We start from the raw sequence: 72,089 nt of genomic DNA, 5'->3' as shown, positions 1-72,089 counted from the left end.
TTTTAATTTCCTCAATTTTCACTAGTAATAATGATTTGATTGGAGACATGATTAGTGAAAATTGAGGCAACATGCATATATTTTTTTTGTTGAAATTATAGAAATATGCTAAAAAAATTTATTTCCAATTGTTTTAGGTCAACATAAATTTCATTTACCTCATCAGAAAACAATTTATAATATTATTTTCATTTTTAAATAAATAAATAAAGCATGACTTAAAAAGGAAAAAATATGCAGTTTAGCTAGCTAAAATGAACACTTCGTGGCACACGTATAATATTATAAAAATATAATATAAGTATAATTTATATATATTAAGTGATATGATTTTTAAGTAGAGAGAGTTTCGAATGGGTGCATGAAGGGAATACACTGGTTGGGCCCACATTGACCTGGTGGCCACTAACAGGCTTGCAATACTTAATTAACACTTAACACTTCAATGAATCACAATTCCGAATTCAAACTTACAACCCTGGAAATTGGAAGAAACCCTAAAGAGTTCTTAGTCACTCTCTGTCCTCGGTGGTTCCCGCACTCACGTTACCCCTACCTTTGATGGTAATCGCCTTTGTCCTTGTGTAATTTGCTCTTGTGGACGTCACCCGTTTGCGAAGCGCCTTGTAAGTTTGATTTCGCGGCCTTAACGTCTTCGATGCTTCTGAAAAACATGAAAGTGCAGGTGCATGAGAAATATGAGATTAGCATGTCCAGAGAACCGTACAGAGTGATGAGTTCCATGAGATTTGAATAGCTGACCTTTGACAGTAGATTTCTAACCCAAAGGTTGTTGGCTGTGGTTTCCCACACTTCGCCTTCCACAAATTATAAAGGAAGTGGCATTGTAATCCGAAAATGGCAAAAATGGTTAACTAGGTTTTAGGGGTTTCAGTTGTATCACTGTATAATGAAGAAAATGTTTTAGTGCTGCAATGATTGTTATCATAGATTCGCAATTCTGCTTTGTATTTGAGGTTATTTGCAAGTTGGGGGTAACAATGATTTTCAAGACCTATAATTGTACTGGTTAACCTGTACCCTTCTAACTTGAAACTCACTTAACTTGAATTGAAAGTCCATTTGGACGGGTTTAGGTCTCCAAGAGTCAACCTGCGGGTTAGGTCAATTTGGACTTTTGGTTCTAACCTGACCGACTCAGCCGGTTGACCATTCTTATTAAGGATTTTTTTTTGGTTGAAAATAAGATATTTTTCAGGCGAAAATCATAAGGCTAATTCTTGAAGCTTAAAGATCATAAAAATGAATTTTCTTAACAAATTTTTTTCCATACGCATAATTAAAGAATCAAACTTTTGTTAACATGTTAAGAAATCTAACTATCTACCAATTATGTTAATCCTCCATTAACGATCACTCTCCTAGTTTTAGAGAAATAATATTTACTAAAATCAGTATATAAATATAATGATATTAAAATGAAAATGTCCTCTAAAGTGTGTGGGAGAAGGAAAAAGGAATATAGGGTTCGGCGGGAAAGTTAAGCAATAAATTGAATAGCGTTTTCGATCAACCCCTTTGCTATACCTATGTACCCATGCCACATCAACAGAAGAGAGTGCTAGATAATGAGGTTTATCCTACCGAAAATACTTTCTCGAATGAGATGTTTAAGGCCAAGATCTTTGAGTTATATGGATCCAATCATTGTTTTTCCGTCAACTCGCGTACAACTACTGGTAGTTAGTCAATCACTACGCTTCTGTAAACTATGTATAAGAAATTTATTTATAAATATTTTTTAATGAAAACATAGCAAATATGTATATTAATAACAGTTAGTATTACAATGAAGACTTTTGTTTTAAAAAATTTATTCATAATACATAGAGTAATAACAAAAGATAATTGTATTTGAGTAATTAGAAATAATATGCATGGCTAAATTTTTCCTGAAGTACAATAATACTGATATAATAAAAAAAATACATGAAAAGATGCTAAAATGGATTCCTCTGGAAGTTTTCATTCTACGAGCAGTAATAACATATACCGGCAAAACTATATACGTACGTAGGTTATTAATTGTAATTTAATATATAATTGTATATTATTTTTGCTATTGAATCATTCGAAAAAGTAGTTTACTTTTTGATATGGAGCAACATGATAGACATGCGACAATACGGAAATAATGCAATGCGGTTTTCTTTGACGAGTATTGAGATCGACAAGTTAGATATATAGAAATGATTAATAAAATATTTATATTGCAGGCCATTATAATAATCCTACAAATTGAGCTTTGATTTACTAAGTCATAAGAAAATAGTTACTAGAGACTTAGCCGCCGTTGATACGAACTATCAAGTGAGCAGAACAAGGTCACTCAGCATGCTTCCTATTATTTAATTGAGTGTATTTTGAATACTAAGAAATAAAATTTTCCTCTAATTTAACATAGACTCTAAAAGATACCCTGTGAGGCAAAGTTTTCTTTGATCATGTTCACATAAAGGAATGGAAGTTGTGATTCATGTAGTAGCCTACTTTTTGAAATAAATGAGAACTTCCTCGTTCTCGAACATACCATTGAAATGTTTTATACCGACAAGAAATATAATCAAAGAAGCTGATATAAAATTTGGACAATTTTTTTTCAGTGTCTCATTTTTAATTTCGATATTGCTATTAAAAAATTCAAAATTGAGTTGTTTTTTTTTTTTAGTGTATATAGAAATTATCTGAAACTTTTATTTAACACCTAATTAATTTCTATGATCTCTTCCACTAGATTAATCCATTTGAAGATAAAGTGATATTTTAAACCTCAAACCTTAATTAAGATCCTAAACCTTGAGCTTCCTTCTTATGTTGAGTTAAACTCAATTTATTCCTATTACATGCATAAAGGAAAAAAAAAATCCTCAAATATTAAAGATTTAATTAATTATTTAGTACTTATACTTGCGCTAACTTTTCGTTTTAGTCATTATACCTACAAATTCTACATTTTTCGTTTTGATGTTTTCATTTTGTGACGATTTTATATTGTTAGAAAAATAGTAAGGACTAAACTATAAATTATTTTTTTGTCATATATGAGGACTATAGTTTATAGGGTGATAATAAAACGAAAAATTGACACATATATAAGAACCAAATGATTAAATAAACCAACATTAAAAAGTTTGAATTCGTGACAATAATTTTGCTAGTCACATGCAAGTTTGAAGCAACCTAAGTACCGTCACTATTGAAGAGTAGCGCCGTGCAACGAATAGAATGATTGAAGGCCTTGAGGAGGGGCCAAAAAAGATGTCTTAGACAGGTGAATTAGGTAGGGCAATGATATGTCCTTTTTTATCTTCTTTCTTTTGTCAAAGATGAAATGAAACCCTAACAAACTCGCCGTCTACGACAACGTGATTAGGTGCACTTATACGGTCAAGGTAGTGGAAGAAAGCATATGAACATGAACGTGCATTTGCCTTTGGTAAAACAAAAAAAAAAACAAACATAATGCATACAATTAATAGGACATTTCTTCGACCGTTAGGGAAGGCAAAAAAACTACCAATATCTTTCGGTTGGTTGGTTTGTTGAGAATTGATATTTGACTAAAACGAAGCAACCCACGTAGATTTCAAACTTGGAAACACGATGCCCATATAAGTTCAATGCAAAAGGGGACCCATTTCCCAAAAATACCTTTCTCTATGCCATATGCTTTCATATCCACCCCCTCTTATTTGTCCATCCAAATTTATTGTAAATCTAAATCTAAATAATATAAATACAAGGACCCGACAATTTATATAGCACGACGTTCATGATCAACAAAGTTCACAGGTAAAACTATTTATCAGATTTTCTTAATCATTAATTTTCATCATAAAATAATAAATATGACTGATTATTTTTAGTAAATTTTTTCTCTTCTAAGTATATTTTTTTATCCATGAGGGTCGAACACAATACATTATCTAATGAGATCGAATCTAATATAACCCAGGCCATTGATTTATTGGTAGATAAATAATTAATTAAGTTTTTAATATAAGTTGATGAGGTTGAATTTCTTACCGTATATACAGAAAAAGTCTTTGTTAATTAAAAAAATTCATACTTTGATAATATATACTCATGAAAAGAACTTAGTGTCTAATTGTCGGAATAGAATGCTCATGTAGAATTTTAATAATGAATGGTGGTGCAAAATGTCTTCGTACTTTTTCTAAGAATAAATCTCAATTACATAATATTAAAAACCTAGTCTATTGTCATGTACGCTAAAAGGAAAATATGTTACTATGGCAACCCTCAAAACCTACTGTGGACCTGCCTCGAGGAATACACCCCACACCTCTTCTTGAAAAAGATAGCCTAGTCTATTTTCATTACAAGAATTTTAGTTTTCAACATGAATTTGACTTTTTTATGGTTCAAAAATCTTATCTAAAAGCATGATAAGAAAATGTTATTGTTCGTGAATCAATATTTTTTTTATACGCAACAGTTAAAAAAAATATTTTTGAAAAAAGTATCACATACTTTTATTTTATTTGTTAAAATAAGTATTACATGTAATTGAGCCTTAAAATTTTTGGATTAAGTGTTATGTCAAATTTATTTACCTCCATAATTTATTGGTGTCAAGTTCAATTATTGAGGAGGGGATTATTTGTCGAGTTTTGACATATCTTTAACTTGAGAATTTCTTGTATAAAAAATCTTCTTAGTGGTAACAATTAGAAATCCTAAGCTTCCCTTAAGATAAAACAATTGAGGATATTTAATTATTTATGAACTTCAAGACCCTAATTGTTTGGGTGCTAGCTACCTGGTTGAGACATAACCCATTACATCTTTTATTGAGCTAACAGGGTGCATATAATTATAATCAATGGTTAACATCATTGAGCTTGTTTAAGGAAATCCTTTCGGGTCCATTTTTCAATAACCACCAAGAAAAAGTTATTAAGGGGATTTTTAATTAATTATTATTTTGTAAATCCACACCGACTATGCATAATCTTTAGCAAATTTATGATACGATAAGATTCCCTTACATTTTCATGTAGGGTAGACCTACTTTTCTCTCATTACTTTTCTATATTTGTTTAACTTCTTGTCATTCGTCACATGTAAAAACAAGAGCAAATTGATTTTTAATATGACCAAGCTTCTATAGATATACATATATATTTTTGTAGGGTGATTATAACTCCAAATATTTAGATTTAGAATGTTGTAAAACAACATTTGCCAACGATCGATGAATTGGTACTCATGTCTCATGCCCAAGCATGAGACAAGAAATTTTAGAAATTTATTATTATACTGAATGAGACAGTTTGGAGTATCACTAATTGTAACTTTTCCAAGTGCAATTTAATATTATTTTCTTTCCTTGGAGAGGTTGCAAGCTAGGCATGGGGGATATGCTGATAATGGCATGATGATGAATTTGACTTATGAGAAATCTCTTGTGATCTATTGCTTATGGTTCCGTTCTTTCTAAAGAATCGCTATTACTACAAGAGAGGCCCCTCTTGTCCCCTCTTCCAGTATCTATAACTTGTTGAAGCAAAGTGCATTGGATTGTTTTGGAAAGATTCCCATAAAAAGAAACTTAGCTTCCAGGCGTAATTATCTGCCTGCGAGAAAAAACATACATGCAAGGGAGTGAAGGGACTCATACTAGAATGGTAACATACATCTTAAGTGCTCGAGGCTATTTTTTTTTATGAAATATTTATAGGTTTTATTTGTGATTAATTTTTATTAAAGAATCCGACTGACTATTTAGCAAGATGTTTTGCCTCAATCACATTATTTTTAGATACAAAATTCGAACTTAAAATTTTATTTAAAATACCAAATCAGTGTCACTTGAACGAGATGTTAATTGCGTAAGACAAGATTTAAAGGTACAAAATTTGGAGCGGTTCACAAAGTAGTATGAAGTGACATCCTCACTAGATTATATATCTAAGATTGGGGGTCCCCATGACCCTTATATTGCCTTACCCTTCATAGAACAAACAAAGCATGGCCAACAAGCTAGATTATCATGTTTTTGTCACAAAAGGAGAAACAGTGCAGACATCACTTTTCATATCCTCAAACAATTATAAGCCACGTAGTTTGGTTTTATTCATCATCTCTCTATCTGGTCCCCCAAGGATTCCTTGTGATCTAATGGCCCATAGTGGATTTTGAGTTCATTATGTCATGCAGCACAAAATAATGGAGCTAGCTCATTCTCATGCACATGAACACTAGCAGGGTCGGCAGGAGTAATTTTGAATAGCATGAGCTGATGTAATTAAATAAGCTTGAAACGAACCACTAGTGATGAACCTGAATTAGTTCGCACTAACTCAAACTAGAAGCATGCAATATAACCGGTCAAAAGCTACTAACTAATAATTTATGTTTGCTCATTATTATAGTCTTATTTTTTTTTAATCAACAAATATTAATTATTAATTTTTATTATAAATATTAATAAGGTTCGAAGCTCTCATCCTTCCATTCTCCCTTAAACTTTTCTTTCCAATCACCAAACCACAACTCTATAACAGTATAACTCCTAATGTTTGTCCACTATCTGCATGTTTGGATTGAAGTTAAAAATATTATATGCGCTTTTTAATACAAAACTAACGGATAAAGATAAAATAAAAATAAAACCAAAGGTCTCAGTATAACTCTTAATATTTGTCTCAGTTAAAAATACTAGTATGTTCATTTATGGATTGAAGTTAGAAATAATATGCGCATTGTAATTAGGTTTATTGTTGGAGGATAATGATATAAACTAAAGTGAGGATTTCACTCTTCCGTTTTAATCAAGTAGTTCATGCTCTAGTTACATTTGGCAGAAATCTAAATAATAATTTGTGCTAGATGAGGCATCTCATGTAGATGAACTTCATTTAATGACCAATGAAATTATATTCTTTCATTAAAAAAAAAAGAATGCAATAATCCTCAATCAGAAAAAAATCATAAACACAAACTTGAAGTTGGCCTTTGTCCTATTGTGATGCCTTCGCAGGTCATACCTTTATATAAAAACGTACTAATGTTTATGATACATATTATGGAAAAGAATTAAAGACCAAATTAGTATATGTATAATAATAAAGGGTATTTTTTTATAATAAAAAAAACCACTCTAAAGCAAAAGATGACCATAATAATTCCAAATCCAGTATTTAGTTTAATTTAGAGTTATCAAGCTTCCAATAAGCATGGATGATTCAAACACTATTAGAAAATAAGCTTTTAACATCGATTATTTAGAATTTTTAACATTGGTTATTAACTGATGTTGAAAGTATTATCGTTAACATCGATTTTTTAAAATTAGTTTTTTAAAATCGATGTTAACGTAAAATTACAACATCGATTTTTTAAAACCGATGTTAACGTAAAATTACAACATTGATTATTTAAATAACCGATGTTATATAATAAGAATTATAAAAAAAAAGTGATATATATTCATATCAACGTCGACAGTTAACATCGATTTGTTAGAAAACTGATGTTGTTAGTTTAAGTTAACATTGGTTTAAAAAAAATTGATGTTAACTGCCATTAGCAACATCAATTTTTTGGAAAACTGATATTGTTATTGTAAGTTAACATTGATTTTTTTGTTATTTTAAAAAATCAATGTTGTTTTTAGGATTTTTTTTAATATGTTGTATGTTTTTTTAATAACCCCAAAATTAACCTGCAAAGTTTAAAAACAGACCACACAACATATAATTTTGATTATGTTTTGAAACAGTTTTTACCAAAAATTTGATGACAAATTTATTAATTACTATGAATTAAAAGAATATTTAATGTTAAGGAGACATGAATTTTAAAAAATGTAAACTAAGTAAAGTACAATTACAAATTTGCTTAAACAGTCTAAGTATCATTTTTAACTTTCAAATAATAATTTACCCACTAGATGTGAAACGCCTTCAATCTCTCTGGTTCCAATGGTCTAGCATCATTGAAATATTGCATGATATAATAAAACATAAGTTAATAATATAATACCAATCATAAGAAAATGAAATTTGTTTGAATTAAACAATTACTGTTTCCTAATTATTCTTGAAACTTCCTAAGATTATAGTTGACATCCAGTGCATGATGTAATACCCACACTCAGTGCTTCCTTTTTGTCTATTACACTAAAAACATTATGAAATTTAAATATTCAACGTTAAGTACAAATTAGTCTACACATAGTACTAAAATATAAGTAGAAACATTGTTTAAATCACTTACTTTAACAACAATCCACCTAGCACTAGCCTTGGATTTATTTTGTGGAGTATCGTCAAGTCCTTTCAAAGCACTGTTGAATACAAAGATGAATGCTTATTGTACAATTAAAATATTGATGATCCCGACTAATGCTAATGCAAATGTATTGAAAAACAACACTGACCTATTAATTATTCCTTTGAGGTAGTTGTCTGGCCTATTATGCAATGAACAAAACAAGATGACAACATTTTTCTTAAGCAAAATGACGACCATTTGCCAATGTGCACTGCAGTGGAGATCAATATAGGTTATTATACTATTATACATTATTTAAATTCATTTGTTCAATTTAACTTACCTATTCAGGTAGGCTCCTAGGTACACATCCCGTTTTGAATTTTGCATCAAGTTCTGAATGTAACTTTCTAATTCAAATTGCGATTGCTCAGATCTCTGGATGGACTATGGCTCGAGGAATCCATATACATCGGCATTCCTCGCTCGCATAATTGTCTCAGTCATATGCCTATTGTTGTTAACACAAAGTAAATTATGTATGAATTTAAAACAATAAGTTAGGTAATTAACAATAATGTAAATTGACTTACAGAATTCACAACTGTATAACAGAGATGCTGAGACTTTGACCACCGTGTGCTATTTCAGATAGATCTTCATGCTTTATGTACAAGGGGAAGTCTTCATTAAACACCTTGAACACGGTAGCATCCCACATAACCTGCAATGGCTTCAGAAAAAGTTGTGGGATGATCAATGTCATCAAATATAGGGGATCATCGACATCATGATCCGACCTATCTGCAGGTTTTGCCGGTCCCACAGCTCCCTATTATCCAACATAGTTAATTAACATAATTTAATTACAGTGAACACTTTAATTGAAAAAAAAAGCATTTAATGACACTAAAATATATGTTCTGATAAATGCTTGACAAGATGTGTCGGCCAAGCAAGTAAGGTGTTAAATGACTGTCCCACTAACTTAACCTCTTCAGTGGGTACAAGAATGGGAGCATCTGCATGTCTAACCTCCTCAACACCAACCTTGACTTGATCATGCAACAAAGGAATATTGTGAACGGTTGTGGATCCCTCATAAACTCTTCCTAGGGCAACCAGGTGGGGAGGATTTTCTTCGATGTACAACCCGCATTTATCTGAGTCACCCGTGTCTGGATCGTTCCCTGAGGGATCAACACAACTCTTCTTTGTACTGACACGAGCAACTGAAGGACCAACCTCGAGCTCAGGAGGCAGTGCGAGTCCCTGTGATTGCATCTGCGACTGAAACTAGGACTGCATCTGGTTGAAGGATAACATTAGCTATCAAGTCACTTTTTATGTGATCGACTCCTCCAGTTGGTCCCTAATTTGTTGTGTCAGCTGCTACAGGTCTTCAAGAGCCATGAAGGAAGACGTGCGGGAGGTCCTTAGAGCTGGTCCAAAGTATTGTTTGATCGTGACACCGACTCCAGCAGTACACACATGACTAGGGTGTTCTGGTCGCCCAATGGCAGCAGTCAGTACATCATGACGTCCATGGGCGACAAAGGAACCCTGTGAGGCCTGGTCCTTCAATGAATCCTACAAAGAACACATTTATTGGTTTAATCAATCACATAATAAACATAAATAATTACAATTAATAATTGACAGTCACTTACAATCTTGTTAGCAATTTCCTTTACTGTCTCAGATGTCATTTGCCTAGTTTTCTTGGTGCGGGCCATCTTCCATTTCACGTGTCGTTTGATGGGAGATGGAGGATCAATCACGGCGTCAGTGCTTCCGGATTGAGCAGCTTCCTTCAGTTTTTTCTTTCTCTTCTCATCCATCAACTTGTTTTCTAAATATTCATAACCTCCACGAGACAACACGTAAGGGGCAATGTTTTGCTTCTGGATGGCCTGTGCCTTTTTTCGCACATGCTGCAAAAATTCAACATTAATGAAACTCATGATTACAATGTACTATAATAACTGAATTTAAAGTTGAAAACAATGAACATCACAAATTAGTTACCTCCCACGAAGGGTCTCTATGGGTCTGACAAAATTGGGTCCACTTCTCCTTGCTAATGTCGTACTTTTCGCATACAGTGTTGTCGAGACTTTCCTTGTCGACTGCAAGTGCCCATTTCGACGTCAAATCAGACTTGAATTGTCTCCACCGCTCCCCTACAGTCTGAAGTATTTTCTTTTTTGTCCTCAGATAAAATGTTTTAGGGATATCAAATTCAGCCCGACAAACAAAAAATTACATTCTATTGTTACTAAATTACAATTTGATTATCAATGAATAAAATGAAATATTTAACTAAAATACCTGAATATCCTCCCATATCAAATCCTTCTGAGCATCAGGGACATGTTTCCAATTCTCGTATGTGACATCGACCTTATCACGAGCAACGATCCCCAAATATGTTCTTAACTTCTTTTTGTGGGGACCGTCGGCCTTCCCGGTCGCAGGATCGATATGGCCCAGCGGTCTCTCTGTCCCAACTGGTCTAGTCGCCAATGATCTTAGCCGTGTGGCTTTTCTTGTCCGATTCAAGGTAGATGGCGACTATGATGCTGCATTAGTAGGAGGAGGAGAGTTGGGTGGTGTAACCATTTTCCAGTAAAGAAAAAAAACATTAGTTAATTAACATTATCAAAAAATTGAATAAGTTATGTAAATGAATGGACTGAAATCAAATATATAATAAGAAAATTACATTAGACGATGTTAAATAATTCTCCTTCATCATGATCATTACGATTAGCATGAACGTCGTCAACTTCTTTTTCTTTGACGACATTAGGACTAACATAAGTATCAATGTATGAATCATCATCTTCAACATTAACACCAATTGTTTTCCCGTGTAGAACCACTAACCACCTTTCATCACAAGGGTCTTGAACATAAAAAATACCTATTTAGCTTGTTCTACCATGATGAAAGAGTCATTCTGGTAAGCAAGTTTCTTTAGATCTACCAACATAAATCCTACATCATCGGTCTACACACCAGTGTTGTTGTCAATCCATTTACACTTGAAAACACAGACAGTAAATTTGACATAGTTAAGCTCCCAAATTTCTTCAATGAAACCAAAGTAAAGGATGGAAGCTACACGGGGATTGTCATCATGTACACTAGCGAAGTGTTGAGATTCAACCCTTAGGGTGACCCCACTGTTTTGCATTGTACTTTTCTCATCTTGTGCTTTTGTATAAAAGGAATACTTGTTTATATTGTATTCTTGCCAAGTTATAACATTTCTTTTAGACCTATCTGCTAGCTTTCTTAACATTTCATAAGCATTATCATCAGCAAAGATTGTATCTTTAAACCAATCTAGGAAATTCTTGTTATGCTTTTTCAAGACCCAGTTCTTCGACATTTTTGGATTACTTTCTTTCACTAAACCTTCATGGCGAAGTATGTATGGCAAAACTTCATTGCTGTTATTCAACACGTACAAGTGAGCTTGTTGCAAATCTTCTACAGTTGGAGTGATAACATATAGTCCTCTTGAACCCTTACTGCCCACTCTTTCGTCATGCTGAGACTCGGGAAGCCCAACAGGTTTAGCCTTTTCAATGTTCTTTGAACAAAATTCAATGGATTCTTCTGCAATGTACCTTTCAACAACAGATGCTTCCGAATGATGTAGATTCTTGGTATACCCTTCAAAGATCTTCATGTATCGCTCAACTGGGTACATCCACCGCAAATAAACAGGACCACAACATTTGATTTCTCTAACCAGATGAACAATTAAGTGAACCATGATATCAAAGAAATCAGAAGGAAAATACATCTCCAACTAACACAATTAATAGCAGCCTCGTTTTCTAGCTCATCTAACTTCACAGGATCAAGGACTTTGCTACATATGGCATTAAAGAAAAAGTACAGCCGAGTTATGGCTAACCTGACTTTGTTAGGCAAAATGTCTCGTATGGCCACGGCTAACAATTGTTGCATCAAGACATGACAATCGTGAGACTTTAACCCTACCAACTTAAGATCCTTCAACTACACAAGACTCTTAATATTTGAAGAGTATCCTTGTGGGACTTTCACCCGATGCAGACATTGACAAAAATTGATCATCTACTTTCTGGACAAAGTATGACAAGCTGGAGGCAAGTATATTTTTTTACCATCAAACCTTGGATGCAACTGCGGTCGTATACCCATCTCAGTTAGATCTTGACGAGTATTCAAACCATCTTTCATCTTTTCTTGAATGTTAAAGAATGAACCAATGACACTATCACATACATTTTTCTCCACATGCATAATATCAATACAATGTCTAACATCTAGATCAGACTAGTACAGAAGATCAAACAAAATTGGCCTCTTCTTCCATATGCAAGTCTTACTTTTTTCCTTCTCTTGGATCTTTCCAAATATAGTATTTAGGTGTTGAACCCACTGGAAAACCTGGTCACTAGTAATTGTATCAATGCAGTTTCATGCTCTTGACTTCCATTAAATGCTTTTTTCAATCGCTTGTAAGGGTGATGAGGTTTTATAAAATGTCAATGCCTAGTGTACACTGTTTTTCTACCATGTTTCAGTTGTATGTAGCTTGTGTCTTCTTCACAGATGAGGCATGCACAATGACCCTTAATACTGTAACCGCTCAAATTTCCATATGCTAGAAAGTCATTAATGGAACAAAAAATCATTGCACGCATTTGAAAAGTCTCATTCTGAAACCCATCAAACACTAAAAACCCCTCGTCCCACAACTTTGTCAAGTCTTCAATCAACGGACTTAGATAAACATCATTATCATTTCCTGGCTGTCTTGGGCCCGATATCATCATAGACAACATCATGTATTTTCGCTTCATGCACAACCAAGGAGGAAAATTGTAAATTACTAGCAAAACTGGCCATGAACTATGTTGAGTTCTTAAACTGCCATATGGATTCATTTCATCACTAGCTAGTCCAAGCCTAAGATTTCTTGCCTCTTTGCCGAAATGCGGATATAAATGATCAATCTTCTTCCACTGCGACAAATCAGCCGGATGATGGAGCATTTCATCATAGTTTCTCCCATTTACATGTCGTGTAGGGTCTTTTGCTTCGTCTCCATCAGCAAATAGATGCCTAAACCTTGGAATGATGGAAAGATACAACAACACCTTCGCTGGGGGCCCTTCTTCGAGTTTTCATCACTACTGCACTCGTCATCATCCTTCACCTTGTATCATGATACCCCACACCTAGGGCATTTGTGCATGTCTTGAAACTCATGTCTATATAGTATGCAATCATTAGGGCATGCATGAATCTTCTGATACTCCAAACCCATCAGACACAGTATCTTCTTGGCCTGATAATAACTTTTAGGCAACGTGTTTTCCTCTGGAAGCATATCGTGCACTACTTGAAGCAGTGAACTAAAGCTTTTGTCACTTCACCCATATTTGGCCTTCACATTAACCAGACTTAACACTGCCAACAACAGCGTCAAGGAATTCTTGCACCCCGGATACAAAGGCTTCTTTGAATCAGTTTGCAATGTATCATACATAGGGGCATGTGCTTGCTGAAAAGACTCTTGTCCAAGATCACGAATCATATCCTCTAAGCGATCTCCCATTTCTACATCAAATGGTTCAGATTGAGACCCCCTCTACATGTCTGTCAATTCACCATGCCATATCCACGTCGTGTAATTCTTCTTAATCCCATAACACAATAGATGCTCACGTATGTCGTCCAGCATTTGTTGCCTCCCGTTCAAACAATTGATGCAAGGACAAAAATATTTTCCATTCTCATCCGGTCAACTTCTTTCGGAAGCAAATTGCATGAACTGATCAACGCCTTCCTCATATGCAGGGCTCATGCGACTTTCATTCATCCAACTTCGATCCATCTAAATAATAACTCCGTGATACTCACAAAGTTATTCGATGCATGAAAATCTCACTTTTTTTTTATTATAGGTGTGGCCCTATCCCATTCAGGAAGACATATTTTTATGGTAGCTTCATACATCAAGGTTAATTCTATTTTGTTAAATTTGACAAAATTTTTGCAGCATTTCACATTGATCTCTAAGTACACGACATGAAATCGATGAGATTAATTCCCCAATAATCAAGTATGCACTCAGAGAACAACTAGAAATGCTTTGTAACAAAATTTCATCAAATTAAAAAAAAAAAATAATGTTAACCTCAACGCATGAATCTACCATAAAAATATCAGTCTCCCCAAACTATCCAAACGGACAATTCAAGATTGAATACAATGGTTAATGCAAACTGTCCGCAAGAATCATTGCATTCAATCTCAAATGGGAATCTAAGGTTCACTCATCATGAACATAATTTATATAGCATATATCAATTGTCATTAATAGCAATGAACAAGTAATAAAAACATTGGTAACCCCTGTTTGTACCTGTGATGATCAACAACACGGTCCAAAATCAAAGCAACAATCCAATAAATAACTGAAAGACCGCCTACATCAATCATCATTCCCAAAAACATTAGATATGAATCTGAGTCATACAATATCATATTTCAAAGTATCCTATTGTTACTTCTACTAGGTGCCTTGCACCTCCTGTCACAAACCTTCCTAATAGGTCTATTTCTATCATAATTTGAGTCATACAATATCATATTGGAAAGATCTATAAGTACAAGGGGTGCAATTAAAAAAAGAGTTGTATATTAGTTACACAGAGCAATGGTCAATTGATTGACAACACACCTATACATACCACAACCTCCCTTCCATAGCTCCACTACCTCTTCTTTCTTCCTCCTTGTTCCTTCCTCTTACAATGGCAAGAATGCCTTTAGAGCCTCTAATAGTGGGGAGAGTCATAGGAGAAGTTCTTGATTCTTTTACCACAAGCACAAAAATGATTGTGAGTTACAACAAGAATCAAGTCTACAATGGCCATGAACTCTTCCCTTCCACTGTCAACACCAAGCCCAAGGTTGAGATTAAGGGTGGTGATATGAGATCCTTCTTCCACTGTCAACAAAGTTTTTTGGGGAAAAAGAGAGGAAAAACTTGAGTTGTTGCCAGTGTGTTTCTTTGTTGTTTTTTGTAATCAAGCTCACACACTAAGTCTCTTTTGGAGTTTTCTTTACAAATACTGAATCACAAAGCTAATGTCTCCCTTTTTTGGTGCAGATCATGACTGACCTTGATGTTCCCGGCCCTAGTGACCCTTATTTGAAAGAGCACTTGCATTGGTACTAAATATAAAGATTAACTTAAGTAGTCATTTATTACATTAATGATCACACACACATATATAGCTACCGGTTTCTTTTAACAACTCAACCCAAAAGAAAATTTTTTGATATATAATACTTTAAAAGTTATGTATGTACCGGTTATCCATATGACATTCACGTTAGATGTCAGTATTTTATTATCAAGTTTGAAGTTTTGCAAGATATATGCACCCCTTTCATCACATCAAACTATGGATTCAATAATTTGTGTAGATTAAGTTCAATCTAGGAATATAATCAAAATAAATAACTAAAATGATTAATGAACATAAAAGAGTATTTAGAAAAATATAAGTGGACAACAATGTTCTTTAAACCATGTATTACTTGTTGTTTTAGTTGCCTAACTATTGATTCAGCTTCTTCACACTTCTCTTCTACAAGTATAAGTTGTGGATACACATATCAAAATGGTGTGCCGAAAAAAGAATGTATATATTAAAACAAAATAATTTTTATTATGAATAACTTCATGTTATCAGCCTTCAACCGTATTATTATTTTTAAAAGACAACAATATTCACATGACAGTGCTAATTAAGTTACATATAATTTATAGCCCAAATTATATCTGAAACAAAAAAGAATCTATTTTATCGATATCAAAATATGAACTGAACATTCCTACATTTGAAACCAAGAAAACCGAGGTCAGACAATTTCTTTTACAAACACCCTGCTAGAATCTCAAAACTTGGATGTCTAAGGAAAACATATTACTCAAACTAATGTATTTTATCACCTTATTGACCAAATTGTCGTTTTCTTCTTGTAACATATCAAAGACTATAATTTGAAACTACTAATCAACGTGAAACAACTCTACATCAGTACTTCTTGGTAATAATCTAGTTTGGGTGGATTATTGATGGTTCAACTGAAAATAGATGTCAAGAAAATTTGCTATTGTTAAATAATGTATAATGTTATTAATTATCCAATAGCACACAATGGCAAATTTTCCAGCAACACTAATTAAAAGAAAAGGAACTAAGCAACACTAATTAATTTGATTTTTAAGCAGCACTAATTAAAACAAAAGAAACTAAGTAGCACTAATTCTGGTATTGGTCCAATAACAAGCTTGCTGATATCAACTAGGCAGTAATCCTTAACTAATAACTTAAGCTTCTAGCTAAGTTGGTTTGGTCATTTGATGGTTTTCGTGTATATTGACCGACTGCCCTAAGATGTTGAACATGGTTAGTATAGATACATTTCCATTTGATATGACCCTACCTACTTCAAATTAAAGGGATTACCATCCAATCTTCTCACTGCCTATTAAACCTTAACTTGTAAATTAACATAGAGAAATATGATAATAATAACTGCTACACATGTTGCTTTCTTCATACCTAACTAACCGTGTGACCTAAGAGTAAGTAATACCCAAACAAAAACATAAGTTTAATGTATATTTCTTTTTATGCCTACACGTTATTAAAATATATATATATATATATATATATATATATATATATATATATATATATATCAATTTCTATTAAAGAGACACAGAACAGAACCATGGTATACAACCACAAAACGAAGATTTCAATGGATCCTCTAAAAAACAAATAACAACACTTGTTAAGGGAATTAAAAAATAGCAGAATTTTTATTTAAAAAATACAGAGAGAAAGTACAGAATAGAGCCATGCTATACTACCATATGTTTAGTGAAATGTTAGAGAAGAAAAGAATAATTTTACCCGCAATGTTCCTTCTGTGGATGAAAGAAATAGCAAGTACAACTCTTAAAGCTGCAACAACGGAGCTTCATGAACAACAACAAAAACAATAATCCCTAAGGACAAAGGGGTCACTGCAAATAGGCTCACTCACCTTTGATATAGCGCAAATCAAAGGGCCTGAGCCTAGTCTCAGGGTATCTGAAGCTTGAAATAGTCAAAGTACAGCTTTCCTAAATACATCACATGCAGGTTGCGACCAACTAAGGGAAGTTAAAAGCTCGGTTTAAGGGAAGTTATAACTAAGGGAAGTTAACATAATGGCAAGCACAAGCGAGTACAAAGAAGAGCAAAGAGGAGCAAAAAGTGCTTTGGTGCCAATGGAATGGCTCCAAGGAAAGCAATGAACGTCATTCAAAGACAATGTCAGTGACGACATGAATTTTTCCAAAGCCAGAAAACTTACCAAGACACGGCGGTGAGTGTCACAGCAGACACAACCAGAGCACGACGACAGCCTGAGCGTGGCTTTGCGAGACTCAGCGTGGGAGGTCAGGGACAATGGCAGTGACGAGGGTGGGTTTGCGAGACTAAGCGTGAACAGAGAAAAGGGTTTTGCATTTGTAGTTTAAGTAAAAACACAATATCTATTTTTTTAAAAATTGATGTTAACATAGCCACGTTAACATCGATTTTAACAAAACTGATGTTAACGAGGCTATGTTAACATCAGTTTTGTCAAAATCAATGTTAATAAACTCTTCTTATTTACAAGTATGCCACCATGTTTGTGTTAACATCGGTTTTGTCCAAAACCAATGTTAACCTAACGATGTTAAATGTATGATTTCTAGTAGTAAAACTATGCTTAGCTTTTTGCAACCATAATAAAATATCTTCTTACTAACGTTTCAAATACATTAGTTAAATTAACCCAAAAATAAGAAATACAATCATTACATCATGTAACATTAATGTTTAGCTTATTTGAATTGATATTTAAAACCCTCAACTTCATACAATTTCTCATTGCTTAATATGATATTAGGTGTAAAATTAGGTGGGGCTAAGTTACACTTTATTTTATATAAGTTTGGTAAAATTGTATTTTTGGTCCTTCTAGTTGTCTTCAATTTCGATTTTAGTTCCCCTTTAAATTTATTTACAAATTTAGTCCCCTAATTATGTCCAATCCCGTAAATGTGGTCGCCAAGCAAGGTTGTCATCTTGTTTGGTGTTGATGGATCGACAAGTACACCAATTCGTCCCAAGTAGTAAAGTTAAAACGGAAGTTCAAGTATCGTATCCACAAGTATTTTGTTTGTACTTATGTAGATGAATATTTGATTAAGAAAAAATATTTAGAAAGGTAGTAGAAAAAAATAATTTAAATTGAAAAAAAATTAAATTAAACAAGAATTTAAATTAAAAGACAGGAAGATTAGAGAACCTAATAATTTTGTAGAAGTAAATTCAGAAGATGAGAATGTTGGAAACTTAGCCTACTAGAGTTACTCTTTGATGTAATGTTAAAGATTTTTCTCTATTTATGAATATTTCAATTTATATCTACGTCTACTAATATACTCTAACTTTGGTCCCCGCATGAAAGAGTCTAATTTATCTATTTTCTCTCCCAAATCCCTTTGTAGATCTAAAATAGTAAATTGCATTAAGAATATAGATGTATAACAGGCTAAACAAATATCAATCTATCCCTAGTGATAACTTTATTTAGATACTCTTTCACAGTTCTATTAGAAAATAATGTTTCCCAATGTTATCCCTAAAACTTACCATGCAAATGGGTGATCAAGTCACAAGCAATAGTATTAAGCACAAGAAAGGATAATGCAAAAGTAATATTATTAAATAGATAGGAAGAGAAATTACATCAAGAGTAGTTGGCTGCCAAGTTCCTAACAAAGGGGGTTTAGCCTCTCATTGTCATGGAGGCTTTACAATTGCAAGAGGGAAATATTTAGTAAAGAGGGAAAAGATAAGAAAGGTGAATGGAGGGAAGGAATGACTCCCAATGCTTGCTTCTCCTTCATCTAGCCTTTGCCTTCTATAAGGAATTGAATTCTCTTGGAATTTTTGTGTGTTTTTTCCTTCTTATGTCTTCTTTTATAGGTGTAGATTAGCGGGCTTCTAAATTAGCTTAGTTAGCCTACTTTCCTTAACTAGTCTTCTTTCCTTAATTAGCATTGCTTTCCTTAATTATTCTGTTTTCCTTAATTAGTCCTGTTTTCCTTAATTAGCTCTGTTTTCCTTAATTATTCTAGTCTTCTTGAATTATCCTGCCTTTTGGGCTTTATTTCACTCACTAAGCATCATAATTTCATCACTTTTAATATTCTCTTCACAAAAACATAAATGATGTTAATTTAATAATTATTTTCTCAAAAAGAAAAAATTACGAGGGAAAAATTGCAAATTCCTGTATAATTTAACCCAAAAAATATACTTATAATTAGCATTTATCATTTGGAAGTTGGAGGTTGTGGTCGCAAATCATCGTCATCGCCTGAGGCACATCATTGTCTGCATCGTTCCCATGGAAAGGAGTTCCTCGTCGTACAGCTCGAAGCCCTAAAGTTGTGTGATGTGTTTGTGTAACGTAGAGGCTCCACTGGTGACATCGTGGACTGAGGATAATCCAGGAAGACATTTTTATGGTTGTGGTCTATACAGGGTAAGGAATAATGTATATCATTGGTTATGTTATGATTTTTCTATTGATTTTTGTGTTTATTTTGGCCATGTAGTTTACAGGTAGAAAATGATGTGACATTTTTAAGTGGCACGATCCACTTGTGAACAGTCGTGAGAAAAGAATCGTTGTAGCATTGATGAAGAAGATTGATGAATTGAAGGTCACAGAAAGGGTTTACAAAGCAAGATCAATGACATGAAGATAAAGGAAAAAAATTTAGGGATTGAATTGGTTTTTTCTTGGGTCAGTGTTTGCTTGTTGGTGTTTTTATTATGTAGCAGGGGAATGCGATTTAATGGTGGTAATTTGCTTGTTGGTGTTTCGATTATGCAATGGTTTAGGATGAAGGTAATGGTGATAAGTTGGTTTTTTTTAGTCTGCACACTGCAATTGCTCAATGGTTATGTTAATGAAAGAAAAGTTTATTGGTGTTCAACTTTGGTATTCATTTGGTATTCAGCTTTGATTTGTTAACATTTTTTAGCTGATGCAGTGATTAAAATTAGTGAATGGACCTATATTGATATCATGGTTCAAATATGTTTCGATAGAAATAAGACAAATTGTGTTTCGATAGTGGTTTGTTTAGCCTCATTAACAACAAAAAAGTAAGTTGAACATAACAATAAAACAAAGCCACAAAATATATTAGATAAAGAGTAAGTTGAACATAACAACAAAAGAACAACTTGAACCAACAACAAAACATAACTACATAAGAGTGCATTACATAGCCTTTTTAAAGAGTAAGTTAAACATAAAAATAAAAATTAATTAGATAAAAAAGTGTATTACATTGCCTCATTGAACAATAACTTGAACCAACAAAAAAAATAGAGCCACAAAATATATAACTTCCACATCCTAAAAACTTAAACAGATAATCCAATTGGGTCTAAGTCCTCCATGTCGACTTCATTAACTGATTCTTGATTCTTGTGTTAGAATGGTACTATCACCTCCTTGAGTTCCTGCAGCTGTGGTCCTACTTGTACATGAAACATTTTTCTGTTTCTTTGTTACATCATTGGTGACAGAGGTTGATTGTCTCTTTAAATTCTGTTAAGATTGAAAGCAAAAATTGGAAAAATATTAAACTCATTTGACACACTTTACATAAAGGTCAAAAGTAATATTTACCTTAGTCCCTCCATTTGGAATGTTCCTATTAGCAATTGTCTTTCCTTTACATGTCCTTTTTTTGTGACCAACTTTCCCACATTTTTTACTAACAATTGATTTTGACTGTCTTGGTAGCTTGAAGTTGTTCTTAGGCTCATCATTTCTCTTATTTTTTGCTTTCTTTGGTCTTCTAGGTGCCCTCCTCCTCATTGGCAGAAGCATGACTGGTCTTTGTAAAGGAGGCCATAAGTTTGGTCCATTACATGGAAAGATAATAAATGAATATGTTGACAAGATAGTAGATTTCTTGTCAAATGCAATCGAAAGATATTCAATTCAAAACAATTACCAAAAACACTCCAAAAACAACAATATAGGAATAACAGAAAACAAGACCTGTAATAAGAAATAACACTAAGTTCAGGTTCGACACCATTAATCCACATGCATGCTATTGAATGAGTGCATGGAATTCCAATTAACTCTCATTTTCTACAAGAACATGTATGTTCTTTTAGATTAACCACAAACTTTTCTATGCCCTTTGACACCTCAAACAAAGACATATCAACATCACCAGACCAATGTGGTCGCCATGCTTCACAAGCTTTCTTGTTTTCTTCAATGATCTGGTGAATTTTGGGACAGATCGTACCTTGATACCTCATCATGATAGTTCTTAACTTGACAATTTTGGAGCTTATGTAAAATCGAATTCCCTCTAACATAGTGATTATTGGCTTGTCTCTGTACTCCATTTTTACATTGTTGAATGCCTCACACATGTTGTTGACTTGCAAATAACATTTAGTGTTTATTTTAAAATCAGATCTTGTCCAAGCACCAATGTTAAACTTTTCCATATCCTTCCAAGCTTTTGCATCATAAGTTTTAATCTGATCCATAGTCTTCTCCCAATTAGGAATAGTAGTTGCTCGAGCTGCCATCCACATCAACTCTTTCATATGTGCTCCTGGTACTGCTTTTTCTAATTACCATACAAATGTTTGACACACAGTCAATGTTCTACGTTATGTCCAAGCTCCTTGATTACCTCAACCAACCCCTACAAATAATAGTGAATAAATTAAATAATAGTAGAAATGAAATGCCCTACATCCTTTATGAATAAAAATATCAATTTTAACTTTACCTTTTGTTGGTCAGAAATGAATGGCCAACATCTTTCCTGAATACCATCTAAGTCAGCTATCAAAAGATCAACAAACCACTTCCAAGACGAATAATTTTCAGATTCCACAACAGCATAAGCAATAGGAAACATTTAATTGTTTTCATCATCTTTACCTACTGTAGACAACAATTGGCCACCATATTCTCCTTTCAGAAAGCAACATTCCAATCCTATCAAAGACCTGCAAGTGGTTAGAAATGCATTCTTATAAGCCTTCAGACATACATAGATACGTTCAAACACAGGACCATGAGGAGTTAAGTCACATTTGATCTTCACAATGCTATTCTTGTTTTTTTTCTAGCATCTCAGCAACATAACTTCTCAAGTGCTTATATTGATCTCTGGTTGCACCTTCAATTTTTTCCATTCCCTTAACCTTTGTTTTGTATGCCTGATCCATGGTCAACCTGATTCCCCATTTCTCTACACCATAAGCAATTAAGGCTTTTAGCTTCATGTCGGGAGTATGCATTAATAAAGATATCAACCTTTTTGCCACCCAATCAGGTGTAGCATGGCTGTTTCTAGCAATTCTAAAGAAATAATGTTGATCTTTGAATGTTACCACCTGCCAATAAGTTGCTTGAATGGACTTGCTGACTCATAAGTAGAACGGACACCCTTTTTTTTTTATAGATTGCAATGACTCTTTTGTTATAATTTTTTTTAACCTTCGTATTCTTCTTAGACATTATACCAAAGGTTTTGATAGCCTCTAGAATTTGTTTCTTATTACTGAATTGCAACCCTATCTGAAACTTTACATCTTCATCATTTTGAAGCACCTTAAATCGAGGAAATCTAACTTTTGGATCACCTTCATCATCACTTCCATCTAGAGTATCTAACTCATCAGAATCTCCATCTTCATCACCAAAATCAAAATTTGTTGAGTCTGCTTCATTAGTCTCAAATGTGGGTTGACCAGTCTGTGTGAATGTGTCAGGGTCCAAGGATTCTGCCCAATTCCAATTTTCTTCAAAGTCATTATTTGAAATTTCACTATAATAACTATTACATCATCATCTTCCTCAGCCTCAACATCACCCTCCACCATAACCTCCAGCTCACCTTCAACACCAACCTCATGTTGAGCCTGCACTTGAACCTCCATCAAACCTTGTTCATCAACCTGAACCTTCTCCTCCATGTCACCTTGAACACCAACCTCCCCTTTAGCCTGCACCTGAACCTCCACCAAACCTTGTTTATCAACCTGAACCTCAACCAAAGCTTGTCCATCAACCTGCCCCTCAGCCTTAACTTCACCCTCCACCACTGCTTCAACTTCACCATCCACCACAACTTTAACCTCACCACTCCATCAATTACAACAACCTCGTCATCCTCAACATCATTAAACTTTTTTTAGGATGTGTCAATCACCCCCTGGTCCACATAGACTTCAACCACATCGAAGCCAGAAACATCTTTAGCCAATTGCAAAATATCAAAGTCAAAATTAAGTGTCCTCTGCTTAGTGCTTTTTTGGGATCCCTATAGCATAAGCACTGGAATGTTTGTACCTGACAGAGTTAATCAGCTTCTTGAAGTCAATATAGGACATAATATCCACATCCCAACCCTATTCTTCTTCTTCTATCTGACCATTGGTATACATAGTAAAGGACTGATAAATGAACATCCCACCATGGTAAATTTTTAACCTCATTGTTTGTTCTTCGTTTGGCCTGAAAAAAATGACAGTAATAAAAGAACAAAATTCCATTATACAGTAAAACCCACTAAATATGTGAATTCAATAAATAAAAACATGAATGAAAAGGAAGCCCAAAACATGAATAAAAATGACATCAACCAAACAACCTCACAAGAAAACAAAAACAAAAGCAAAAACCGCGAGGAAGACATAACAGACCACAAGAAAACAAAAGCCAACACACACCTCGTGGAGTCCAACACCTGAATAAAAAATAAACACTGGAAAACAAATCGTGGACCGCATCAACAAAAAAATCCCACAAAGGGACCACAACCATCTGCCATGGTAATATAAAGAAAACTTCAATAAAATAACCTAACTTACTTGCAAAAATATTGACGTTCCATCTCCCTACAACTATTGTGATCCACACGTGCAGAAAGTAACAAACCTTCCACACCTCCCCTCGTTCATAAACCAAGTGATGACGACTTCCACTAAAATGGAAGCCCAAATTCTCAAGGAAAACCACCGTCAACAATGACCGCCAACACCTCATGCGTCTCAGATAAGCTTAGGGACTTTTAATTTGCTTCGGGTAATTACCAAGGTTGAGGTAATTACCACACTCGGTTAAAATGACGCACCGACATAATTGGGAGACTAAATTCATGAATAAATTTGAAGGAAACTAAAATCGAAATTGGAGACAACTAAAGAAACCAAAAATATAATTTTGCCTATAAGTTTTAAGCGCTTTATGTTTTTGAAATTTTTTATTAACTTATCCTAATAACCTATTTGTAGTAAAGCATTTAAAATAGGCTAATAAATATATAATTTAATACATCACAAGAAAACATAAAACTACTATAAAATCCAATATACATTAACACATGAACTTTTTGTTTACTACATATATTTGTATATTTTATAGAAATACAATCATGTAATAGAAAATCGGAGCACATACGGTCTATAACAATTATAAGACCAGGCCCCACCGTAGCCCAATGGGCTACAAACGCCTCAGGATCAGGCAACAAACCCAAAACTACAAAACGTCTGAAACTACAACATGATGATACATCCATTCCTCACACTTCTCATAAAAACAAAAAACATAGTGATACATTGTATATGCCTATCTTGTCCTATGACTCTAGGGACAATCATAGTGATTCCACTTAGAATCTTTGCTTAGTAATTATTTTTTATTTTTTTGTGCATATAGTAATTTTTTTGCTCTAAAAGCAACTCTCTGGTTGAACCGAACCCAATGCTGCTCCACCAGCATGGTTGCACGAAGCTAGGGCTGGTTGGTTCTTGTAAGTGAGCTTCACATCCTCTAACTTTATCCCATTACATGGGTACTTGGAACTGCAATCAAATTTCACAGCAACATGGGTGGCAGATGTTCCATGAATGTCTTGGTATGTCACATCACTCACTTTGACTCCAGAAGCCTGTTACATTAATTTATTTGGGTATGAAAAATAATAATCAAACATTAAAAACAAAATCAGCTCATTTTTATCATAATGATTTTCCGATTCATTTTAGGATGTGGCTGGAAGAATTTATTTATACTCTTCCTCCGTTTTCTTTTATAAGAATATTATATATATATATATATATATATATATATATATATATATAATTTTTTTATTTTTAAATATAAATAAAATTTAACCACTTTCATATTATTTAATGTATGTTCAAAATACCCTTCATTTAATAAAGGAGTTTGTGCTTAATATCAATTAACTTTCAATAAAGGATAATTTAGGAAAAAAGTTGTTTTTTAATTAAAAATAACACAATTTAATGAATTAAACTAATTTTCTTAATAAATATGAGAATTTAATAGTGATGCCCTCATTGTGCAAAATAATTTTTACACAGTCACCAAATCACAAATTCACAATTAATCATTAATAAGACTTTTAAATTATTTATCTTAAAAGTCAAAGTGAATTGTGATTAAATGATAATACAAGTTTTTTACACTATGTATAATCCTTTTTCCCTAGGTGTGATATAAGTTTTTTTTTTCTTATAAAAGTGAAGGGAGGGAATATTCTCTAATGGGAATTGGAGTTTCATATTAACTTATCATGTATATAAAACCAATTTAATCTTATTTCTACTTGAATTATAAAAGTGACTTATTCATAACAGCTTACTATATGATAATAGTTATTCAATAAGTGTTTAATTAACTGAACTATATATATCCAAAGAGGCCTAATAGTTATTCAACTTTTTTTCTTTTCTTAACCTCAGGGTCCAGGAGATACTACAACCTCTAGGCCCATTAGAAGCCTATATGAGATCTTAAACTAATAAATGTGTTGTTCCAAATTCCAATTTACATACCTGATCGGGGCAGCCCTTGTTATTTGGGCAGTAATTTTGGTCAATTATAACGGGGTTTTCAACATTGACCATGATTGCGTCTTGGAAAAGGACGTTCCTCACAAATCCGTTACTGGGTCTCCCCCATGTCTTTATTCTAACACCATTTTGAGTCCCAGTAAATGTAACAGTTTTAACTGTCACATTTTGTACACCGGCTTCCTTCAAATCCTTTCCCAAGCTTCCAATGCTGCAAAATCCAATCAACAATTTCAACTATTAACATTATCATAAAGATAATAATAATAAGTATGTCAACACCTATAATCCGCTAATAACACGGAACAACATTCTTAAATGCATAAAGGTCTTAGATTCAAATCTCATTTTGGTCATTAACAAAAAATATTACCTTATTCCATGTCCTGGTCCACAAGCAATGTTTTCAATCCACAAGTTAGTGGTTCCGGGACCGACGGAGATGCAATCATCGCCGGTCCGGATTTTTGAGTTGAGGATGGTGATGTGGGACGACATTTGTACATGGATGCCGTCAGTGTTGGGGCTGTTTCCGTCGGCCAGGACCTTCACTCCTTGCAGCTTCACGTTCTGGCATCCATTGAACACTATGTGGAACATTTGACTGTTCATTGAGGTCAACCCACCGATGGCAATGTTATTGGAGTTGGTGAACGCCAGTGTCTAAACACACAACATAACAAAACTACGGTTAGCTCAAATTCTCCTTTACTTTATAAAATTTACGAATAATTAATTTATTGCATACAAAGAGCCAAGAGAAACATGGTGTTTAGTAGACTTGGTTTAATAATAGTAATAAGAATATTAAATATTGTAGAATTGATGTAGAAATTACATTATGAAATGATTAATTTAGATGGACGAGTTCTAAATTAATTAATTAATACTAAAATTATCAATTTTATTATATATGCATGAGAAGAAAAAATAGTATCTATCACAAATTCACAAATTGTCATATATAATAGATTTATTGATTTTTTTTACAATAATTAATTTAAAAAGCATATTAACCGTACGTAGAGTTAAACTCAATAAATGATTGGTCGAGTGTAAGAAAATCATTTTATAATAATAATAAAATATTAATAATAATAATAATAATAATAATAAAATGATCTTTTGTGGTTTTAATGGCACTACAAGGAACATCCTTTATATTATTATTCGACATTCATATATCTTTTGATTTTGATGTATTATATTTAGATTGAATGTGCAAGCCAGTCTCCTAACGTGTAACAAAAAAAAACGTCTCTTATAACGTAGATAATACAATTGTATGTTAAAAAGAAAATGGGTGAGAGGCAAATTATCAATAAGTCCATGCCCCACATACATGCAGCATCATTTTTTTCTAGCAAACTAACCACATAACCTTTAGTTATTTATCAATTACTTGTATGGCATATACAGTGACTAACTCCTCGTTTGATATTTGCTTCAACTTCTTCTGGCTAGCAACCATAACCTATTATTATTTATTAGTAATTATTATTATTAGTATGTTATGACTAACTCCTCGCTTGATATTTGCTTCAACTTCTAGCAACCACACTGAGCAGTTGCAAACCGTTCCATGAATTAATCTCCCCCACTAAACAAACTCTCGCTAATTAATCACCAAGTCCAACTCCACCTCCAACATCAAATTAAAAAATAAAAATGGGAGCAAGTAGTTAATTGTGTCAACGATAATATATGTTCAATGCATGAAATTGAAATTAATTAATTAATTAAACATACCGTGGCTCCGCTGGGGCAGTTTCCTCTGCCGGAGTTCTTGCAATCCCACAAGGCAGTGCCTTGGCCGTCAAGCACCCCGCCGCGAATCGAAACGCCGTCGACACGCTCGAATTCCAACCACGTACCGGCGCTTCCGGTGACACTATAATCCGAAGGAGCCACCAAAGTGCCATCAATGGTTATAGAAATACCCTTGTTGTTACATTTCCCATTGAAAGTCACACTTTTAAGCAAGAATTTTCCTTGTGGCACGTAAATTGAGGCAGGGTTGGTAGAAGCACAAGCTTTGGACCATGCATTGAGAAATGCCTTGGTTGAGTCCGTTTTGCCATCGGATTTGGCTCCAAAATTGACCACATTGTAGGTGGCTCCAAATGCAACGGATGAACACAACCAACAACCTAAGATCACACGAAGGGTAATAAGAAGACTAGGACTAGGTTTTGGTGTTGGGTTTGTCATTTTTTTTTGGAAATTTTGGTTAAGTGTTGAAGATGATTTGATTATGAACGTGGGAGTAGTGATGAGAGAAGTTGGAAGATATTGGAGTGGTGCAAGTGGTGAAGAAGGAGGTGTGAGATGGGAGTTGGAACGGTCTGTGAAGGGTATTTATAGCTAAGGATTTGAGGGCAACGCATTGTGCAGGTTATTTAGTTTGTTCCATGTCTTGTCAATTAGTACTATAAAAATATATGATATTTTATGTACTAAAAAAAATGCTATGATATTTTATGTAACAAGGAATAAATAATTGAACGTCTTAAATGAAATGGAAAGAAAGTAAAAGTCGTGCCGAACTTTTGAGTTAGATAAGAGGGCCTGTTTTACCGGAAGTGACCTTTGCGTGCTCCTTTCCTTTTTTTAATTGTTTCATTATCTTAATTTCCTTTTATCGCTTTTAACATTTTTCGGAAGAGGCAAAGAAAGAGAGGTTAATTTAATTTAATCCAGTGAATGGTTACTGCAACATTTATGATTTATCTTCTGTATGTGTCAAAAGTACTGTTTCATGAAGGTTGATTAAAATGAGACATCAAAATGTGGTTTCTTCTTGTTTTGAGGTTTATACAAATACTGTAAGAACTAATTTTTAACTGATATTTTAGTATATACATTTTAAACAAAATATAGAGATATGAAAAGTCATACAGTATGTTCAATAAACGTACATTATATTTATTACGTTCCATTAATATAATATTTAATGTTATTCGACCATCAATTTATTTAAAATATATTAATTGTAGTGTTTATTACATATAACATAACTAATTAAATATTAATATAATATTTGATCAAATAAAATAATATGGTTGAATATTACATTCATTATTTTTCTCAATGCAACAATTAATTAGAAATCTTGAATAGACATTATAATAATAAATTAATACTAATATAAAATTGAAATTAAGACTAAATTCTATTTTTAACACTTATTTTCAAGTTCATTTTTACTTTTATATATATATATATATATATATATATATATATATATATATATATATATATATATATTATATGTAAATACCAATAAGTCATTTATGCCTTGTAGATATTCTGCGTCAATATGATAATATAAAAAATAGATATAGATGTTATAGACATAAATAAGTTTAATTTTATAAATAATTAGTTAATTGGTTAATAACATAAAATAAATATTTTTCTTTCATATAAAAATATTCTCATTAAATGATATAACACTAAATATTAATGCGAAGCTCTTTTTACTTTTATAATATATTAAAATTAAGTCGATTAAATTTATGGTTAGATTAAAAAAAAATTATCCATAATTTATGGTTAGATTAAATAAAGTTGATCAATATCTTTATAAAATAAACCTTTAAGACCATTACTTTTTTATTTATTATTTAGGCAAATGCATTGGTTTAATTCAAGGGTTGCATCACAAAGGTCTACCAAAAAGGAAGACTTAGCTAACAATAAATGAAGGCGAAGTGGAGGAAAGATCGAAGAGAGATGAAAATATAGAAAGTACTGACTTATCTATTGTATTTCTATGTGGCCGTGTGGAGAATATGTAATTATATACGGTTCTATTCTATTAATTACTACTAATGAGAAAAGGGAGCGAATCATGTTGAGGGAGAAGAAAACAATGAGCATATTTAGGACATATCTTGCAAGATAGTGTGATGTGCTGGTATATGGTAATTGCTACTAATTAGATTGGAAAGTGGGAGATGAAGGAAAAACTTTAGTTGTAAATATCGGAGAACAAATAGTAGTTTTACTATATATTTCTTTCGGTTTTGAATATAAAAAATATTTTTTTTATTTTTTTATTTTAAATATAAATAAATTTTAATTATTTATGTTTTATTTAATAAGATTATTTTTAAAATACTATTCATTTAAGATATTTTTAATAAAACAAGCTAAAAACTGAAAACATACTGAAAATTGAAAAAATAACTTATTATAATAAAAGTGTTCAGTAAAATAAGTTATTGAAATAGTTAAAAAAATGAAAAAAATAATAAAATCATGATGTATCTAAAACAGGTAACAATAAAAAATAAATAAATATATTGAAGATAAAAATGAAAAAAATATGGTCACGTTTGACAAAATATTTTAGTTAATTTCTAATCTTTTTTACTGGTTGAAAAACTTAATTGATTATTCAGTAATCAAAATTTTTATAATAGTTTCTGATAAGTTTTTATTTCTTTGAAACGCTACTTGAAATAACTTTTTTTAACAAAAATTAGTTTTTTACTTAGCTTTTTATACTTTTTTTCATTTTTATCCTCGATATTTATTCATATTTTTTGTTACCATTTTTTAAATAAATTATTATTATTATTATTATTATTTTTCAATCATTTTATATTTTTTATCTACTTCGATACTTAATTTTATTGAATATTTTTAATTTAATAAATTAATTTTTTAATTTCTAATTAATTTTTTAGTCAGTTTTATCTAACATAACCTAAGTAGCATTTAAAAAATTATTAGAAATTACTTAGAAATTTCTAAAAAAAAATTGTTTACTTAAAACAAAATAAACTTTTCTAGTAAAAAATAATAAAAAGTTAACTAAAATATTTTGTCCAACATGACCAAAGATTTTTTTATGTATGACATCAAAATTTAATGAAAGATAATTTAAAAAATATATATTTTTAATTAGAAACAACATGAAATTATATTATTTTTAATAAATAAACGTGATATATATAATTTTTTCAGTACTGATAACTTATAAGAAAGACTGAAGGAAGTATGTATGATTGCTTGAAATTCAAAAGAAAAAATTAGACATTATTTCATTACGACAAAACAAGGAAATCACCAATAATGTGATGTGGCATTCGTATTTCGTAGGTTGCGGACATGGCATCTAGTTAAAAAGCCTAAATCACGCCATCATTTCATACTCATTTTCCGGAGTTAACGTAGTGTATATAATCATATACTATAATTCAAATATACTCTAACTACATATGAGATTCTGTCTCGTGCACACACTGTATACTCCAATAGTTCAATGAGTATTCGACAGTATTATATTGGTAAAATAAAATCGACAGTGTTATGGAAGCGGAAGTTTGATTCTTGAATGTGTTTGCAGGGGAGAATTTTGTTGAAAGAGATAAAAAAATATGTTGAAGAAGATATTTTAGTTAGTTTTATATTTTTATTATTAGTTAAAAAAATTATTTGAATATTTAGTAAATAAAGTTTTTTTATAATTTTTTAGTAATTTTTAATGATTTTTTTAGATGTTACTTGAAGTAATTTTTAGTTTTTTATATTTTTTTAATTTTTAATATATTTATCAATTTTTTAAAAATAAATTATGATTATATTATTTTTTAATCATTTTAAACTTTTTAACTAATTTTATCAAATACTTATAAGTTAATTTTTTAATTATGAACTAACTTTTTAATTTTCATTAATTTTTTTAAACAGCTAAAATTAATTGAAAAATTAGTTGAAAAGTAAAAAATTATAGATTAAACGAAGATATGAAGTTGACTAAATGATTAAGGAAGAAAGAAATGAGAGAAAAATTATGGATTCGATCCTAATAATAAAATTAATATTATAATGATGAATATTTGTTCATAAAAAATTAGAATTAAACAAAAATAAATATTTAACCAGAATAATATTGAAAGACTTGGGTGAACACATAATTAATGGATTTCGAGATGACAAAGTGGAGTATGCATGTTTCTGGTTGAGCATTGGCGAGCGATTAACTCGCTAGGATTCATACTCACATTGTCCGAGGAATAACTTACGCTGCAAGATCTACAGACGCTTGAATCTTGATATTCACATTATTCCTTATGGATAAGCTTTTTCTACATGTTTGGGATTGTTTCATGGAAACTAGAGAATGTGTGGTCCAATATTTTACTCCTATAAGTTATTCTAGTGGATTTTTATGCGAGCAAAATTTTGACTCTACATCACATTCTCTCTGCTTCTCAATTGTACCATCCTATAACGGATCAAATTAAATTTTTTTTAATGTAAAATGATGAGAGAATTCAAGGTAATCAGATCGGTTCTGAGATTTTTTTTTCATGGATAAACCCAGAAAATTATGCCCTTATAATCTTTTGAATATTGTTTCTCTTGCATTTTTCGTTGCAAAATTATTAATAATACGTTTGTAATTATTTAAAAAAAATATTTTTAATAGAAATCAATATAAGACTATTTAATTAATCTACCTTTTGAAATATAAGAAAGAAAGAAAAACCGGTTCACGTCCATTAAGAAAATAAGTTAACTTAATTATTTTTTATAATCTTTAAAAGAAAAATAATCATCAAGCACGTAGATCAACTAACATTTAAGTTAAGTTGTTTCAGCTTAATGAGAGATCTTAAATTCAAGTCTTAAATATACAAATGTGTTAAATACTTAGAAAAATAATTTTACCACTCATAAGGATCCTAACCAAGTCAAATATGATGGTCTCCTGTAAAAAAATATATGCGATATAAAAAAATCAATTCGTTTCCTAAAGTATCCACATTTGATTGCATAGGACTAAAATGACACCTGAGATTTAGACAAAAAAGAAATCAATCCATTTGCTAAAGTATCCACATTTAATTGCATAAGATTAATAAAGAAAAGATTGTTAGAAATAAAACTTCAATTAATGATATTTTAGAGATGGTACCACTAAATAAGAGAGAATTAATTAAAATTTGTTTATATTTTAGTTTATCACAGATTTTTTTCTTCTTCTTATATTTTAGTCCGGAGGCAGCGTAGATAACAATATAGGATTTTAATCATTTCTATTTTAATAAACTCCTTTTGGTAAATGCCACAATAACAAAAATAATTAATATTATTTTATAAGTTGTACGTGCCTTTGAAAAACAATTAAATATTTTCAAAGAATGCAATATCATAAAATTTTATTTTGATTCAATTGTTGAAACATGTCTAATGTCTTTTAATTCTTCAAATAGAATTCATCATTAAGATCATAAGAATTGTGATATTTTAAATGAGTTTCAATTTTTTTTATTTTCGTTTTTTAAGAACTTGAAATATCACCTATTAGTTAACTAATTAATGGTAATTATTACTCTAAAAATTACTGCTAATTGTTCTATCTTCATAAATTTTTAATATAATTTATTAAATTATATATTTTTAATAGTTATATAACCTAAATAAAAAAAATGGTGCCCTCTACAAATGAACCTTGGGCGGGTTTGCTCATCTCGACCGTGCTTAGCACCACCACCGAAGATAATTAGAAATTGTAACAGATAATGGATCTAATTAGTACTAGCAAAAATTACTCACAGGTCGAGTAGAATAATTATTTGCTTAATATAGATATGAATACAACTATACAAGTACATTTTTTTTTTCATAAGTTATATGTATCTTCTACTTCTTTTAGGGGCAATTCTATTCAAATCTGGTATGATTACTCTAATCAACAAAATTCTTTCTCTAAATACTTAAGACAGACAGATACATATCAATTCTTGAACCCAAGATAAATAATTAAATTGAAACAATCATATATAAGTTGATTCAAATAGTCAATAATATACATTGTATGAACTTTAATGAAGATGGATATGTAAATATGGATATCCTAATATTCACCTCAATTACAAAATAACTCAAGATCAAGTTTGTAAACAGAAAATATATTTACATGTTACTATGATTGTGGTGTAATCTTTGTAATTTTTTTAATTCTTGTGAATTGAAAGAAGATCATGTGACAGGATTTATAATAATTTAACTATCATGTCATTTAAAATGACGGTATTGCGTGCGCATGCAGGAGATGAGCCGCTATATATCAGATATTTGAGAGGGCTCACATGTTCTGTTTGGAGATGAACTTTGTCTGCGGCAAAGCATATAAGCCACATCGATCACATCAAAATTCTTGTGTGTATAATCGTTTTGTTGGCGTTCAAATTGATACTATACGTACATACGCAAGCTTGTTTCAGGGTTCCTTGTTTAAGGCAATTATAGTTTGTGGAGCCATGTGATTTTCGTTGACTAGCTCCGTAGCTCGCAAATATAGCACTAGTCTATATATTATAGGTTTGGACACATGATCTTCGGAAGTTCAATTGCACCCATGTTTTCCCTTGATAAGTGTTCATCAAAATTCATTTATGATATATGCATAACATATCTCGTATATATGCTTCAATTCAAGACTTGATTATGACTTGCCACTATTTTTGATTTTGAAAGTTGATAAATAGTATGAACAGTGTGACTCTATGGATTGTCCACGTTGATTTTTCATAATTTGCTCAAAGGAAAAGAATTTTAATTGATAGAAGTAAAGAGCAGATCGAAATTCCTTTTTTAATTAGTTTGGCCAATTTTGTTTTAATCATTACACAAAAAATTATATAGCCTGTTCAATCCTTTTTCAATTACATTTTTTCTATCTAAAATTCAATCATAAAATCTTACTTAAGATATTCAAACCTAATTTCACTTGTACAAACTTAACATTAGTCACTATTAAATTTTGTTTTAATTCTTGTGTACAAATTTTTTAACACTATTATATTATAATATTCTTTAATGGTGAAGATTGATTTGAATTTCTTTTTTACGTGCGCATCAAAACTAAATATAATTATGTTCATATAAAATAAAATAAATAAAAAAGTATTGAATGTAATTTTCTTCAATTAAACACTGTCTGATTTTTTTCTTCAATTAACTTTTATTCATCTATCCGTGTATGGTCATGCATATTCTTGTTTGTCAGTCTATCCTTTTTATCCCTTTTCATACTAAAATTATTTTGTAGGAAATATCATTTATGCATGTTTGATTTTTTCAATCAATCTCCATGTTGGTTTTTGCTAGGTTTTGAATTTCAAGGAACCTCGTCAAGATCTCTACCCAATGTTACCAATAAAAATGGAATTTGAGTCACAAAATCAAAATAGAAGTCATTTATTTGGGGGGATATTACATATACACAGATGCATGTTTCTCATGTATTAATTCACACGTACACTTTTTTTTGTCAATTCTAGGAATTCGTAACACTTGCAGCACTTGTAAACAAGTACAATAGATCTTCATCACTGTTCAAGGTAGGAGTCGATCGAAGTGGGTTAGGTGTCGTTACCGAAAGAATGTGTTACTTTTTGTTGAAGACAAATCCCAAATAGTGGTAAGTCAATTGCGTGCTGTAAGCATGCATGCTTGATTATTGATCCTGGGAAGAAAATAATAACCATTAATTAGCACTGTTCAATGTTCAATTGAAGCTCACCTTAATTTCTTATATCTATAATTGACCATACTGTTCATAATGCTTACCACGTGGGGGTTTCTTCGTACTATAACCTATACAAGCTAGATGCATGCATGAACTATGGGAAGTTAATTGCTTAATCTATCGTAGGAATATGCCGCAAGTTTCATTGAGACCTTATGTATAACTTGCCAATAAAGTTAACTCACAATAATCAAGTCAAGGCCGTTTTTGGAAATTTGTTGGTTGAGTTTGGATTTTTTTTCAAGGTTTGGACATGTTATTGGTGGAAGCGGAAGCAATAGATGCCAGTATGAAAGAAGTGAGCTTTAACCATATACTGGATTATTGTTTGTTGTCTATACAACATGTTTTGTTTTTTTCACGGAAGATAATCTTATTAGAATTGAATAAAATCAATACGTGTGACATATAAATCTAATTAACATGAAATAATCTTATGTAAGGTGATTCGCACGTGTTTGGTAATATCATATATAAAATTATTAAAATAGATTACTAAGATTAAAATTAATTAAATTAGTTTTCATTATTTGTATATAATCATAAAAAGTAATAAATGTTTATTATTTTTAACATGAAATACAACGTCTTCCTGTTTTAATTTCAACATGTTTTTAAAAACGATCTTGCAAAAAGTAAAAAAAAAAATTAATAAAGTTGAAATTCATATTTAATTTTTAGAATTTTTATATTTAATATTCTAACTATATATTAATTTCTATATAATATTTAAATTAAATATAATTAATACTGTAATATATGATTTATTTTAAAATATAACTAAATACATTAAATTATAAGAAAAAAATAAAAATGAGGCATATTCCCATAGATTTCTCAATTCTTAGATGGATAGGATTGGATTAAAGTTTTCGTTTTCATCTATCCAAAACACAACCCTAAGCTCCCACTTGCCGCATTCTTAGCAGGAGCACAGATAGGAAAGGAAAACGCATCCCATGCATCTTGCCCTATTTTGCTTTAAAATGAACATCAAATTGTTAAGACTTTTCTTTATAATGTGGTAGCCCTATAAGGTTGTTGCTTCCATCACCTCCAAGTTGTTTCTTGTACCTTTTCCAATTTTTTTTATTTTTTATTTTTATCTTTCGGAATCATCATTCCTAAAGCCAATATATGTCATCATTCTGAAATGTAATTCACATTCCAGATTGATCATTCCATCTTTTACAGCTTGAGCATACGATACATTTTCTCTAACAATTTATCCATATGAAAATTTTACTACAAGCTCAATTGTTTCCCTTAATCATTAATGGTGTTCCTTCATTGTGTCCTGCCATACTTTGGAAGAATAACATGCATCTTCAGAAAATATGGTCAAGTTAATATTCCATCTTCTTCGGTTCTCTAACTTACACAAGACCTGACAGCCTTTTTATTTTTAAATCTATCCTTCTTTCTTAAGATATAAACTTTACATACTCATTCCATTTCGCAAACACTCAAAATCTCCTTCACCAAATCATTTTGGAAAATTTTAAAAGAATCATTTTATTTTTATTTTGTATGGTTGATAAATTAAAGTGACTTTTGAAGTGAAAGCAAAATATAACTTGGAAGTTCCACATATAGAATCAATGATCTATGCAACGGATTGATCTTGCTCACCACAATTTTGCAACCAAACATGTGTTACCGTGAAAATCAACATGATTCAGTGCATGTGATTCAAAATCAATTTTAAATGCCATCCAAATGACCAACGTAATTTTGGAGAAAGTAAAATTTTATTTTCCCAGTGAAAAAATTAATGTTGGATATCAAACTCATTGTACACACACCTTGCCTGTGCAGATGATTTTCAAAGCCTCTTCTGCTTTTAGATGTGTAGGATTTATGGAGTTCCAATCAGTTAAACATGGTTATTCTACAGCCATATATGAAAATTTCATCACAAGATCCAAAAGCTGTCGAGACCATTTAAGCAAACAAGAATTGTGCACTAGGACTAGAAAGGAAAACGGAATACTACTCTTTAACATGTCTTAGAATCAGGATTTGAGAGTACATGAATATATAAACAGTTTGCTTTAGGATTATAGTAAAGGTGTATATAACCCAATACAATATAAAACACATACATAAAGATATTATTTTTGAGAGCAGCATCCTTCATCATAAATGTAGTCTTTCTTAGGCAATGTCACTCATAGAAACCCATTTGATCATTAAGTGATTGAGGTATTCCTTTTTCATTTTCATTTTCTCATCATGTTAAATCTTTTACATTAAGGGTAGATGCAAAGAAAACAAAAGAAGGCCATTACTAGCATTTGGTGGCACATTGTTACAAAAAATCACTATGTATCATCCTCATCTACTGCCTATACATTATCCTTTAGCTGCTATAATTAGTACATTCACTTGTTCTACAATGTTCATTGATGCTCCTATCTTGTAGAAGATTACTAGGAATGCAAGTAATGTGAAGAATACTCACTATCCTGATGAATGTCTCCATGCTCAACGCCTCCACATGCACTAATAACTGTTGTATGGATATAATCATCCACCACAAAACCTTCAGCTTGCATTCTATGCATGAGCTTCAGAGCCTCTCTAGCATGCCCATTCCTTGCATAAGCCAATATCATGGATTCCCAAGAAACCACATTCCTCTCCGGCATGTTGTCAAAAACTTGAAAAGCATCAGCAACATATCCACATTTTGAATACATATATATTAAAGCACTGTTTACAAATACATTAGACGAGGCAGGGGTCTTGCTCGCGTAGGAATGAATTAACTTTCCTTGAATTGGAGCTTCCAGTTCTGCACAAGCTTTCAAGGCTGACGAGTAAGTATAGGAATTAGGCAACACGCCTTCTTCCATCATTTCCTGCAAAAACTCCAGAGCCTCATGTTCAAGCCCGAGCCTGGCACAACCAGAGATAATGGCAGTCCATGAAACAACATCCCTGAAAGGCATATATTGGAGCACCTTGAAAGCATAGGAGTATTCTTTACATTTGCAATAGAACCATACCAAAGTGCTTCCTACATATATGTTGGTATGGATATTACTTTTAATTATCTGTGCATGAACTTCTCTTCCAAATAGCAAAGACTTAATTGTGCCACAAGCCATCAAGACACTTAAAACTGTCAACTTATTAACATGTATTCTTTTCATCTTCATTAATCGAAAGAAGCTTGTGGCCTCTTCACCAAACCCATTCCGAGCATATCCTGATATAATAGAAGTCCAAGTAGCTGTATTTCTAATTCTCATTCTATCGAACACTACTTTAGAATCCACCATCACTCCACATTTTGCATACATATCAACTAGGGAAGTTCCTATAAAAACATCACTCTTGCAGATTTTCTTTATTATGGCACCATGCAGCTGTGTCCCAAATTTCAATGCTTTGTTCTCTCCACAAGCCTTTAGTGCACTACATATAGTATATTCATTAGGATAGAACCCATCACTTAGCATTTGTGACAACATTGACAAGGCTTCATGTCCAAACCCTTGTTGGGAACAAGCAGTAATCATAGTTGTCCAACATATTACATCTCGCTCAGCCATACAATCAAATGCTCGAAATGCACTTGATATATTGCCACATTTTGCATAAAAGTGAACAACTGCATTGTCAACAATTAAATTCCTCCATCTGCTTTTCAAAATCCGAGCATGGATTTGTTTCCCAAGCTCTAAATCCACTCTTCTACCACACAAATTCATGATACAGACAAACATCTTACTGTTTGCTGGAACACCATGTTTAACACAATCTTGAAATAACTTAAAAGCTTCATCATCCAAGTTAAATTTTAAATATCCATCAATTATAGCAGTCCACGTAACTGTATTCTTTCTTGACATTCCATCAAACACTCTACGAGCCTGAGCTAACTTGCCCAATCTTAAATAACTACAAATCAAATTATTATCTACATAAGTAACTGGATGTATAAAAAATTTCAAGACAATTGTGTGTACCCTTCCTACTTCTTCCATATTATAACACAATCGCAGCCAATGAGCTACTAATTCTGGATTGAAGCATTGACTTTTCTCAGCTAAATTGTCTATCTTCCAGCAGAAAGCATCCGGGGGAGACTTGATAATATCTTGGAAATTCAACTCTGCAGCATTTAGTGCCTCAATGCTTTCAGTTGCAGCATCGTAGACTTTTACAGCAGCCAAGCACGTGTTCCAAAGCTTTAACAAATCTTGTCACATAAACATATGATGACAAATACCAAATTAATTGAAGAGGCAAGTTAGAACTACCCAGTTAAATTGATTAATTTCTTGAATCTTAACATGTGGCAAGTACAATAAGATCTCTATATTGCAAGGACACAAAAATCCAAAGGCATATTATCACAGTTTAACCTAGGCTAAGACTAAGCTAGATGAATACTTGATGAGCTATGTTTTTAAAGGAAGAATTTTTGGAGAAATGGGAATGAAAATGGAGTATCATTCTGTGGGAGAATACCTATGATTTGATTATAGAAGGCACCGGCATCTAATTTTAGTTGTAGTAATGAAGTATTAAAAAAGCTCTGAACTGGAGGGATATCATTCAGTTCAGTGAGTGACCAAATATTTGAAAGCAAAATATACTGTTATAGAAAACACTAATTCAGAATTCAAAGCATTTAGTCTCACCATTTTGCCTTTCGAGATTGTATCCATAAGATTCAGCTATTGTATGAAGATGCATAAAAAATTCTTTTGTGAAATCTTTACGACTGCTGGAGACAATTTCACAAATTTTAGATGGATTCCCTTTGATCATTTCGATAAGTTCATTGTGCCCCTGCAACTCTTGATCTATCTGCAGAACAGGAGTATTGAATAAATTTGTGCATTACGGAAGCCATAGACAACAATTTAAAGGAATGGTATAATCTCTAGATATACAATGTTTCCTTGCATTAATCACATTTCAAACATCTTCCCCCTTTCATTATTTTCTAATTGATGTAGGAAACAGTATAATTACGCAATGAAATACAGCTACAAGTGTGTAGATTACATTAAAGAGAAATGAAAAGTTATTTGGGGGGGTGGGGGTAAAGGTTAGATAGAATTGTGCCAGCTTGTTTTTCTTTAGTCACTAATACCATAATGAAAGAGTGATGGGTATAGAATTTCAATAACAAAGGAGTAATGACAGACCTCTTTAAGCTTCTTTCCAAGCCAGAGCAGCTTGTTCTTCGTCACCGGATTGTCTTCTGTGTCTGCTTTATCCTGACAGTGTCTAAAAAAATGGGGCCTAATATTATTCCACTTTTTGTTGAAAACTAACAGCCTCCTCCAATTTCTCTCGTCAACCATGAAAGCCTCAATTAGCTTGTCACAATCTCTAATGATCATTTCATAGTTATTCAAGAACCCCATGGCATCTTCATCATCATCCCTTTTATCATCACAAGAACAATCACCACTGGAGGCACCGGTACATGACAACCCTTCACTGATACAATTCAGCACTGCTCTTGTGTCGCGTGCAGTGACTGGAAAGGAATGCTGCTGGTCTGCTTGACCAAGAAACAAGTTAGCATAACAGGAATTAGGATCATCTCCTGTCACACACCATCAATTCAAGAGAGACAAATACAATTATGTTGCAAATAAACCCATCATAATGCATAAAGAAGGTTAAATATTCATTTGGTCCTTATAGTTGTCTTCATTTTAACTTTCAATTCCTATACGAGAAAACTGTAAGTCTTAGTCCTAATATGCATAAAAGTTAAGCTTTGATTCCTAAAGTCAATGTTAATGAAGCTACAAAAACTTTTTGGCGATGATAAACCGCTACAAAAAAAAAAAACATTGTCTAGGAACTAAAACGTACCATTCTATCATACAAGACTACAACTTAGAATGGAGACAAATACAAGGACCAAATGAATACTTTAACCTATTAAAAATTGTATTTATAAATAATTTTGAACCCTCTAAAAATTCCAATTTTTTTCATTTGGTCGATCAATTTTCAAAACAGTTTTGCTAAGCCTTAAAGACGGCAGCTATTGAAATCAAAAATAGAATTTTAAAAATGTAATAACATTTCAATGTTACAAAGACATCTCAACCGTGAAAACTTTGTACATATATTGATTCCTTACAAGCCCGTTAATAAAAAAGTTACTACATAATCTAATCCTCCTAAAAAATGGTTAAATTAGTTTTTTTTCCTCTAATTTATTATTTATCTTCCTAACTTCTATCCCAACAACAATACATAATATATAATGCAGAAAACAACTAAAAAAAGAAAGAAAAAGAAAGTGGTATGTGATAAAAATTGAAGTTGAAATGTAGAAACTGACCTTTGGAAACAAAAGTGAAACACGAAAGTCGAAGTGGGTTTGAAACGAATAATGAGAAGGGGAAGGCGAAATCTGGAGTGGGTTTGAGAGTGTGAAACCTCGGAGGAAGCGAAGAAGAGGATTGAAGAATTGCGGTGCGTAACTCCATGTGTTAAGTAAAAAAAGAAGAGATTGTGGTGGAAAAGGAAGAGGCAAAAAAAGGTTTGTGTTTTACTTCTGAGTCCTGAGCTGGTGGAGGTGAACCAAAAGAATAAAAAAACTTTAAAACAAATAAGAGGTTGAAAGTTGGAAGAAGTTGGAAAATATCTAAGTATAGGATTGATTTTGGATTGAGGTTGTAGGAAATAGGAAGGAAGTGTGGAGTGGAGAGTGAAGTGAATGGAGTATCTAAGGAGAACAAAAAAAAAATCTAGAGGGAAAAAGGAGGTGAACTGAGTTCAGACAGGGATAAGGAGGCCTGCCACCTCAGCAATGTCACTTAGTAATAAATATACTTTAAGTGTATTTTTTATTCCTAATTTTTAATATTTGACGAATTTTATTCAATTTTTAAAATATTTGTAAATTTTATCCTTTATTATTTATTCATTGATATGTATAAAAATTGGTAGTAAAATTTTTCAAAAAATTTAAAAATTGGGATAAGTTAGGCTAAAAAGTACAATTACATTAAAAATAAAACGACAGAGATTAAAATCTGCAAGAATCTTAGAAGATGGGATAGAATGTGTCAAATTAACAAAATTTGGGTAAAATTCAACAAAAAAAAATAAAGAGTTACGGATAAAAAGTACAATTAAACCTAATAAATATTGAATATTTTGTAATTTATATAATAAATATTTATTTTAATTTTTTGTTATGTGTCCATTAACACAAAATAGTATAAACCTACTATTAACAAGGTCTAACTCAATTAGTGAAATAGGATATGTACATGTTGTAAGCCCCCTTAATACCGTGTTAAATTTTTCCAAATAAAAAAACAATAATATAAACCTTAGCATATTATTTTATATAATTATTACTAATTTTATCTTGTCTTTTTTCTACTTTTCTTTCTTTCACACTATCAATTATTTCAATTATTTATCAATTTGTTTGGCCTTGACGGAGAAGAAGTTAGGGGTTTTTTTAATGTATAATTTCAAGTTTAAGTTTTATAAAATAAATGTAGAAAGAGATTACATCTTTAGATGAGTTTATTTAACTAGACTTTCAAATATAGAAGACATTAGATAAAAATTATAACAGCATTCTGGGAGGGTTTTTGTTGAAATAAATCATATTAGAAATTAAAAAAAAAATTACTAATTACCCTCACGGTTTTCAATCAATATTTAATCATTACTTTTAATTCGAGTTACTTCACATTAATATCATAATCACTAAATAAATACTATTATTACCAGCTTTGATTTGAGTTTGATTTTGCATCTTACCTACTCTCCTCTATTTGTTTACGCCTTAAAAAAAACAATTGCGGTTTGAATGTCTCGATATAGAAATGTGGAAGAAATCAAATAAAAGTATCAAATTTAACCGAGTTGAACCGGTGGGTATGTCCTAACTGTTTTCAGCCTTCATACACAGAATGTTACAACCTACAAACTAACAAGTTAAAAGACCTTAAAAGTTTCGCCATCCATGATTGATGATTAACCCAACACAACACTTTTTTTGTCTTCATTTCTGTGCCTAAAAGTCCCTTCACTGTCTCCACTCTTATACCTAGCTGTCTCTCTGCTCTCCTTGTTTGTTGTTGGCTCCGAATTCTAAGAATGTGAAATTTGTCACCCTCTCATTCCCACCCTTCAGAGATGACTTCCCTCAGAGAACTCCTCACAGACGAAGGCTTCTACCAAACAACCCCTAACAACAACAACCCTTTGAAGCCAAAGCTCAAACTCTCACCACCAACACCAGAGATAATACTAAACTCACTCCCTCTACACCTATGCAATGACAGAAAAAGCTTTGTTGATTGCTCCAACAAAAGCATAGACAAGTCCATGACAAGAAAAGGGTCTTGGCCATTTCACTCCAATACTCAAAGGGTTGTTGTTGGTTCAGTTTCTGAAACTTCATTGGTGTCACCACCACCAAGAACTGTTGTGGGACCCCCCATGGATGAAGTTGCCACAAGAGCAGTGGTTGCTATCCTCAGTGGATACATTGGAAGATATGTGAAAGATGATAGTTTCAGGAAAATGGTAAGGGACAAGTGCAATTCTTACTTGGTCAGAAGGAGAAGAAACGGTTCAGGATCATCATCGGAAGAAGAAAATGAGGTTCTGGTGAACATGAAACTAGGCATGGAGAATATTGACAAGTTGGTGCAGGATCAAGGGACAAAGAAAGATATGAAGATCAAAAGCTTGAGGAATTCCATTGAGCTTTTGACCATAGTTGCTTCACTGAATAGTAAAATTAGAACAACATCAAGGGAAAGTGGTTCAACTTGTGGAATACCCAATTCCCATATCTCTGCTTGTGCTCAGCTCTACTTGGCAATAGTTTACAAGCTTCAGAAGAACAACAGGATTTGTGCTAGGCATTTGCTGCAAGTATTTTGTGACTCTCCTTTTTTGGCCAGGACTTATTTGCTTCCTGACCTTTGGGAGCATGTGTTCCTTCCTCACCTTCTCCATCTTAAAATTTGGTATGCCGAGGAGCTCGACGCAGTTTCGGCCTCAAGTGAATGTCAAGGTGAGAAGGACAAGAAAATGAAGACCTTGAGCAAGGTGTATGGTAACAAGGTGGACACAGGAACTGCTATGTTTGCTTTGTATTACAAGCAGTGGCTTAAAGTTGGGGCTAATGAGCCTCCTCTTCCTATTGTCTCTTTGCCTTCAAGACCAAGTTGCAGATCATCAAGAAAAATGTCTTCAGATTCTTTTGTTTTGCATTCCTCTATCAACACAAACTTGTAAGTGACATGGACATCTTGCATTTACTTGTCCACTCTTGTTATCTTTTCACAAGAAACAAATCAAGTATATGGTAGTTATGTGTTTTCTGTGCTTTGGCTGTTGCAATAGATACAAGGAAGTATTTGGCCCCAAACTAGAGATGAAACCTACCCCTCTAGCTGAACAAAATGGATTGTTGACAATTAGATGGAGCTCAAGGAATCATGAATACAGCTGCAGTTCACTTCAGGTTAGTTTTAGTGTCTTCATTCATAGCAGATTTAAAATATTGGTATGCATTTCAAACTAATAGTTTCATTTTATTTCTCACCTTTGACAGAAAGAAGAGACAATATACCTAGGAAGATCATCAAGGTCAATTGACAAGAGTTATGCTGAAATAAGGCTAGGGTCACAGAGATTGGACAATTTTCAATGCTTTTCTTGCAGGAGTATGCAAGCAGAAAGCTTGGTGAACAGCAGCTACACATCCTGCAATGCTTCATTTAGAAATGAAACAACTGTCCTTTCAAGTGAATTTGTTGGAGCTCTTACAACTATATGTTCATCAGATATATTAAGTGAATGTGAATTCTCAATTCGTGTGATTGCCAAAGCATGGTTGAACTCTCATGCTGACCCTCTAATTGAAGAAGCACTGTCACAGTCTAGTGTGGTTGAGGCTATCCTTGAGGTATTGTTTGCCTCAAGTGAAGATGAAATTCTAGAATTGGCTATATCAGTTTTAGCAGAATTAGTAGGAAGGAATGATGCAATTAGACAAATTATGCTGAACTCGGATCCACGACTAGAAATCTTTGTGAGACTTCTAAGAAGGACTGGCCTATTTCAAAAAGCTGCAGTTCTGCTTTATCTGTTAAAGCCACAAGCAAAACAGATGTTATCACCAGAATGGGTGCCACTAGTACTTCGAGTGTTAGAATTTGGAGACAAAGTGCTGACCCTCTTCACAGTACAATGCAATCCTCAAGTGGCTGCAATTTACTTTCTGGACCAACTTCTTACTGGTTTCGATGAAGATAGGAATTTAGAGAATGCTAGGCAGGTTGTTTCACTTGGTGGATTGACCCTTCTTATGAAAAGAATTGAAGAAGGAGAAATCCATGAGAGAAACAATGCTGCTTTTATCATTTATAGTTGCATTCATGCTGAAGAAAGCTGCCGGAGTTTTCTAGCTGACAATATAAAGAAGAGTTCTTTACTAGAACTCATCGTTCTTGGCAATAGTAAAAATTGCAGTGGATGTGCCTTTTCTGTGCTAGCTGAGTTACTATACCTTGATAGGTATGCACTTCATTACCTAACTTTTCCTAGATATCTTGTTTATTCTTTATTCTTTTCCTTCTTTTCTTTTGTTTCCTCACTTTTATCAGAAAGTGTTGATATGATAGTCTTCTGAAATCATGTCAGAACTACCAAGATTTTAAATTTCTTGAGGGGACTTAAAGATGGATGGGGTGGCCTAAACACAATGCACATTCTGTTCATCTACCTTCAGAGGGCTCCACCTGAAGAATGCCCTTTGGTTGCAGTGGTATTATTGCTGTTTGATATTATGGTAATTCCTTCCACTTACTAATCCATGTCTGGAAATATTAACTTATTGTCTGGTGAATAATTTTCCAAGTTATTGTATAACTAATTGTTTCCAAAATCAAAAACTTACTCTAATTAACAATCCATTAGCTATATAATAAATCGATTTTAGTAATCTTGAAGAGTTCATGAATGGAATAGCAGTTGTGTTGCAGGAAGATCCTTTCAAAGAGAGCTTATATAGAGCAGAAGCAATTGAGGCAATTGTGGCTGCTTTAAATTGTCAAGTGTGTAATGACAAAATACAAGAACAATCAGCAAGAGCTTTACTCTTGTTAGCAGGACACTTTTCTTATACAGGAGAATCATTAATGGAAAGAACTCTTCTACAACAAGCTGGCTTCCAAGAAAATTGCTTAGAAGATTCCTCTTATGGCAAGGAAATTGTTGTTTATGATTCAGCTCACAAGGTAATCTTTGCCTTTGGATTATAATTATGCAATTGTCAAATTTCATGTCCCTAGATCTCAGAACAGGAATTGCTTTTAGTACTACTTGCTATTGAAATTATTGATTAGTTATGTGTTGATGACCAGAATGAAGAGGATGATGAAGCTGAAAGTTGGCGAAGAACAGCAGCCAATGTCTTGTTGAAAAGTGGAAATAAGAATTTACTAAGTGTACTTTCAGATTCTGCAGCAAATGGAGTTCCAAGTTTAGCAAGAGCTAGCCTTGTAACAATTTCATGGATGAGCAGCTACCTTCACTTAGTTGATGATAGAAAGCTTCCACCAATGGCATTATCAATCCTCATGCCATTGTTGCTAAAATACTTGAATTATGACAAGGATGTTGAGGCAAGAGTCTTGGCTTCATATTCATTGCTATGCCTTGTAAAAATTTCAGGTATGAACTCTGAAACTTTTGCCATTTTCAGAATTATGCCAAAATTGTCCTAGAAGAATAAGTTGTTTTAGTTTTTTTTTCTCAAACTGTTAGATTTGGCATCATAAGAAAAAGGGGGCCTTCAGAATATACTATTATAAATTGATTAAATTTTAATTAGAATTTTGTATCCTTGTTTAACACTAGCTTCATTTTTCATTTGTCCTTTCTTTTGGCAAACTCTTAGCAGGATGTGTCTCTTTCCTATCATCACTAGATAAAGACTCACTCAAACATCTCCAGAATCTCTCTCTAGTGACGTGGACTTCCAATGAGCTAATTTCAATCATCTCCAAAAGCAGCTTGCAATAAAAACCAATGAAAAGCAAAACTCCATTGTTTGAACTCTTCAGTGTGTGTTCATTATTTGTCTTTTATGTACATGTGATTGTAATCAGTAATCACCCTTGAGTTTGTATAGTTGATTAGTTTGAAACTTTGAATGGAATTGTTTCTAACAAAATCTACCAAAATATATTTGTTTCATTTTATGATAGCTTATGATTTCACAACCTGAAAACCTTGTTCAGCAAAAGAAAGAAAACTACAAAAACGGGGAAAAAAAACTTAAAAGATCTTAGGTGCTAAAGAGTATCCAATACAAGTAGTTGTGCATTGATCTCGCTATTATCGTTTTGTTCCTAGATTTCAAAATTTGTCCTTATGTCAGTGTCTCACCCCTTAAAACAAAAAGGAATGAGGACAAAATAGATGATGAAAAAGAGGGGCACTTTTGCTAAGTGTCTTACAGGGATAACAAATTTATCTCTTGCTTGGTTCTGCGGTTGCATCTCTATAGACTCTGACTGAGTAAAGTACCCTCATCTCTATAAGGAAAAAGAATCTCTTAAGGAAAAAGATCTTGTCCACCTAGAATAACAGACAAACAGGACAGAACAATTTGGGACATAGTTGGATGTGTAATTGTGTGGAATTGTGATGTGATGTGATCGCTCAGCTTCACGGTGGGGTGAACAGTTTTTCTAAGCTTATAGTAACTTAAATATTAAATCCATGCCATACACACATAAGCAAGTACATATTGAACTTGGATTAGTATTTAGTAGTCAACCTGATCAAAGGATTGAGTTTTTATTTTTTAAATATTTCGTAATCAATCTTGTTCGGATAAGACTCCTCACCCCTCTCTAAAGGTGTATTTTGTGGGATCAAACCGTGACTCTTCCCACAAATTTAGCCTAACTGTCAAATGAGTCTCACCCATTATGTAAAGGGATTGAGTTATTGATTTTGTTTTATGTAAAATTTTAGATTAGAGGAAGATACATTGCCTTACAAGACCAGTAAAAAATGCAACCCTCAACAAAGACAGTAAAATTTACGTATCCTTTACAATAACAGAAATCTGATAATTGAACTTAAGTGACAATTAGTGTGGACTATAGAGTATCCATCAGTTTATTGATGACTAATTTTCATTAAATAATCTGACTAACCATCTTTGGTAGGGTCTCTTTCTTAATCACTTTTTTTGTCATTCACAAGATTTCAATTGAAACTTTACTTAAGAGGATCGAGTCTAGTACCGATTTCAATTGAGACTTTACTTAAGAGGATCAAGTCTAGTACCACTGAAATCAATGATTTATTGATATGATAGTTATTGATTATTTAATTCTTATGTGATACTATAATTTTAATTAAATTTAAGATCTGTTACATGCATAATGAAAAACGTCAGTGATTGAGTAAAATAATCAATTTTAAGAATAAATAAATCCATGCCAAAACATAATACTACTATTTCCTATCCTTTTTATAAGGAATATATAATAACAGTGTTAAAAACATTAATATTATCTGTTTCTTATAAAGGCAGAAGGAATATACAGTAAGAAACCATATTCAGAAGAAAATGAAATATGTAGAGCTTAATTAAAAAGTTTTTGTGCCACTTTGATTCCAATGTTACAGACTTTCAGGCCAAACAAAACCCATGCATCGCTGAAACACAGGTCAATAAGTCCCACGTCATCTATGCATTGATGTTTTGGCTCTATCCATATAGCCTTTGGTACCATTGATAAATCCTGGCATCAAATGTAATGCTAAGTTCCCATACATATAAAGACAAAGCAAGTTTTGTTCAATCAGTTTTTATATAGCTTACTGATATTGACTGTTTTTCACCCATTAAGTGAATGTCCCATCTATTAGAGCAACAAAATCAGTCTAGTGTCAACTTTATTTGTTCAACATAACATTGGCGTGAATGATGGAATATTTATGAATTTTGTTAACGATTAATTTTTGTCAAAGAAATTAATTAAGTATTTTTAATCGAGTTTTTCTTCTTAATTATGTTTCATCCATAAAATTCTTGAAACTTTAAATTAAAGATACTGCATTTATTACCACTCGTGTTGATTTAGTGTCAAGTTTATGATGATACCATGTGTCATTTTTTCAATGGAAGAATGTTAACGAATATGTACGGTAATAACTATATACTATATACACATTTAACTAATTAACAATCATTCTTTCATTACGAATTACGATGCCCCTCACGGGGAAGATAAAAATTGCACATGATTAGGGTGATTCACCAATCAACATGAGAATTGTCCTTGAAACTTGAAAGCCAATTCTAATATAGCCAAGTCTAGTCTTGCTACGCTTATTCCTTGTCATTTTAAGCTTCACCCAATTGGGTTCCATTGAATTTTTGCAGCAAATGACAGAGTTTTGGTTGGCCAAAACTCCATGTTGTGTAGCCATGTGCTGGCCACAAGTGTATCTTCCATTGTCCTTATATGAATTATAGGAACCCCATCAAGAAAACTGTAAAAACAGAAGCATAGATAGCAAAGAAGAGAGTAAGACAACAATCTAAACTCAAATTTTGCATGAAATGCATGACCAATCATTATCATTTATCAATATGCATGGTCCCCATTATTCTTCGTTCACATGCTACTCTCTCAGTACTTGGTCTCCAATAATGTCTCATATGTGTGCAATGTAAGAAGAATAACGTATATACACGCAAGCCTAGCCTTATATACCAAACACGTTCAAATTAAACTCTCTTTGCACCAGAATGTAGACGGTACGAGAATTGAGGCATGGAATTGGACCACACTAGTGACACTACATTTCAAATGGTTAAGGGAATAGTGGAAAACCATTAATCTAAAGTGTAAGTTTGAATATAATTAAGCTCAAATATTAGATTCCATTAGAATCCGCATAATCCAAATAGTTGATACAAGATTGTACTAAGAGGCCTAATAGAGAAATGCTTTTCAGGATAAATCCAAAATGACTCCTAAATCCTAATTGATTCCTCACTTTTTGTGAACTTGCATTTTGGATTCTTTTCTTCTTTAACAAAGAGAAGAGAGAAGAAAGGAAAAATATATCTTAAAAGATTTCACTAGCTAGCGTCCATTATTTAACCAAGACACCCTTTTTTCATGGTGTGTTGATTTATTAAAAAAATATATACTTATTTAATATTTGATTTTAAAAATTAGGGATTTGAAAGAAGAAAAAAAAACTTGATTAAAAATTGAACGGTTTATTAGAGATATAGACTACTAACATAAGTTAGTTACAAGTTAATTATTAGTTTAATTAGTTACAAGTTAGTTACTTTTATAACCAATTACATTATATAAGACACGTTGTATTCATGTAATGAGTGAGATTTACTCATTTTGAATATTATCCAAAGTAATATTTAGTTTCTCTTTTCTCTTCTTTTCATCTCTCCACCTTGAACTTTATCATGGTATCAGAGTCTTCATCTCCATTTTTTCGCTGCTTCATTCATCTTTTTCGTTCAGAGCTTCGGCTGAAGTTGGTTCAGATGTTGAGACTATGAGATCAAATTTGGTTGCTGCATACTGCTAATGAACATCGTTGCTTGGGTCATGGGTACTTGACTCTGCTCCAACATATGAGTTGTTTGTCTCTTCCTCAAATTTTCTTTTCCTGGCCAATATAATGCTATGATTCTTCTTTGGTACACGTCCATACTTGATTACATCTGAAAAAGCCAGTCTTTCATCCTTTATCACCCAAATCTTCCATTACTACATCCTTGTTTTTCACTTATATCAGCAGTTGGAACATCCATAGTCACGGTTTTCCCGTTTCGATCATCCTCACCCTCAATTTTCTTCTAATCTCTTTCGCCTCCTTCCACTCCAACCTCAAAAGAACCACCCTCAGAGTTCAAATTCCCAGCACTTTCAATCTCACCACCATATGAAAACATTAAGTTCCTACCACTCTCTCTCATTTTTTTTCTCTCGCCTGCTCAAAGTCATTTTCTTAATTCTAGGTGGAATAAGCATTCTTAACTATGGCATTTTATGGAACCACCTTATCCTTCAATGGTGGAATAAGCATTTGCATAGCCAGAGTAAGTTTCTTCATGTCTGGCAGTTTTTTTTTCCTACAATGTGTGTGATTAAATCCTTCTAAAGATTTTGAAGACTTTGGCTTATTATTTTTAGCCTTTTAGGCTTGATTTGATGATTTTAAGCTTCTGTCCATGGTGGTTAAGTATTGTTTTAGTTTCTGTCATGGATGGTTAAGTCTTGGTTGTTGTTGGTTCACAAAGTATTTGTGAAAAGTCCTCATTGAAGACAAATTTTGTCTTCTTCTATTTGTTGATGCTTTATGTTGATGTAAGTTTTTGTCCATGGTGATTAAGCATTGTTTAAGTTTTTGCCATGGATGGTTAAGCATTGGATTGTTGTTTTGCTTCTGTCTTGAGTGGTTAAGCATTGTTTTGGCTTCAGCTCTTGGTGGTTAAACCTTGTTGATTCTCTAAGTGGTTAAACTTTGAGGTATAATTTCTGTTTAGTGGTTAAGCTTTGATAATTTCATGGATTGCTGATTTGAGAGCTTTGATGCTTGCTTTGGACTCTTGGAAGAAAATTGAGAAAGTCAATGTTGGTCGATGATTTCTAGGAGATATGCACCATGACTGCACCTACATTTTGATTTGTTTCTAAATTTCTGTTTTTGCCTATGTATTTTCGGCATGTTTTGCTATATTCCAATTTTTCAGACTTTATTTTTATTTTCTTTGACGAAAATATATTATCTTTTTCAAGCTGGAAGTGTTTTTAACACTTGGAGCTTGCGGGGGTATTAGAGATATAGACTACTAACATTAGTTAGTTACAAGTTAGTTATTAGTTTAGTTAGTTACATGTTAGTTTAGTTAGTTACAAATTAGTTAGTTATAAGTTAGTTACTCTTGTAACCAATAATGTTATATAAGATACATTGTATTCATGTCATAAGTGAGATTTGCTCATTTTGAGCATTATCCAAAGTAATCCAGTTTTTTTTTTATCTCCTTTCCATCTCTCTACCTTTTATCATTCGTTTGAAAAGAAGAAGAAAAATTGAAATCATTTTTATAAAGTGATTCAGTTTGTTTTCATTCTATTTTTTCAAAAATTCAAATCTTGTTCAACCCTATTAAAAATAATAATGATCATAAGATAGAATGAATTCTTCTTTTGCTAAATATTACTTTTTCCCTTCTCTTCGAGACTTTCTTTCCTTCTCCCTCAATTGTTATACTAACGGAGCCAACATTTTTAATTAACACTTTAAATTTATTACAAACCATAAAATTTTAAGTAAAACTCATTAAATAAAAGTAAAATCGTAAAAAAATATAATGTTTAATAAACAATGTTTTTAAACGTGTTACTATTATTTCAATATTTCTCTTGCTTAAGGAGGCAATTGTTATTTAAACCTCCCAAACTTACTAATATATCTTCCTTTTATATATATATATTTTTTTAGAAATATCCATTTTTTTTCAAAAAGTACTTTTTAAAATATTAAAATCTTAACACATTCCAAAAAGTACTATTCGAAAGTGTTATTTCAGAAAGTACTTGTCCGAAGCCAATTTTAAGAAGAAAAAAAAGGACACCAAATTGCTTTTAAGGGAAACCTTTGCATAATTTGGGATAGTTCATCATGGTGACATAGTAGTCACAAAGAGCTTAAGCTCTTGGATGTGTTTCTCACTGTTGTGAAAATTTCACTTCTTAACCGGAAGAACAACTTCATTAACAAACATGATATGGTTTCGGTGATTACATTATTTGAAAGATTTGTCATCACTATGATTGGAGCATTGATGCATCCATGGAATTCATATTCCTACTAATGCTTCCAAAATCTAATAATTTCTTTGTTTTTGCTAGGTTTCTTTTAAAAAAAAGTGAGAAAGTGGGTATATCAACACAAAGCAACTTAAAGGTAATTGGTGTCCATTTTTTTTTCTTTCTGAGACCTTTCAAAAAATACTTTCTAGAGTATTAAAATTTTAACACTTCTGGAAAATATATTTTGGAATGTAAAAATTTCAGCATTTTCACGTCTGGAAATTACTCTTTGGAATGCTAAAAAAATTTTACTTCCAAAAAGTATTTTCTAGAAAAATGATATATTTGAAAGAAAAAAAAACATATAAAATTGAGAACTGCCAATAACAATTAAGGAATATTAAGAACAGTTACACGTCACTTTACAAGTGTGAGCCCAAGTTTTTGTGCATGCATGCCCCATAATCAAATTATATTATAAAATAATTAATATCGTTACATATAATATTAAAATTTTTAATATATACTTAATGTATATGTAAATTTATATAATAAATTTTGTGACAATTAATTTGTTTATATATTTAAATTTTTATGAAACCTATGATTTTTATTTAAAATTTATATATGTAAAATAATATATTATTATATCAAAATTAATAATAATAAGACCAAAAAATATATTAGTAGATTTTTGTTAATAATGTATTTTTTACGTATATAAATTTTTATTAAACCTATAATTTTTATTTATAATTTATATATGTAAAAAAATATATTATTATATCTAAATTAATTGTTACAAAATTTATTATATAAATTTATATGTGTATTAAATATGCATTAGACATTTTAATGTTATATATAGTGACATTAATTATTTTATAACATAATTGATTTATTAGCTTAATTGATTAGAGCATTATGTTAATAACATGAAATTCTTAAATTTGAGTCTTATATGAGTCATTAATTAATTGGTACACCAACAAAAACCCTCCATAATTTCATGGGAGTTGTTATTTTCATCCCGAGTATTTTGCTATTCTCACCTCCCACATGCTTTAAGTTTTTCCCGTTAAACGACAGTCGATTTTTAACTCCAGCACCACCATTACCATCTGGTGGCTCTTTGCTGGAACCGCCAACGCCTATCGGACTCGCCAAGAAAACAAAGCCCTCAGAATCCGTTACAATATTCTATAGAATAAAAACTTACTTGAATATGAGAATGCACCTCTTGTGAAAAAATTACAACTTTTTAATAATACATAAAAAATATTCTCACTTTATTATGCTTGGAAATAAATAAATAAAAAATTTAAAGCGAACAATACTACTGTCACAAGCCGTTTTTTTTTCCACGTAATGGGATTGCAAACATAGTAGATAATTCTTTTTTTTTTTTTTTTGAGAAAACATAGTAGAGGATTCTATGTTCAATAGGAAGGAGTTTCAATATTCTACTATTGCTTACTAAGAATTCAGATTCAAACTTTTATGTAATACTCTAATTGGGATGGTGCCACTTCTTGTGACCTATCTAATCTCTTATTTGTAATATAATATAACTTATTTTTGCAGTGAAAAAAAAAACTGTCACAAGCCGTTGAAATTCCGCTCCATTTAAGTTGTGCAATTGTAATCTGCCGCCTTTAATTTTTGCATGTTAATATTTTTAATACGTATTTACACTCTTTCATAAAATTAAATAAGCAAATAATCATTTCAACTTCCATGATTTTGTACTGTTAGACCTCCACGAAAAGATCTTGACCATTTCCATTGCACCCCTTCGAGGAATTTTTCCCACCAATGGATCATTTCCATTGCACCCCTTAGATTAATCTCTTTCTAAATTAGAATGAATTTGTTTAAACTTATTTCTATTTGTATTTATCTAAACAATTTCAGTTTTTTTAAAAAAGTTATTTTTTTTCTTATTTTGAGAAACAAATCCTTTCTATTTTTTAAAAAAAGGTGTTTTCCTAATAAGAGCTTATTTTAAAATTGTTTTTTATTACAGAAATAATTATATTTTTATTTAAATATATATATATATATATAATTATTTATATAATAAAAACTATAAAAACAAAAATGATATATTTTTTTAAAAGAAAAAAATAATATCATTATCTTAATAAAGATATAAAAGGAAAATAAAATATTTTATCAACAAATAAATAAAGGCACAAATAGTACTTGATTATTATTATTTTTATAACCAAACTTTCAAAATAAAAATAATTAATCAAATAATAAAATATTAAATATAAAAAATAGAATTAGAAAAAATACAACGATAAGAACCATCATATCTTAAGTAAACACAACAGTCTTTTTTTCCAACTAATATTAATTAATAATTTTTATTAAGAAGATGATTAAAATCACGACATTTTATATTTTTTTCTTTTCTGATCATTTAATCAATCTTATATATTCGTGTAAATATAATAGTGAAAAATTGTGGAAGCAAATGTGGGTAGAGTTTTTGAAATTAAAAAAAAAGTATGATTAAATTAATGAATTATTAGGTTTTTTAAATTAAAAAGTGGGTAGTTTTAATAAATAAAAATAGACAGGTTTTTAAAATTCAAATAAACTGGAAGTTTTAAATTTCAGTAAATGAAATGAATAAGTAAAAAGAAATAAAATTGAAATTAGTTATCTTTATTGCTCTTCTTTATTTTTTAATGGAGAAATAATTAAATTGAACTCCTTTTATATTTTTAAATAAATGGAGAGAAATAATAAAAAATTGTTGTATACGAAACTGAAAAAAATTTGCGTCAGTTGGAAAGAATTATGTGTAAAATAATAGATTTAATAAAATAAAAGTTAAAAAAATATAAAAGGTATAAAAATTTATTTATTCTTATCCATCTAATATTTAAAATTATTATTATTGTCCTAATTTGCTATATTTTTTATTTTGGCATTTGTATATTTCTTGAAAAAATTATGTCTAAAATGTTTGTTTTTAAGGGATGTCTAAAATGTTAGAGTTTTTTAAAATATAAAATAAAAATTAAAAAAAATATAAAAGGTATACAATTTCCTTATTTTCATCCCTTTAAAATTAAAAACTATTATTTTTTCCCATAATCCGTAAAAACTAAGAAGTAAGAACTAAAAAAATTTAGTATAAATAAGCATGTAGGAGAAAAACATATTAAACTAAAATTAATATACATATGAATGCATAATAAAAAAATGTTATTATATATGATTTATATGTTAATCTGTTAAAAAGAACAATGACATACAAGTATTTAGAGAGAATGCTCTTTTCCTTAATCTTCAAAAATACAACTACTGCAATTACTACAATATATAAACTACTGCAGTTACAATATATTTAAAATGACTCCACATAACTACTCCATATAACTACTTCACATAACTCCTATTTACAAGAAACTACCACTAACTTCTTAACTTCTATTAACTTCTATTCACATCAACATTCCCTCCCTTAAACTAAAAAGAAAAACAAACATTTAGTTTATAAATGACGCATCAACCATTCCCAGCATACTCCGTAATTTCAAGAATTGTTCTAACTTAAGAGGTTTTGTCATTATGTCTGCAACTTGTTCTTGAGAATTACAGTAACTCAACTCCACAATTTTGTCTCTGGTCAAATCTCTAAGAAAATGAAACCTTATATCAATATGTTTGTTTCTGCCATGAAAAACAGAATTCTTTGATAGTTGTATAGTATAATTATTGTCACATTGAATCAAAGTACTATTTTCCTCCTTATGACCAAGTTTCTCTAAAACTCTTCTCAACCAAATACATTGACTGGCACAAAACGCAGCAGCTATGTACTCAGCCTCAGTAGTAGACAATGTCACTATAGGCTGTTTTTTAGAAGACCATGAAACTGCTCCAGAACCAAGTAAGAATGCAAAGCCAGAAGTGCTCCTACGATCATCCAAATCACCAGCAAAATCACTGTCGGTGTAAGCCACCAAATTTGTGCAACCATTCTTTTTGTAGAAAATTCCAAGCTCAGTTGTACCTTTCAAATACCTTAATATTCTTTTTGCTGCAAGCCAATGAGATTCAGTTGGGCAAGACATGAATCTACTAATAAGACTCACTCCATACATCAAATCAGGTCGAGTTGCAGTCAAGTACATCAGACTGCCAACCACCTGTTTGAACAAAGTTTCATCAACTTTGGTTCCTGCTTCATCCTTTGACAATTTCGTGCCTGGAACAATAGGATTCTTCACTGGATTGCTTTTATCCATTCCAAACCTTCCTAGAATTTCATGAGCATACTTTCTTTGACACACAAAAATCCCATCTAAACTTTGTATTACTTCAATCCCGAGAAAATATCTCATCCTCCCCAAATCAGTCATGTCAAATTCCAACATCATGGAATTCTTAAAATCATCATACATACTTTTATCATTTCCAGTATATATTAAATCATCAACATAAAGACTTACTATTAAAATTTTACCTACTTCCTTCGACTTTGTGAACAGTGTGTGTTCACATAAACACCTTTCAAACCCTTCTCGAACAAAGTAAGCCTCTATCTTGCTATACCACGCCCTTGGTGCTTGCTTCAAGCCATACAATGCCTTTCTTAGCTTGTAAACTTTGCCTTCTTCACCTTTCTTCTCATATCTCAATGGTTGTTGCACAAAGATTTCTTCATTGAGTTCACCGTGAAGAAATGCACTCTTTACATCTAGTTGAAAAACATCCCAATTGTTTTGTGCTGCCAAAGCAAGTATTAATCGAATGGTGTCAAGTCTAGCAACTAGAGCAAAAACTTCAGTATAATTAACTCCATATTGTTGTGCATACCCCTTCGCCACTAGCCTTGCTTTGTACTTGTCTACCTCTCCTTTCTCATTAAGTTTGGTTTTGAAAACCCACTTAACTCCAATTGGCTTCACCCCTTTCGGTAGAATAGTTAACTCCCAAGTCTTGTTCTTTTCTATTGACTCTATCTCTGCCATCATTGCATCCCTCCACTTCTTACTCTTGACAGCTTGTTCAAATGTAAGTGGGTCATCTTCAGTGAGCATTATCATAGCATTCAGACCATCTTCATCTGACAAACCTTCACCTGTTACATAGTCTATTGCCCAAGATGGTGGTCCTCTTACCCTCCCTTCATTCAAAATTGGTGAATCATTTTCAGTTGATTCACTAGAAGAAACACCAGTTTCACTTGAGTTTCTTGTATCAACATCACTGCCTTCTCCTTCAATGTTACCTTCTTCTTCATTGTTTTCTATTCCTTCTTCCATGTTATTCTCATCACCATCATCGTTCCACTTTAAAACATCTGATATGCATTCTTCATTGCTTTTGCCCCAATTCCAGCATTCATCTTCTTGAAAAATCACATCCTTGCTAATGATGATTTTCTTGGAAACTGGATCATATAATCTGTATGCCTTTGATTCATCACTTACTCCCAAGAAAACACACTTCTTGCTTTTTTCATCTAATTTGCTTCTCTTCTGGTCTGGGACATGTGCATGAGCTACACACCCAAAAACTCGAAAATAATCAACCATTGGCTTCACATTGCTCCATGCCTCTTCTGGAGTTTTGTTCTGCACAACCACAGTAGGACATCTATTGAGGATATGCACACTCCATTTTACAGCTTCGGGCCAAAACATTTTAGGAACCTGCTTCTCCGCTAACATAGAACGCACCATGTTCATTATCGTTCTATTTTTCCTCTCTACAACTCCGTTTTGTTGAGGAGTATAGGCTGCAGTCAATTGTCTACTAATGCCTTGATTTTTGCAAAATTCTACAAACTCATTTGAGGTAAATTCACCACCTCTATCTGTTCTCAAAGAAGCAATATATGCACCAATCTCCTTTTCAACATGAGCTTTAAAATTTCTAAACATGGAAAAAGCTTCTGATTTTTCATGTAAGAAATAAATCCAAGTTTTACGAGTGAAATCATCAATAAAACTTAGGATGTACCTCTTGTTGCTATTTGATTCTGGTTTAATAGGCCCGCATATGTCTGCATGCACAAGTTGTAACTTGTTTGATGCTCTCCATAAACTCTTCTTAGGCATAGAGTTTCTGTGTTGCTTTCCAGTTAAACATTCTATGCATATCTTCTTTGGAATCTTGACTGAAGGCAACCCAATTACCATCTTCTTATCAAAAAGTGTCCTCAATCCGTTATAGCCTAAGTGACCAAAGCGGCAATGCCAAAGATGAGATTCATTTTCTGATACAATTTGGAAACACGAGGAAGCTTTTGGTATCATGGTTGCCAACACAGAAAACATTCTATTTCCACTCATATCTGACTGCATAATTAATCCTTTCTCAGAATGATATACCCTACACTTCCCATGTTGAATCAAAATAGTTAAGCCTTTTTCTTGAAGTTGCCCTATGCTCAATAGATTATTCTTAAGTTCAGGAACATAATAGACACCAGAAATTGCCTGAGTAAATCCATTCACTTGCATACGAATGATACCTTTTCCCACAACAGCCATTCTGGTATTATTGCCAAGTTTTACAGTTTGGCTAAAGCTTTCATCCAGTTCTGAGAACCACTCCTTGTTTCCAGTCATATGATTGCTGCAACCAGAGTCAAGGAACCACACTTCTTCCATTTTGTCTTGCTCCAATTCAACATAAGACATTAATAACAATTCTTCATCTTTTTCCTTCTCTAATTCAACATAATTGGCATTTTTCTCCCAATCAGGACATTCATATTGATAGTGTCCTAACTTGTGACATTTGAAACATTCAATAACAGCTTTATTGAATGATTGTCTTCCCCTTCCTCGACCTCCTCTGAATGAACCATTACCTCTACCTCTACTTGCTTTGTCTTCATGGGAGATCTTCAGAACCTGCTCTTCTTCTCCACAACTTCTCATCCTCTGCTCATGAACAAGAAGACTACTTTGCAACTCATCAATAGTCATCACGTCTAAGTTGTTGGATTCTTCAATTGAGCATACCACATAATCAAATTTTGAGATCATTGATCTCAAAATCTTTGCAGTAATGACTGTTTCACTCATACTTTCACCATGAGCCTTCATTTTGTTGGCTATGGTTAAAGTACGAGAAAAATATGCATTCACTGTTTCTCCTTCCTTCATTTGAAGAATCTCAAAATCTTTGCGTAAAGCTTGCAGTTGAGCCCTTTTGACCCTGGTTGAACCTTGGAATTTTTGCTTCGTTGAATCCCATATATTTTTTGTCGTGTCCCTCTTGAGGATTGTTTCAAGGACTTCACGATCTATTGCCTGGAAAAGGTAATTCTTTACCTTTAAGTCCTTCAACTTCTGCTCCTCGATCAATTTGCATTGTGCCTCCGTAGGCTCTATTCCATCTGCCACCATCAATATCCCATTCTCAATGAGATCCCAATATTCTTTGGAGCGGAGAAAATTCTCCATCAACATTGCCCAATGATCATAATGACCATTAAACCTTGGAATTGCAGGCTGCACGAAACTGCTACTCCCACCTTCTGCCATTCTTCTCAACTCGTTCTACTCGAAAGAAAGAAAAACTGCAGTTTCTTTCTTGACTCACACTCACTGTTTTCCTCACACACTCACTGTTTTCCTCACATGCACTCAATATCAGGCCCCTACAATGGAGCTCTGATACCAATTGTTAAAAAGAACAATGACATACAAGTATTTAGAGAGACGACTCTTTTTCTTAATTTTCAAAAATACAACTACTGCAGTTACAAAGTTACAATATATAGACTAGTGCAGTTACAATATATTTAAAATGACTCCACATAACTACTTCATATAACTACTTCACATAACTCCTATTTACAAGAAACTACCACTAACTTCTTAACTTCTATTAACTTCTATTCACATCAACATAATCATAGTACTAATGTATAGTAATATTCTTTCAATATAATTTATTTTATATCTAATAAAAAATTAAAATTAAAATTTTGAATCAATTAGTTAAGTAACAAAAATTACAATGAATTATGTGAACTGATATTAATATAATATATAATTTTTTATACAATAAAAATTATAGCATAATAGAATTGCAGACATTTAGCAGTGTTTCCGCCAGTTTTGATAAATCAAACACAAGTTCATCCTTAATCACCAAACAAGAAATGGACAAGCATTGGCACAGTAATTTTAAACATGAATATCCTTTAAGAGATACAAAACACTATTGGGATTTCAGTCAAAAAAGAATTTAGCTTAGGTAATCCCATACCCCACACACATGTCACTATCAAATTACTTTGACTTGATTATGACAATTTGGTCTATTTGCATAAACCCCCCTCATTTTCTCCGTCACTTCCTCACACCTTCCTCTCTCGTTATGCCCGGAAACACACTCTTTCACTCTTGTCTCTTGCTTACACGGTAAGCCAACCCAGGGCATTCCCGTAATTTCCCCAACCCCAGTATAAATTCGCCCGCGGTTACTACTCAAATACTCTTGTCTCTTGCTTACACGGTAAGCCAACCCAGGGCATTCCCGTAATTTCCCCAACCCCAGTATAAATTCGCCCCGACCCTCGCGGTTACTACTCAAATTCTGCAGTTACTGCTTCCGTTCATTTCCGTTTCGTTTTCCTACTTTTTTTCTCGCTCCCGTTTTCTCCAATTCTTCCTAGCAACAATCCCAATGGAAAGAGGTGCTTACAGAGGCCGTGGCCGTAACGGTAATGGTGGCCGTAACAGTTACGGTGGTGGTCGCGGTAGTTACGGTGGTGGCCGTGACGGTAACGGTGACCATAACAGTTACGGTGGTGGCCGCGGTGGTCGTAGCAGTTACGGTGATAGAAGTTCTCCTTCTCAATCACAGTGGCAACCAAGGTCAAACCCTTCTTTTTCTTCTCCAAAACCTAACAATTCTCATTCTCAAGTTCAAACACAAACTCAAGCTCATCCAGGTATTCAGTATCAGCCACTAATTTTTCTTTTCTTACAGTTTTTAGTCTGTAAAATGCATCATCAATATTAACTAACAATAAATGATAATATTTTAGTTTAATTTGTTTTTAATTATGTACAGACATTGGATCTTCGAAGATACCAGAGAAGAAAATGGACACCATCACACCTGTGCGTAGGCCTGACAATGGGGGAACAGTTGCAGTGCGAAAGTGCTATCTCCGTGTGAACCATTTCCCTGTTTCCTTCAATCCACAGAGTATAATTATGCATTATAATGTGGAAGTGAAGGCCAAGGCTCCTCCACTGAAGAACAATCGTCCTCCCAAGAAGATTTCGAAGTACGACTTGTCATTGATTCGGGATAAGCTGTTTTCCGACAATTCACTGCCAGCTTCAGCGTATGATGGTGAAAAGAACATCTTCAGCGCGGTGCCTTTGCCGGAGGAAACATTTACCGTGGACGTGTCCAAAGGAGAGGACGAAAGGCCTGTTTCTTATTTGGTCTCTCTGACATTGGTGAGTAGGCTCGAGCTTCGGAAGTTGAGGGATTACCTCAGTGGAAGCGTGCTTTCGATCCCTAGGGATGTTTTGCACGGCTTGGATTTGGTGGTGAAGGAAAATCCTTCGAAGCAGTGTGTTTCCTTGGGGCGGTGCTTCTTCCCCATGAACCCTCCTTTGAGGAAGAAAGATCTTAACCATGGCATAATTGCGATTGGAGGGTTTCAGCAGAGTCTTAAGTCTACTTCTCAGGGATTGTCCTTGTGCCTGGACTATTCGGTTTTGTCCTTTCGGAAGAAGCTGTTGGTGTTGGATTTTCTGCACGAGCATATTAGGGACTTCAATTTAAGGGAGTTTGGGCGGTTCAGGAGACAAGTTGAGCATGTACTTATTGGGTTGAAGGTTAATGTTAAACACCGGAAGACAAAGCAGAAGTACACTATTACTAGGTTGACACCCAAGGTTACGAGACATATCACATTCCCTATTTTGGATCCCGAGGGCCGGAATCCCCCAAAGGAAGCTACTCTGGTTGGTTACTTTCTAGAGAAGTATGGTGTGAACATTGAATACAAGGACATTCCTGCCTTGGATTTTGGAGGCAACAAGACGAATTTTGTGCCTATGGAGTTGTGTGAGTTGGTTGAGGGGCAGAGATATCCCAAAGAGAATTTGGACAAATATGCTGCCAAGGACTTAAAAGACATGTCAGTGGCTCCTCCAAGGGTGAGGCAAAGTACAATACAAGCAATGGTAAACTCAGAGGACGGACCGTGCGGGTAAGGGGAATTTAATTTCATGAAACTGGATACTTGTAGCTTTTTGTGGTGTTTGTTGCATTGGTGTAAGTTTCAAATGATTTGTGTGTGGTCACTTTCTCGTTGTCTGTTTACTAATTTGTCAAGTGTTGTGACTTGTGATCCATAAGTAAATTTTTTACCTTGCTGTGCATATATGTTGAAAATGTTATTATTGAATATGTATGGTTTGTGGAACTTGTGATGCTGCTTTTCCTTGCTTGCATGGAACCTAATTAGTTTTATTGACATAAGTATGGAGTCTTTCTGGTTCTTTGGTGTTTCTTTTTCTTCTTTTTTTTTACCTCTCCTCTCCATCCTGCTTTGTACTGTCCAATGAGGTTACTTTTGCAAAGTCATTTCATTCTATTTATTTGAAGGTAAAATTAACTAAATATCAGGACCTTGCGCTTAAAGGACTGCATAGCTTTGAACGCAAGGACAAATCCTCAAATGTCCTGTTCGTATAGCACATTCTCTCTATATTTGTTGACTTGATTGTGTTTAGTATAAACTGTTTTGGTTCCACAAATACAAATTGATTTATATTTAACAAATACTTTCTGTAAGTACAGAACTAGAATTGGAAATGTAATGGTTATTCTTTTGTAACGGGGAACCTATAACTTCATAATTCATGTATCTTTTTAATTTCCCTTTTATCTCCTCGTGTATATACTTTGCCATGATTCTTTTCATCTGCTGTATCTTTTTTTTTTTCTTAATTTGTTATAGAGACAAAGGCCTCACAAAATCTCTTTTGACAGAGGTGGTGTTATTAAAAATTTTGGAATGAGTGTCAACACTTCCATGACAAATGTGACAGGACGTGTAATTCAGCCTCCACAATTGAAGCTAGGTAATCCAAATGGCCAGACTGTTAGTATGACACTTGAAGTAGAGAAATGTCAGTGGAATCTAGTGGGACGATCAATGGTGGAAGGCAAGCCAGTTGAGTGTTGGGGCATTCTTGATTTTACCAGCCAGGAGTCTGGTTGGCGCAAATTAAACAGCAAACAATTCATTGAGAACCTTATGGGTAAGTATAGAAAATTGGGTATTGGCATGAAGGAGCCAGTTTGGCGTGAACAATCTAGTATGTGGAGTCTTGGGGATTACAATTCGCTGTGTAAATTACTTGAAAATATTGAGGATAAGGTTCAAAAAAGATATCGACGAAAACTACAATTTCTTCTGTGTGTGATGTCCGACAAGCATCAAGGTTACAAGTGCCTCAAATGGATTGCTGAGACCAAGGTTGGCATAGTGACACAATGCTGCTTGTCTGGTATTGCTAATGAAGGGAAGGACCAATATCTTACAAATCTTGCCCTCAAGATCAATGCCAAAATTGGAGGAAGTAATGTGGAGCTCATCAATAGGCTACCACACTTTGAGGGTGAAGGTCATGTTATGTTCATAGGGGCTGATGTCAATCATCCAGCTTCCCGGGACATCAACAGTCCATCAATTGCTGCTGTAGTTGCCACTGTTAATTGGCCTGCTGCAAATCGCTATGCAGCACGTGTTTGTGCTCAAGGTCATCGGGTTGAGAAAATTTTGAATTTTGGGAGAATTTGCTATGAACTTGTTTCGTATTACGATAGGCTGAACAAAGTCAGGCCTGAAAAAATTGTTGTCTTTCGTGATGGCGTGAGCGAAAGTCAATTCCATATGGTTCTCACAGAGGAGTTACAAGATTTGAAATCGGTGTTTAGTGATGCAAATTACTTCCCAACCATCACTATTATTGTCGCACAAAAGCGACATCAAACTCGATTTTTTCCTGTGGGTCCAAAGGATGGGATTCAAAATGGCAATGTGTTTCCAGGTACAGTTGTGGACACAAAAGTAGTACATCCTTTTGAATTTGACTTTTACCTTTGTAGTCACTATGGAAGCTTGGGTACTAGTAAGCCCACTCACTATCATGTCTTATGGGATGAGCATAAATTTAACTCTGATGATTTGCAGAAACTGATATATGACATGTGCTTTACCTTTGCAAGGTGCACTAAACCTGTATCTTTAGTCCCTCCAGTGTACTATGCTGATCTCACTGCATATAGAGGACGGTTATACTATGAAGCAATGAATCAAATGCAATCTCCTGGTTCAGCTGTGTCGTCTTCATCATCACAGATTACTTCTTTGTCAATTTCTTCAACAGGCTCAAGTTTAAATGATCCGGGGTATTACAAGTTGCATGCTGATGTGGAAAATATAATGTTCTTCGTTTGAAGGGCTTATATCTGCACTTTCTGTTGTGGCAGAAGAACTTATTTTGCTCCTCTTCTCTGCTCTCTTTGCATTGGGACAAACTACTTTTCCTGATTGAAATAGATAAGTAGTTTGTGCGTGAATCTAATGGGTCAATTATCGTGAAACTGTTTTCAGTGTCTTGTCCTTTGTTATTGTTATAATGGAGTCGAATATTGTTCATGTTGTTTTAGTTGGTTTTGGGTTTGTGGTTGCATCTACATGCAACCTTTTAGCAGGTTTCATGTACTTTGCTATAGTTGCAATGGAGTCACATATTGTTCATGTTATTTATTTTAGTTGGTTTTGGGTTTATACCTGCCTCTGAAGTTGCTCCTTATTTTTTTGGTCTACCATTTCTCAATTTTTCCTGCTTTATTTTTTGGGGTAAACTTGCTCTATTTTTACTCGCCGTTGCATGTTTCTTGGTATGCAGGAAATTAATAGATTTTTTCTTTTGCTTATTTTGAGTCATTTATTAAATTCTATTTGTACAATTATGACTTATTTGTAGTTGGGAATATGTCATTTTGTCTGGATATTTTATTATTATTATTAAAATTCATGTTTATTCTCGTAAAAAAGGTGACGAAAGAAAAGGAAATACTCAAGAAAGCCTTAAAATAACAAAGGCATGTCACGCCCATGAGCAGAGATGATAGTTTTGGGATTAACTAATTTTGTTAGGAAAATTGATTGTTGTTACAAGAAAGAGTTAGTGGAATCAGATTTCTGACTTGTCAATAAGTGTGTCAATGCAAAAAAAATGCCATCAATTAAACAGTCTTATTATCCTAAGGGGTTATTTTCACTTATGCTATACAAAATTGTGGGATTAAAGCCAAGTAAAAATTTCGTAAGTACTACTTCCAAAAGAACACAAGAAAAAATTGTAGGATTCAGTATCAACTTTGAAATTTTCAAATTCCTTCCTTACATTAAATCGCACCATTGGTTCGCAACCCGTTCTTGAATATGCTATTTCATATGTCATTTCACCTTCAGCTTCAGTGTTTTTAAATCCTAAAAAAAAACTATTTAAATCATATGAACTTTTTCTCATTATCATAATGATGCAACTTCTTTCCCTTCTTACACTAAACCCCAATTTGAAGGCATGTGTGTCTGGTAAAAGTTTTAAGCTTCACTGTTGCTATTCAGAACTTGACCAAGAAAAATGTTTTAAGGCTCATTAATTTCAAGGGGCTGACATTCATTAGACTCCATATCCTCTACACATATAAAATGATTATAACTTTTTTCCTAAAACACAAGAAATTAGGGGAAAAAGTGCCAAAACATTATTTAGAAAGGATAATCTTATTCTATATAAGTAAATAACAAATAATCGTTTGAGGAGAAAGGAAAATTTATAAAAATGTAAAATAATGAAAATCACATAAAATAAAAGGAAGAAAAGTAAAGGAGTAATTTACTCCTTTACTTGTAAGGCCTTTGTCTCTATAACAAATTAAGAAAGAAAATAAGATACAGCAGATGAAAAGAATCATGGCAAAGTATATACACGAGGAGATAAAAGGGAAATTAAAAAGATACATTGATTATGAAGTTATAGGTTCCCCGTTACAAAAGAATAACCATTACATTTCCAATTCTAGTTCTGTACTTACAGAAAGTAATTGTTAAATATAAATCAATTTGTATTTGTGAAACCAAAACAGTTTATACTAAATACAATCAAGTCAACAAATATAGAGAGAATGTGCTATACGGACAGGACATTTGAGGATTTGTGCTTGCTTTCAAAGCTATGCAGTCCTTTAAGCGCAAGGTCCTGATATTTAGTTAATTTTACCTTCAAATAAATAGAATGAAATGACTTTGCAAAAGTAACCTCATTGGACATTACAAAGCAGGATGGAGAGGAGGTAAAACAAAAAAGAAGAAAAAGAAACACCAAAGAACCGAGTCCATACTTATGTCAATAAAACTAATTAGGTTCCATGCAAGCAAGGAAAAGCAGCATCACAAGTTCCACAAACCATACATATTCAATAATAACATTTTCAACATATATGCGCAGCAAGGTAAAAAATTTACTTATGGATCACAAGTCACAACACTGACAAATTAGTAAACAGACAAGGAGAAAGTGACCACACACAAATCATTTGAAACTTACACCAATGCAACAAACACCACCAAAAGCTACAAGTATCCAGTTTCATGAAATTAAATTCCCCTTACCCGCACGGTCCGTCCTCTGAGTTTACCATTGCTTGTATTGTACTTTGCCTCACCCTTGGAGGAGCCACTGACATGCCTTTTAAGTCCTTGGCAGCATATTTGTCCAAATTCTCTTTGGGATATCTCTGTCCCTCAACCAACTCACACAACTCCATAGGCACAAAATTAGTCTTGTTGCCTCCAAAATCCAAGGCAGGAATGTCCTTGTATTCAATGTTCACACCTTACTTCTCCAGAAAGTAACCAACCAGAGTAGCTTCCCTTTGGGGGATTCCGGCCCTCGGGGCCCAAAATAGGGAATGTGATATGTCTCGTAACCTTGGGTGTCAACCTAGTAATAGTGTACTTCTGCTTTGTCTTCCGGTGTTTAACATTAACCTTCAACCCAATAAGTACATGCTCAACTTGTCTCCTGAACAGCCCAAACTCCCTCAAATTAAAGTCCCTAATATGCTCATACAGAAAATCCAACACCTGCAGCTTCTTCCGAAAGGACAAAACCGAATAGTCCAGGCACAAGGACAATCCCTGAGAAGTAGACTTAAACTCTGCTGAAACCCTCCAATCGCCATTATGCCATGGTTAAGATCTTTCTTCCTCAAAGGAGGGTTCATGGGGAAGAAGCACCGCCTCAACGAAACACACTGCTTCAAAGGATTCTCCTTCACCACCAAATCCTAGCCATGCAAAACATCCCTAGGGATCGAAAGTACGCTTCCACTGAGGTAATCCCTCAACTTCCGAAGCTCGAGCCTGCTCACCAATGTCAGAGGGACCAGATACGAAACAGGTCTTTCGTCCTCTCCTTTGGACACGTCCACAGTAAATGTTTCCTCTGGCAAAGGCACCACGCTATAATGCATACTTATACTCTGTGGATTGAAGGGCGATTGTCTGAAAACAGATTATCCCAAATCGATGACAAGTCGTACTTCGAAATCTTCTTGGGAGGGCGATTGTTCTTCGGCGGAGGAGCCTTGGCCTTCACTTCCACATTATAATGCATAATTATACTCTGTGGATTGAAGGAAACAGGGAAATGGTTCACACGGAGATAGCATTTTCGAACTGCCACTGTTCCCCATTGTCAGGCCTACGCACAGGTGTAATGGTGTCCATTTTCTTCTCTGATATCTTCGAAGATCCAATGTCTGTACATAATTAAAAAAAAAATAAAAACAAATTAAACTAAAATATTATCATTTATTGTTAGTTAATATTGATGATGCATTTTACAGACTAAAAACAGTAAGAAAAGTGAAATTAGTGGCTGATACTGAATACCTGGATGAGCTTGAGTTGTGTTTGAACTTGAGAATGAGAATTGTTAGGTTTTGGAGAAGAAAAAGAAGGGTTTGACCTTAGTTGTCACTGCGATTGAGAAGGAGAACTAACTGCTACGACCACCACCGTAACCACCGCGGCCACCACCGTAACTGTTATGGTCACCGTTACCGTCACGGTCACCACCGTAACTACCGCGACCACCACCGTAACTATTACGGCCACGGCCTCTGTAAGCACCTCTTTCCATTGGGATTGTTGCTACGAAGAATTGGAGAAAACGGGAGCGAGAAAAAAAGGTAGGAAAACGAAACGGATGAACTTGTGTTTGATTTATCAAAACTGGCGGAAACACTGCTAAATGTCTGCAATTCTATTATGCTATAATTTTTATTGTATAAAAATTGATATATTATATTAATATCATTTCACATAATTCATTGTAGTTTTTGTTACTTAACTAATTGATTCAAAATTTTAATTTTAATTTTTTATTAGATATAAAATAAATTATATTGAAAGAAGATTACTATACATTAATACTATGATTAACATAAAAATCATATATAATAACATTTTTTTTATTATGCATTCATATGTATGTATATTAATTTTAGTTTAATATGTTTTTCTCATACATGCTTATTTATACTAAATTTTTTTCGTTCTTACTTCTTGGTTTTTACGGATTATGGGAAAAAATAATAGTTTTTAATTTTAAAGGGATGAAAATAAGGAAATTGTATACCTTTTATATTTTTTAAAATTTTTATTTTATTTTTAAAAAAACTCTAACATTTTAGACATCCCTTAAAAACAAACATTTTAGACATAATTTTTTCAAGAAATATACAAATGCCAAAATAAAAAAATATTGCAAATTAGGAAAATAATAATAATTTTAAATTTTAGATGGATAAGAATAAAGAAATTTTTATACCTTTTATACTTTTTTAACTTTTATTTTATTAAATCTATTATTTTAGACATAATTCTTTCCAACTGACGCAAATTGTTTTCAGTTTTTTATACAACAATTTTTTATTATTTCTCTCCATTTATTTAAAAATATAAAAGGAGTTCAATTTAATTATTTTCTCCATTAAAAAAATAACGAAGAGCAATAAAGATAACTAATTTCAATTTTATTTCTTTTTACTTATTCTTTTCATTTACTGAAATTTAAAACTTCCAGTTTATTTGAATTTTAAAAACCTGTCTAATTTATTTATTAAAACTACCCACTTTTTTAATTTAAAAAACCTAACAATTCATTAATTTAATCATACATTTTTTTTTAATTTCAAAAACTCTACCAATTTTTTAACATTTTTTTTACTCCGAGTAAATAATTAATTTAATCCTTCGATTTGAATCACCTTGTCATTCTAGTTATTGAAATTAAAAAAAAAAAACTTAAATCTGTCCCTGAAAATTTTTAGGATTTTATTTAAGTCCCCAAAATCAACCCTTTTTCCCTCTCATTTTGGTCCATAAACTTATATTATTATTATTATTCTCTTAAGTCTCTAGAGTAGGAACCAAAATGAAAACAAAAGGGTTATTTTGAGAAAGTTAGATGAAATTTTAAAAAAATTTATAGACTTATTTGAGTTTTACTTAGTTTTAGGAACTCGTAAGATAGAAATTCAGGAAGTATATTGATCATTTACTCAAAGTACAAGGATCAACGGCATAGTAAAGAGTGATGGTAAGTCATAAGTCATAAAACACCTAGATGCTTTTGAGAAGAAGGCAGCCATGATTTGCTTTAATGTGGATGGCAGCAACAAAATTGTAGCATTGCTTGTAGAGGAAGCAATTGTTTGCTTTTGAGAAGCACGTAAAGTAACCAGAGCTCAACGATATGCAAAAATTTCTCCCATTTTCAATGGTTTAGTATTTCCTTGTTTTTTATTAATATTATTTTATTATTTATTCTTTAATAAAATTTTAATGAAGTGATAAGTTTTCATTGGGTGTGTTTATAATAATCCTAATCCGTTTCAATTAAATTATCATTATATATATATATATATATATATATATATATATATATATATATATATATATATATAAAATGAGAGGAGTGTTGTGAGAGGACCAATATTAAATATATTTTTTCTCACCTTTGAGAATATATGTGTAGTTTTAATTAATAATTAAATCTGAACCTTTTATCTTGATTTAAGAACTATTATTTAATTTTCTCACCCTCATAATAAAATACTCCTTATGTCTCATATATTTATAGACATGTTTACATTAATGGTGAGTTTTTTATAATTATTTGTGGTTTCTATCTATCATTTATTTTCTTAGAATCTAAATGATATAACACACACAATTTA

At 32.6% G+C, this 72,089-nt stretch overlaps 5 protein-coding genes across 8 annotated transcripts; 3 read left to right on the top strand and 2 right to left on the bottom strand.

Annotated features, from left to right (window-relative positions):
- Positions 1 to 15,086: 15,086 nt before the first annotated feature.
- Positions 15,087 to 20,428, top strand: LOC114403570 (protein TERMINAL FLOWER 1-like). Its single transcript, XM_028366590.1, has 4 exons — positions 15,087 to 15,245; positions 15,446 to 15,507; positions 20,244 to 20,310; positions 20,423 to 20,428. Exons 1-4 carry the CDS (start codon positions 15,087 to 15,089, stop codon positions 20,426 to 20,428), a joined length of 294 nt encoding a protein of 97 aa, XP_028222391.1.
- A 4,385-nt stretch (positions 20,429 to 24,813) lies between these two features.
- Positions 24,814 to 28,715, bottom strand: LOC114402816 (polygalacturonase-like). Its single transcript, XM_028365499.1, has 4 exons — positions 28,092 to 28,715; positions 26,716 to 27,005; positions 26,325 to 26,553; positions 24,814 to 25,411 (listed from the first exon to the last, which is right to left on the bottom strand). The coding sequence occupies exons 1-4, from the start codon at positions 28,551 to 28,553 to the stop codon at positions 25,193 to 25,195; spliced, it is 1,200 nt and encodes a 399-aa protein (XP_028221300.1). The 5' UTR covers positions 28,554 to 28,715; the 3' UTR covers positions 24,814 to 25,192.
- A 9,446-nt stretch (positions 28,716 to 38,161) lies between these two features.
- On the bottom strand, positions 38,162 to 42,618 carry LOC114403932 (pentatricopeptide repeat-containing protein At4g18520, chloroplastic-like). 2 transcript variants are annotated; one of them, XM_028367170.1, is made up of 4 exons: positions 42,221 to 42,618; positions 41,061 to 41,467; positions 40,548 to 40,716; positions 38,162 to 40,102 (listed from the first exon to the last, which is right to left on the bottom strand). In XM_028367170.1, exons 1-4 carry the CDS (start codon positions 42,366 to 42,368, stop codon positions 38,325 to 38,327), a joined length of 2,502 nt encoding a protein of 833 aa, XP_028222971.1. In that variant the 5' UTR covers positions 42,369 to 42,618; the 3' UTR covers positions 38,162 to 38,324. The 2 variants fall into 2 exon arrangements, with proteins under 2 accessions (XP_028222971.1, XP_028222972.1); XM_028367171.1 differs by having other exon boundaries at positions 41,061 to 41,419; positions 42,221 to 42,616.
- A 1,193-nt stretch (positions 42,619 to 43,811) lies between these two features.
- LOC114402417 (putative E3 ubiquitin-protein ligase LIN) lies at positions 43,812 to 48,130 on the top strand. Of its 2 annotated transcripts, none has more exons than XM_028364980.1 (7): positions 43,812 to 45,149; positions 45,262 to 45,382; positions 45,473 to 46,437; positions 46,564 to 46,711; positions 46,905 to 47,159; positions 47,286 to 47,595; positions 47,822 to 48,130. In XM_028364980.1, the coding sequence occupies exons 1-7, from the start codon at positions 44,041 to 44,043 to the stop codon at positions 47,944 to 47,946; spliced, it is 3,033 nt and encodes a 1,010-aa protein (XP_028220781.1). In that variant the 5' UTR covers positions 43,812 to 44,040; the 3' UTR covers positions 47,947 to 48,130. The 2 variants fall into 2 exon arrangements, with proteins under 2 accessions (XP_028220781.1, XP_028220782.1); XM_028364981.1 differs by having other exon boundaries at positions 43,813 to 45,149; positions 47,825 to 48,130.
- Positions 48,131 to 62,304: 14,174 nt separating this feature from the next.
- On the top strand, positions 62,305 to 66,586 carry LOC114403882 (protein argonaute 2-like). Of its 2 annotated transcripts, none has more exons than XM_028367093.1 (3): positions 62,305 to 62,691; positions 62,811 to 63,969; positions 64,755 to 66,586. In XM_028367093.1, exons 1-3 carry the CDS (start codon positions 62,421 to 62,423, stop codon positions 66,226 to 66,228), a joined length of 2,904 nt encoding a protein of 967 aa, XP_028222894.1. In that variant the 5' UTR covers positions 62,305 to 62,420; the 3' UTR covers positions 66,229 to 66,586. The 2 variants fall into 2 exon arrangements, with proteins under 2 accessions (XP_028222894.1, XP_028222895.1); XM_028367094.1 differs by having other exon boundaries at positions 62,306 to 62,688.
- The last annotated feature ends 5,503 nt before the right edge of the window (positions 66,587 to 72,089 follow it).

The sequence above is a fragment of the Glycine soja genome, chromosome 20 (assembly GCF_004193775.1).
Source record: "Glycine soja cultivar W05 chromosome 20, ASM419377v2, whole genome shotgun sequence".
Taxonomy (NCBI): domain Eukaryota; kingdom Viridiplantae; phylum Streptophyta; class Magnoliopsida; order Fabales; family Fabaceae; genus Glycine; species Glycine soja.
The sequence above is the reverse complement of the archived record's forward strand: the minus strand, read 5'-3'. Positions and strand labels throughout refer to the sequence as shown.

Excerpts from the sequence above, each read along its gene's own strand:
- LOC114403570 (XM_028366590.1), top strand. The coding sequence starts at position 15,087 with ATGGCAAGAATGCCTTTAGAGCCTCTAATAGTGGGGAGAGTCATAGGA. Across the intron at positions 15,246-15,445 it reads CTGTCAACACCAAGCCCAAG|ATCATGACTGACCTTGATGT; the intron begins GTTGAGATTAAG and ends TTTTTGGTGCAG. Across the intron at positions 15,508-20,243 it reads TTGAAAGAGCACTTGCATTG|GGGAATGCGATTTAATGGTG; the intron begins GTACTAAATATA and ends ATTATGTAGCAG.
- LOC114402816 (XM_028365499.1), bottom strand. The coding sequence starts at position 28,553 with ATGACAAACCCAACACCAAAACCTAGTCCTAGTCTTCTTATTACCCTT. Across the intron at positions 27,006-28,091 it reads ACTGCCCCAGCGGAGCCACG|ACACTGGCGTTCACCAACTC; the intron begins GTATGTTTAATT and ends TTGTGTGTTTAG. Across the intron at positions 25,412-26,324 it reads ACAAGGGCTGCCCCGATCAG|GCTTCTGGAGTCAAAGTGAG; the intron begins GTATGTAAATTG and ends TTAATGTAACAG.
- LOC114403932 (XM_028367170.1), bottom strand. The coding sequence starts at position 42,368 with ATGGAGTTACGCACCGCAATTCTTCAATCCTCTTCTTCGCTTCCTCCG. Across the intron at positions 41,468-42,220 it reads TTTCACTTTTGTTTCCAAAG|GAGATGATCCTAATTCCTGT; the intron begins GTCAGTTTCTAC and ends GGTGTGTGACAG. Across the intron at positions 40,103-40,547 it reads CAATCTCGAAAGGCAAAATG|ATTTGTTAAAGCTTTGGAAC; the intron begins GTGAGACTAAAT and ends TTATGTGACAAG.
- LOC114402417 (XM_028364980.1), top strand. The coding sequence starts at position 44,041 with ATGACTTCCCTCAGAGAACTCCTCACAGACGAAGGCTTCTACCAAACA. Across the intron at positions 45,150-45,261 it reads TCCTCTATCAACACAAACTT|ATACAAGGAAGTATTTGGCC; the intron begins GTAAGTGACATG and ends CTGTTGCAATAG. Across the intron at positions 45,383-45,472 it reads ACAGCTGCAGTTCACTTCAG|AAAGAAGAGACAATATACCT; the intron begins GTTAGTTTTAGT and ends CACCTTTGACAG.
- LOC114403882 (XM_028367093.1), top strand. The coding sequence starts at position 62,421 with ATGGAAAGAGGTGCTTACAGAGGCCGTGGCCGTAACGGTAATGGTGGC. Across the intron at positions 62,692-62,810 it reads AACTCAAGCTCATCCAGGTA|ACATTGGATCTTCGAAGATA; the intron begins TTCAGTATCAGC and ends AATTATGTACAG. Across the intron at positions 63,970-64,754 it reads TCAGAGGACGGACCGTGCGG|AGGTGGTGTTATTAAAAATT; the intron begins GTAAGGGGAATT and ends CTCTTTTGACAG.